Below are 72,089 nucleotides of genomic sequence, written 5' to 3' on the forward strand. Positions count from 1 at the left end.
TATCATTTACACCTAAATAATAATAATAATGCTGAAAATTTAGGTGCACTGTTGACTGTACGATTAACGGTACTTTAGAATAATGGTCCATTAGTTAATGTTGGTTATTTAAGTGGTAACATGAACAAACAATGAACAATACATTTTATAACTGTATTTATTCATCTTTGTTAATGTTAGTTAATGGAAATACGGTTATTCATTGTTATTCTTCATTGCTAATTCCCGGTGGATTAACTAATGTTGTAAAGCGCAACTTTTTGATATGAATAGCGCATTAGTTAATGTTGAAATTAACATCAACTGAGAGTTAATAAATGCTGTAGAAAGTTTGTTCTTGCTTAGATGATGTTAACTAAAGTAGGTAACTAACATTAACTAATGGACCATTATTCTAAAGTGTTACGCAATTAACAATACATTTTTGACTGCATTAATTCAATATTAGATAAGAATCTGAGCATTTAAACCGTTCTCTGTATGGTAGGGTTTACATAAAAATATATCATTTGATAATTGTAGAGACCCAACAGATTCATAAAAAACAATACATGATAGAAAGTCTGAGGCCACTCACCACTAACTGCAATATGGAATTTCTTTTGTGTAAGATCATGCTGCTGTTGTTGATCTCCAGATCATAGTCGCCCAGAGTGTTCAGTTTGGATGTTTCTGATGGTGAGGTCTCCAGTAAGAATCATTCAGTTTGATCATGTTTTCCATCTAGCATCAGTAGTGCCATACAATCCATTAACTTGCTCTGCAGACCATCGACGGTCCCCCGTTGTTAGTAAGTTAACATTTGCTGAATAATTTTACTATCAAAGTCTTTAGACTTACAATATGTCATTCGACAATTTAAACACTCAAAATGCCCAAAAATATAAACACAATACCATAAAACTAAGATATTTCTCATATTTCCTGTTTGTATTAGGAGTTCGATATAATTCACTTAACATTTGGTAACCACTGATTTCTAGACTGTTTTTGTTCAGAAGGCGATGGCGGATAAAGTTCAGTCATGCAGATATCGTTGTGGTGTTCATGATAACTATTTGCCAAAACAAAATCCATTTCAGAACTTTTTAATCAAAAAATTTCCAATTTAAGACAAATATTGAGCCGGGTGACATTTGTTTTGATTAAGTAATATTTCTCTCAGGTGGACTAGTTACCCATTTCATTTTTTTTTTATTTTACATCAAATTTTGCACTCCTGAGGACCATGTTTCAGTATATAAAACCCAGTATTTATTATCATATTTGTTAGAGTCTTACGAATAAAATAAAACCTGTTAAACCTTCTCAGCATTTTTTCTGCAGCACTGATTGGTTCAGCGATTCAAAACCTACTGATTCTAATAGCGTAACCTCCAGAAAATGCTCAACCCGTCTTCACTGAGCACAGTCAGTCAATGCAACACCAGGTAAAATTTTTGATGGATGTAAAATGCTTAGCCAACAAATGATTACAGAAAATTCTGTGGATTGTTTAGATTCTTCATTTAGCCATATGTAGATTTTTTAAGAATAGAACTTGTCATTGAGGAATATAGTTTGTTATTCAGTCTTACTGAATTTACCTTTGTGTAATTCCATAGGCCACTGGCTATCATAAAAAAAATAGTAAATTTTATTAACTGTATTGAACAGGTTGTTTCAAGCACCCCCCCTCTCTCCATGAGGGTTACTTAAACATTAAGTCATGCACTAATCTCACTCCAGTGGTTAAGTCAATGTTGCTTTGCCAAGCTGATTGTGATGCTCAAACAGGTTTTGAAAACAGTGCAATGTCATTTTTTTTTTCAGATATTCCTTTTTCAGTAATATTTATGAATGTCTCACTTAGATATGACCCTGCCTATTAAACTGGGAGATAAAAAAAGAGATTCATTTAACACTTGAGGAACACAATCACTTTTAATTTCGTTATAAGTCAATGTGATATCACAATTTTGCAACCCATTTTTTGAATTGCAACTGATTTTTTATCCAATTTGGTGACATTGCCTACGGTGCAATAGTTACATCAATGAGGGGACACAATGGGACTTCAGCCTGATTTAATGACATCGGAATGGATTAGATGGTAGAAAAGCGGGTGTTCTTTTGAGAATTGGCGCCTGATTTGGAATGTGAGTTTTACAGCTATTCTTTAAAACACTTGGTATTAAGTGCTCTTTTTTTAAAAGTAGCATTCTTCAAGAAGAAAAGCTTAGATGAACCCTAACTTTTTCAGTGGCTCCGTCTTCTAATATTGATTTACTAACTTGGTCAGTATTGTGGCTTTGAGTTTCATTGCTTTTAAAAGTTGCTACTGACACATTTCCATTTATTTACACCTAAATACCTTGTCAGTGTAAATATATTAAACTATTACATGTCAAAATATTTAAGCTTCTCTTAATTTATGTCTACATTTGCAATAATAATTTCGGATACTTGAGGCACCGAACTGCTTAAACTAGTATAAAAAAAAATCCTTTCTAAAGAGCCCTCAGTTATGTCTGTAGCCCAGAGGGTTCATTGGAACTCGTGACTGTTTTAGTTTGTGTAGGTAAGGTCTATGTTTGAGCTCAAACAGTGGGGCGACTGTTAAATGGTTAAGTGAGCAATGAGAGTGCCTTGGCCTCCAAACTTCCACACAATTCTGATCACCCTCCTGTATTTTTAATAACACCAGTGTGTAGAGTAAACGAATCTCCCTCCATCAGTGACACTGACTTGCACATCATCTGTACAGCAACAAACACATGAACAATGGTTTGGAAAGAGTTATAACACTGTATTATACTAATTGGTGAACATCAGCCATACTGTGTGGCGGATTGCCATCGAGTCTATTAACTCTCTCGTCCTTACCTATTCATCTGTTGAACTGGCTTTTTCATAAATATGTAATATTACCTGAACTGCCAAATTGTTCTAAAAATATTCGCTGAAAATCGTATTTTAGTATGTATTTAGTTTTAAAGTTCTGTGCTGTGCCTGATCATATTATTTGTATTATTTTTTTTTCTATTGCAAGTTTTGCTCTCAGAATAAGCACACTGTACTCTGAATGTCTTTTCCATGTGCCGTTTTTATTTTTAACTATTTATTTTACAGATTGAAAAATCCAAATCAATCTTATAAAGGGGACACCTGATCATTTTGCAGTACATTAAACTGTTCTCTAAACAATTAAAACGGGGTGCAACTAAGCGATTTCCAAGAAACACTGAATATAGTCTTGACAGCCTGATCTCACGGCAATTAGTTCATATTTTTTTACGAGGTGGCTAATTCGTAATGAGTTTGTACAACCTCATTCGTACAAATTCATACGATTTGTGCTAAATCATATGCATTTGTACGAGTTGCACAATTCGATATGAATTTGTACGAATGACCTACACCTAACCCACCCCCTAAACCTACCCGTCACTGGGGGTCAGACAAATCCGTACAAAATCGTCACGAGTGGAGGTCATATCAAATTCGTACGAATTAGCCACCTTGTCAAATATGTACAAATTGGTCGTGAGATAGCATTGAGTTTTGAATGAACAGAATTAATTAATTAACACCTTCATTGCTCCTTCTCCAAAATGCACAAACACTTAATGAGAGTGTGGATGTCTCTTTAACTGTCCTGTTACTATTGATAACCAGTGTTGGGGCAGAGTGACTAGGTTATAGTAATAATGATTAGCTTTTGCAGTAACTCAGTAGCTGTACGTATTACGAATACAATTTCAGTTACCATCCCTAAAAACAGCCTCCATAAAGAGTTACTTTTTATGCCTCAACTCCTACTTAATCTGAAGTTGCAACAATCCAATAAATTCCCTAGATTTATTTTGCAAAATTTGCAATGACTTTGACAGGCACATGAAGCCACCAGTACAGCAGGTAAGATTAGAATGTGGAAAATCTTACATTCAGGGGATGGAAATATTGTAATTACTTTTGATTTTTGTTAGGATAAAAAGATTAGTTATGGCATTATTTCACTCTGGCAATGCATGCTTTTGCCCCGCCACAATCTCTCTGATCCGGGGGGTGATATAATGTGTATTAGATGTCTAACATGTTAAATAACACACATATTTTCTGCCTCAACATTTGGCCAAATGGCCTAACTGCTCTTGTCCTCTCTTTATTGCTGGTAAGAATTTTCCAATATTAATGCGCTCTTCTAAATGAATAAAACGATTTTCCAGGTCAAAGCCGTTAGTTGCGTTCAATGTTTAAAGGCATTAGTTATTGGTCAGAGTGTGAGTTAGTATATAAACCATAATAAGGAGCCATTTAAAAGATAATCCAGCTCGCAGTGCAACGCAGTTATAACCTCTATCACAAGAGACCATCACATCCACTTCACATAAACTTTGGTGTCAAAACGCAACAGATTAGGCCTAAAATTAATCTATAAGCAAATAACAGAGAAATAAACAAACAAGTTTGGCTAAGTTGTCGGGAGATTAACATTTGTTATTGCGCACAATTTAGACCCCGACTGCGATTGGCTACAAGTGTTTTTGGGGTTCGGTCCAATCACTTTCAACAAACCATTTCTCTGAATCACTACTGCACCTGAATCTATCTACGTAAATTATCAAGTTTACATTTATTATAAGACAGCTACTCACCACGGACAGTAACACTGAAGTTCCTCGATATCTCAGGTGGGCCTCGTTGATTCTTTAGTTGATAAAGTCCAGTGGTATCAGTTCTGATGTATTTTGTGATCAGAGATCCAGTCTGTTTGTCCAGCTCCAGTCGGTCTCTGAATCTCTCATTATCATTGGCAGAGAAAATTCCAGCTGCTTCATTCATTTTAGCTATAATAGAGTTATCATCTCCAAACATCCACAGTATGGTATCATCCCGCTGTATTGCAGTAACATTAGTGTTTAAAGTGACAGAATCTCCCTCCATCACTACCACCGTCTTCACTCCATCTGCCACAGCAACAAACACATCTGAGAGAGAAAGAGAAATTGTTAATATTTGTTCTGTCTATTATTAATAAGGTTTTTTTTTTTTTTTAACAGACAAATTTACTGTATAACTAAATTTCAACCATAGTCCCTGCATGGAAGGCATAAATAGGCCTAGGCCTATACTAGGCGTTATCCATTATAACTATTAAAAATTAAAGGGAAGAGAAAACATACTCATGCCAGAATACTGCTCTATCCTTGCCATGTTGTGTTCATCATTGGTTTTGACATGACCAGATGGAGAAACTGGAAAACACAAGAGAATAAAATTGAACAAGACAATTTTAACAAGAATTGTTTATTTTCATAGCTTCAGATGTCAGCTGTTGCCTATAATATGCTAATGAATAGTATAGACACGGGGGTAATAGCCACTTTATACAACGTTGATTGTTTCTCTTTAGTATATCTTGCTAAAACTGTAAACAATAATTTTCACATACAAATTCCTATATTATTATTGCTTCAGCTCAAACAACAGTGCTGTCCATTTAAGAAAAAATATGTTTGGATTTTACAATGTTGACTGAACAGTACATAGCGGAAAGAAGCAAAACATGTCAAAATTACTTAACTAACCATTTACAATATATAATATATATATATAGATATATATATATATATATATATATATATAACTATCATATATGGGTGGGGGTGGGCGGTAGGGGTGGGTGGGTGTGTGTGGGGGTGGTGGGTGGGGGCAGGGTGGGTGGGTGGGTGGGTGGGGGTGGGGTGGGTGGGGGGGGTGGTGTGGTGGTGGGTACGTCTCAAGGGGGTGGTAGGGGGCTAGGGTGGTGGGGTATGTTTGCATATTTCTCTCATCATACAAATAATCTAGTAAACTGCCCAATCAGTGTCAAGTACAAATATTGCTACTGAAACACCAGGCCGTCAGCGTCCCTCTAGTGTCCTAATCTTCAACACACATACATACCACCTAGCTTACCCTCGAAATACACTCGCATTGGTCTAGTGTCAATTATCACAAAAAACAACAAACATTTGAAAATAAAAAAAACACTTGAAATAATAAAGCAACGGATCTATTAAAAGTTCCAGACGATATCACGAATGCTCATTTTCTGTTTCTGGTTATATTGAACCGACAGTGTTTGAATATGAATAAAATAGGCTGATACAAATCAAGGGGACTTACCGTAAAATCCAACAAATGAAGGACAAAATGATGTGGGGGGGAAAGGTTCTCTCTTATAATTTCGCTTCGGACCGCATCTAAACTGAATGAACCGTGAGTTTCTGGGGGATTACTTCTGTAATGAACTTTAAGGCTTTTAAAATTGTTGAGGGTCGGCAGGGGCCAGTTAAGAATGATCCTACCCCAGTAAGGAAAAATGGTGTTATTTTATTTTATGTTGAGATTCAGAACAGCGACAACCATCATTAGCTATTCTAGAAAAAGCAAGCCACATGTATCACTAACAGTCATATTTAAAGAAGCAGTTACTTAAGTTCATAAAATTGCCCCATATAAATGCTATTTGATTCTTGAAAATTGTGTGGCAATGTTGATGGCTAATAGTTGTTTTCTATTTGATTCTTGAAAATTGTGTGGCAATGTTGATGGCTAATAGTTGTTTTTAAAGGGTCTTTCTCATTTTTGTCATTGTACAATGTGGATAAAATTAATTTTAAGATTTGAGACTCTCCATCACAGTTTATTTGTATTTTGTGCTCGTCAACACTTTGACATTTGTTTGTTTAATTAATTCAGTTTTGTTTCAAATACCACAGTAGTCTTTTTAACTGTCAGTTTATTTTCTTTCAGCTCACCCACCCATTCCTGTTTTTATCACTCCTCAAAATCCCCCAAAAACACCATCATAATAACCAACAGAAAACAAAAACAAAATAATAACCCTAACAACACTCAATTACCCTCATGTAATTTTAACTTTCTCCCTTTCTTTTGCTCTATGGGACATAAAATATGTTATTTAAAGACTGTTGACAAGTGGTTTAGTGGTACATGTGGTGTGTTGGTGATCTTCATTGTCCTTAGCACAGTTGTACAGCTCTCATGAGAACCACAGAATAAAAATAAAAACAAACCTCAAACTGACAACTCCCGTTCTATGACACATAACATTTGATTATATGAAAAAAACCTACTATTTTGTTCATTATATAGTAAGAGAGAAGGAGATTTGAAATCCACCCCTTCACTGTATATTTACACAATGTATTACAATTCAAAATTGGCATAAGAGATGATTAAAATAGCTAAATAAAAAATTCTATCAGTGAGAGCAAACGGATAAACTTAAAATAAGGAGTAAATGAGGTCTAATTCACACCTCAATTGTCAAATCTTTACTGTTTTATGTACAGAGTATAATGTAACAAACACAATTAAATATACTTAGATATTTATAAATATATCATGTGCATATATCACATTCCTCTTGTTTCGCCAAATAGGCTAACTGTTATGGAGGAGTTGCTAAAACTTATGTGCAAGTATTTGGAAGGCAACGACAGCCAGTTTTGTCTTCATTTTAACAGGCCCCTTTCCTAAATTACTGTCTTACGGGACTGTTCACACTGCAGTGAGTGAACCCTTCTTAGTGCTGCTCAGAACACCAGGTGCCTCATTCCGCTTTGAGGTGTGTCTGTAGCCAATGGTGTGTACAGGTGCACTCTCAGTAAATTAGAAGGTTTTGTGGAAAAGTTTTTTTTCAGTATTTCAACTCAAATTGTGAAACTTGTGTATTAAACAAATTCACTACACACAGACTGAAGTAGTCCAAGTCTTTGGTTCTTTTAATTGTGATGATTTTGGCTCACATTTGAACACAAAAATCCAGCCAATTCACCATCTCAACAAATTAGAATACTTCATAAGATAATCTTCATACAAATCCACAAAACATTTGTTAGTGAATTGTTGGCCTTCTCTGGAAAGGATGTTATTTTACTGTAACATGTACTCAATACTTGGTATGGGGCTCCTTTGGGTTAATTACTCCCTCAATTCGCCGTGGCATGGAGGTGACCAGTTTGTGGCACTGGGACACGACCTCTGATGTTGTCTGTGGGTTCAGCAAATTCTTTGACACGTCTGTGTGTGGGATGGCGTCTTGATGCCATTGACCCCAGCCTCAGTTCATTTCTTGGGAAGTTCACTCAAATTCTTGAATCAGTTTTGCTTGACAATCCTCATAAAGCTGCGGTTCTCTCTCGGTGGGTTGTGTATCTTTTTCTTTCCACACTTTTTCCCTTCCACTCAACTTTCTGTTAACATGCTTGTAGACAGCACTCTGTGAACAGCCAGCTTCTTTCATTTTTTTTTTTGGCATTATGAAGTTTGTGGCTTACTGTCCTTATGAAGGGTGTGTCATGATGTGTCTTCTGGACAACTGTCAGATCAGCAGTCTTCCCCATGATTGTGCAGCCTAGTGAAACCAAAGACCATTTTGTGAAGGCTCAGGAAACCTTTGTAGGTGATTTTTGAGTTTGATAAGCTGATTGGCATGTAACCATATTCTAATTTGTTGACATAGTGAATTGGTGGGTTTTTTGTGTAAATGTGAGCCAAAATCATCACAATTAAAAAGAACCCAAAGACTTAAACTACTTGCAGTCTGTGTGCATTGAATTTATTTAATACACAAGTTTCACAATTTGAGTTGAATTACTGAAATAAATGAACTTTTCCACGACATTCTAATTTATTGAGAAGCACCTGTATATTCTATGGGTGACTTCAGTAAATGGCCAGTGTAATCATCATTTATTACAGTTGGAAAAATTAGATTTTCGACCAAAGCAATCTTAGCCTTTCTATTTAACACATTTTTTTACCCAGCCAGTGACCCCGAAAGCGTCCAAACTTCATTTAAAATCTGAATGAAATACAATTATATGGCTGCTGCCCACTGCTCACCTCCTGTCATTTTTATAAAGTTGAGCATTTCTCAAATTTAAGAGGCCCGACAGCACTCAAGACTTTCTCCATCCAAAAGATGAGAAATGCCTGCAACTTTAATCATTTGGAGCTTCTTATGCAGTTTATGTCTTTTCTTTTCTTTTCACCTATATTATCTATACTAAAAATTTTATCTGAGCAAACCACACATTTTCTTTTCTTTTCTTTTCTTTTCTTTTCTTTTCAGCTATAGTATTTATAGGAAAAAGTTTATCTGAGCAAACCACAGATAATTTAAAACAGGACACAGCCAAGAGGCAAAGCATTTCAAATAAAATTACGATATGTATAAGGCAATTTCAAACGTTTATATAATATTTAAATAAATTGCTGTGATGCAGCTTCAAGAAACAACATCTTAGATTTGTCTAGGAAACGTCTTTAGAAATATCCTTTAGTTGTCTATCTTTTTATTAGTCTGATAATATTACCTTAAAAACCACAATAAATCCCTTGTGTGTCTGCACACACTTGACAAATAAAGATAATTTTGATTCTGATTCCGATAATATTACAGACTGGTCACAACCACAAACAACAACTCAGTGAGCAGCAGACAGCCCACCCCAATGTTTTCTCATCTTAGCTGGGGATTTCAACCACACAGACTTAAAGAGTGTGTTCCCAAAAATCACATAGACTTTCCAACACGGCAAAACAACACTCTGGACTTTGTCTAGACCACACAGAGAGGAGCTTACAAGGCCCTTCCCCCTCCCCCACCTTTGTGCCTCAGACCACATCACTGTCATACAGACCGCTCATTAGAGTTGCCAAACCAGTTCATAAACAGATACACTTGTGTCTGGAAGGTTCGTCAGAGGCTCTTCAAGACTGTTTTGACACTACTGACTGGAATATGAGCATCACTGTATAGACCATCACTGTCCGGGCCAACCAGAAGCCGTGGATAACAGATGAGGTCTACAGACTCCTGAAGGCTCCGGAATGCTGCCTTCAGAGCTGGAGATGAGATGGGCCTGAGGACAGCTAGGGCCAACCTAACCCGCGGCATCAGTGAGGCTAAGAGACAGTACTCCAAGATGATAGCCCATTGTTTCAGTGACAGCAGAGACAATCTGAGCCTGTAGCAGGGGATTCAGACCATTACGGACTACAAGCCCCCACCTAGGACTGTGACAGCACCATCTCTCTGCTGAACGAAATGAACTCTTTCTTCGCTCGCTTTGAGGCACAAAACAGTACCAATGCACAGAAGACTTCACCCCCTCCCGGCCAAAAGCGTGAGGAGATCCCTCAGCAGGATCAACGCACACGAAAAGCTCTGGGTCCTGACAACATTCCTGGTTGTGTTCTGAAAGAACCCCTCCCTCCAGGGCATTTATGTGTGCAGCGGAACTGATTAATGTCCTTCACAGACATTTTCCACATTTCACTAAATCAAGCTGTTGTCCCCCTACATGCTTCAAAGCTACCACCATAATTCCAGTCCGGAAGAAGCCGTCTGCATCCTGCTTCAATAACTCCCATCCAGTTGCACTTACTCCTATTATCATGAAGTGCTTTGAATGGCTAGTCATGCATGCACCACATCCTGCCATAAGTCACTTCAACGCCACACCCGTCACACAGCTTCTTCAGTCTGCTGCCATCAGGCCCCTCCCTCCAGGGCATTTATGGAACCAGTCTCACCCGCAAAGCCCTCTGCATCGCAGATGATCCTACACACCCGTCACACAGCTTCTTCAGTCTGCTGCCATCAGGGAGGAGACTGCGGAGTCTCCAGGCCAGGACCAGCAGACTGAAGGACAGCTTCATACATCAGGCTGTCAGGAAGCTGAACTCCCTCCGGACCTCGTACATGTGGAAGAACTGACAATAAAGCAGACTTTGAACTCATTTTCAACAGCAGAGATCAGTGTCACCTCAGGTCTGATCATCGACTACAGACATAACAAAACCAGACACCTCATTCAATCTCATTTATGTTTGGGGTAAAATATATTTAAATAGGCATTTAACTGATTTAAAACATAGAAAGCCCCAAAGTAATCAATATATAGATATAATTATTACTCAGATAAAAAAAAAAAAAAAAAAAAAAAAAAATATATATATATATATATATATTATATAATAATATAATAAATTATTCTTGGTACAAGCAGATTCAGTAAGCCTAAAGAAAAAAAAATGTAAATAAAAGTTGTTGATTAAACAAGCAACAAGATTAAATGATAAGTTCATGGACACACACACACACACACACAAACACACACACACACACACAATGTACACAGTTGAGACAAAACTTTCTCGATTTAAAAGACAAAGAACAAGAAAAAGAAATATCAGATAAATGTCTCACTTAAAAGTGTTAAGGCCCTGATATACTTTAAGTGAAATTGATGAAAAACAAACAAACAAATGATGTCATTCTGAAACATTCTAATCAGCTATGAGTAAAAACAAGACCACACTGCTGCTTATTATTGAAGTTGAACTTACAATCAAAAGTCTGTTTCCTGAAATTGAAGATCTGCATATTGCCGATCTTCAGATTGCAACACTGAATTTTTCTTTCTTTCTTTCTTTCTTTCTTCCTTTTTTAACTGTTTAAAATGTCTTTACTTTCTACTTAAAACATATTTACCTCATAAAAGAGAGCAAATGAGCATAATCAATTAATTAAGCTATGCATTTTTTCATATTGTATATTAAAATATAAATTCTTAGACATTGTCCTTTTGGGGAGGAACTCTATCTCAGGTTTTTAAATAACTTAAAACCATTTGTCCTGAAGATGAATGTTTTGTTATGCACCTGCTTAGGACAGCTTTTATTGCTCAGTTTGTTGTTGGGTCTTGTTTTGTGAGAACCCAGCAAACACAGAACATTTCCCTTATGTAAGTGTTTGGTTATTTCTTGGAAACCAAATACTAACAAAGGGGGAACAGTCCTTTATTTTCTTTTATTTATTTTTTTGTAACCATAAAATAATGGTCCCAGATATTTACATGGTGTTTATTAAATAACCTAAAATTAACTTCTAGACAATATTCCCTAATGGTTATTGGGATATTGGCATATACCCCTTGAAAGCCCAAAAACCAATTGTGGTGCTTCACGGTTTTCAGCTATTACAAAAATTACAAGACTGTTTTCAATCAAAGTAGAATCTGTAACAAACAGACATCGAGAACAGAAGGTTAGTAGAATGCAGTAGTTTATTGAAACAGGCAAAGAAAGTGGAAGTAGGAGAGATGCAGGTGAGTGAATCCTTTGGAGAGTTGGATATGGGCATAGACGAGATTGATTGACGCTAGTATTCTTCTGAGTGGGGGTGACCAGGGCGGCTGAACGGTTGCACATACCTCAGTAAGGACGTTGGAGAAGAAGACTTAGATGATGAGCTCAATGGAGGAATGCTGGAGTCACTAGGAGGAGAGGAGATTCTCGCTGGAGAAGAAGTAAGTCAAGGGATAAGTTAAGTCAATGCAGGTAACTATAACAGAGGATATTCCGCTGTGTAGCCACGAGATCGGACAAAGTGCAGACTGAGGTGTGTGCTTGAATGTGGTGGTGAATTGGTGACTGTTGTGGTGGTGAATTGGTTGTGATCCTAACTGAGAAAAACATTTTCCACACTGATCACATGTAAAAGGCTTCTCTCCACTTTGGGCCTGCTCATGTGTTTTTTCTCCAGTGTGAAATTTCTGGTGCTTTTTCATTGTCACAGCTGCAGTAAAGATCTTCCCAAATTCAAAGCACACGTGATCCTTTTTTCTGGTGAATTTTTAAGTTACCCAGCTGACTAAAACTCTTTCCACATGTAAGGCTTCTTCTTTTTATGAACATTCATGTGGATCTTTAGGAACTCTGCCCTAGAATTTTTTTTTTACCTCTTTGTTCACAGTTAAACAGTCTTTCTCCAGAGTGAGAATGCAGATGTAATTTAAGAGTGTATGCATGTGTGAAACTCTTCCCGCACTGATCACATAAGTATGGTTTCTCTCCAGTGTGGATTTTCAGGTGATCATAAAAGCTTCCTTTTTGTGTAAAACATTTACCACATTGATCACATTTATAAGGCTTCTCTCCAGTGTGGGTACTCACATGTATTTTCAGAGTCCCAGTCTGACTGAATCTCTTGTCACAGTGTGAACACTTGTAAGTTTGTTCTCCAGTGTGAGCTCTTTGGTGCCCTTTCAATGCATCAGATTTAGTAAAGCTCCTCCCACAATCTAAGCAAATGTGATCCTTCACACCGTTGGGTCTTTTCCAGTGTAATTTTAAAGAGGTCATATGATGTTTCTAAAAAGAACATTATTTTGTGTAATGAAATGTGTTTATGCAGTTTAAGGTTCAGAAACACATTATTTTCCACATACTGTACATTATTGTTTCTCCTCTATGCCCCGTCTTTCTGAAACACGTCACATCATTACACTTAAATCAAATCAAGATATGGACTAGTATCTGTAACAATTAAGCCTCAAAAGTTGATTTAAATATGAATCCTGCATTTTCCATGCAAGACAAAAATGAATAAGTTGTGTTATGCATTCGAATTATTAGACATGCTTAAACACAGAATTTGGTAACAATAAAAAATATGGTGAGAAAAAAAATAACACATTTCATAGGGCCCTAAACATGTAATTTTTTGTTAAACTTTTATTAAACTGATGTGAAATTGTATAAGTTTCATGGTGTTTTATTAATTAGACTTGCTTAAAATAAAACGGATTTCATAGGGCCCTATTATAGTGTGGTAATTTCAACATTTAATATTATTATTATTATTATTATTATTATTATTATTATTACTTTTTTAAGTATTACTACTACTAATATGGTCCAGTACTGTTTTTTTTTTTTTTTTTATAAAGCAGTTTTAGTTTTTGTTCAGTATCCATTTTTAAACTATCGGTTAATTAATCGGTATTGGCCAGTGTAGTCCAACCTAGCTATTGGTATCGCAAAATCCACTATCGGTCGACCTTTAGTGTAGAGTAGCTCTTGTTGTTTGTTGTTTCTACGAACACAAATTCAGACATGGTTTTATGTTTATGCAACATGATATGCAACGCAATGTGTAAAAAGACATTATAAGTCATTATAATCAATAATTATGTCTTCACTGGATGCAACAAACACCTTGTTTGTAATGAGTTTTATTGGTTTTGTCTGGTCATGCCGGGAGATGGCATCACAGTATGTTAAGGGGCATAACATTTCATTCAGCCAATCACAACGCACTGGATAGCTGGCCAGTCAGCATACAAATCACTTTTCAGAATGATGAGATTTGTAAAAATCAATGCATTTCAGAAAGGCGGGGCATAAAGGAGCAACAATAATGTACATTAATAATAATGTGTTTTTTTAACCTTAAACTGCATAAACTCATTGCATTACACCAAATATACAAAATAATGTTATTTTTAGCCAAGTCATATGACCCCTTTAAGTAGTTGAAGTACCACATTCAAGGTCATGCTACTGAAGCTGCCTGTGAAGCCAATATAAAATTAACAGAATTGTTCAAATATTTCACTTTTTTGGAACCATTATAAAAGTGTTAAGTTTTGTTGTCCTTTGGTGTGACACACCTAAACTATGTTTTTAATTAAAAACTGTGTGTTAAGATACATAATCTCAGAAAATTATGCAAATGTGTCTTGCTAACTGCTAATGACAGGTTAGCTAAAGTCACCTTTCCACTGTCTCAGACATTTGGATACGATCCCCCTAGTGGTAGTCGCACATAACTTTCAAACTGGTCGTGTAGCAACCGTTACCCTCGGCTTATTCACTATGGTAAAATGAATGATTTTAATTAATATAATGAATGTATGAACACAAAACAAATGACCCCTGAAATAAAATCATAGTAAGGTTTATGGGGCTAATCAACATACATAAAGATTTCATAATTATAAAATAATTATTTCTGCCATAATTATTCTAAAGCACCATTTTACAGAAATAGTGTTTACAGAAGAAAGTTAAAGTGGAAAAATACTGGTAATTCTGACCCTGCGCTCATAGAATACATCACATCTGGTCGGGCAGTCGTATATGGTCTAGCCGTAGAAGTTCAAATATTTTAACACATCCGAAGCTCAAATCGGATCTGAATTTTCCCTTATACACATATGATCGAAACTCTACGCAGCTTCCACAGTTGACACAGAGGAGACAAACTGTTGAATAAAGTCATTATTTTTATTTTCTTTGCGTACAAAAAGTATTCTCATCACTTCATAAAATTCAGATTGAACAACTGATGGCAGAAGGACTATTCTGACGATGTTTTTCATACTTTTTTCGTGGGGGGCCTTGACAGTGTTGATTACTTGTCAATGGGACAGTCAGAAGCCTCTCGGTTTTCATCCACAATATCTTAAATTGTGTTCAGAGGACTAACTAAGCTTTTATGGGTTTGGAACGACATGGAGGTAAGTGATTAATGACAAAATTTTCACTTTGGGGTGGAGTAACCCTTTAAGATCTTGAATAGCTGTGACCCTACATGACAAATCTAAGCCAATGCCTTATTTATGCTGTGCTCAAAAAATGCTCAAATCACATCTGTGGAGAAGATTCAGGCTAAAATTTAGGTTAATTTTGAGAAAGTCTGTTGTTAAATTTACTATTGTGACAACATAATTTATCATAAATATTTATTATATTACTTGACTGGATACACCTGAGGGCTACCAAGACCAAAGATGATGCCACACAAACTCCAAAAAAATTGCCTAAAAAATATCAATCAATATCTCAGAAAAAACTATATGAAATAATACAATATGTAATAAAATACTATTCAAAAATAGCAGTCAATATTTGAGTGAATCCTTTATGTAATAAAAAAAAAAATAATTATTATTATTATTATGTTAGTGCCATTTTTAAAATACTTCACAACTTGGGTTTGTTAATGAAAAGCACTGAGTTTGAAATTGGTGGCTAATGGATGTATAGGGAGTACATAAATAAAAGTTTCTTGGGGGAAATCAAAACTGCAGTTTTCTACCAGTCTTACAGTTTTTTTTTATACTTCTAAATGTTCCAGTGAGCACTGTTAGAGCCATATGGAGAACTTCAGAAAAACCTCAAAAAAATATGTAAAAATCAGAGGAGTGAAAATAATTATCAGAGTTGAGATTTGAGTGTAACAAGAGCCAAGGACCACTTGTGGAGAGCTTCAGAAAGATCTGGAATAAGGAGGTACAATTGTTCCAAAGAAAACATTAAGTATTGCACTTCGCCATGGCCTGTGTGCATGCTCACCACACAAGGCCCTGAAGAAAAAGCATGAAGCTTGTTGAAGCTTGTTTAAAGTTTGCTGCACAACATTTAGACAAGCCTGTGAAATACTGGGAGAATATAGTCTGATCAGATGAGTCAAAAATTTTACTCTTGGGATGCCATAATACACACCATGTTTGGAGGTCAAATACATCACCCCAAAAACATCATGGTGTGGCACTGGCAAAATTCATATAATTGAAGGAATGATGAATGGAAAAATGTACAGAGATATTCTTGATAAAAATTGACCAGGATGATGAAGATGAAACAAATGTGGACATTCCAGCAACACAATGATTCCAAACACACAGCCAAGGAAACCCTTGATCACTTTCAAAGAAAGAAAAATAAAGCTGCTAGAATGTCCCAGCCAATCACCTGACTTGAATCTAATAGAAAATCTATGGAAAGAACTAAAGATCAGAGTTCATAGAAGAGGCCCACAGAACCTTCAAGATTTGAAGACTGTTTGTGTGGAAGAATGGGCCAAAATCACACCTGAGCAATGAATACGACTAGTTTCTCCATACAGGAGGTGTCTTGAAGCTGTCATTACCAACAAAGGCTTTTAGACAAAGTGTTAAACACATTTCAGTAAGCGTGTTCAATACTTTTTCCCTGAGTCATTCCATTTTATTACACAGAACTTAATTTCTGAACTTATTTGTTTTGTTTTCTTTGTATGTATGGATTAGTTGGGATGTTACCGACATCTGGTGAAATTTTCATGTCAACAGCACCTTTAGAAAAATGGTGACGTGTTCAATGCTTATTTTACCCACTCAAAGTAATTTAAGTAAATACAAATCAATTACTGAATAAAGACACTACGATATATGATGAGGCTAATTTATAACACTGTTAACTGTTAAAATGAATTGTATTAATATAGGCATGCACATTGGTTGGCATCATAAATGTGGATGTTAAACTTACAATGTTGCATTTTTTTATAAGCTACTTTCCATACTGGATGTTAAAGCTAATTTCATTGGTGTGAATAGCTGAAGCAAACCACAATTTCACCATAAATCTTCATTATATTCTGACCATGGTTACTGTAAAAACAACCTAAATCTAAAAATAAGTGAACAAAATCTCAGCTCTACCACTTTGACTTACAAGTGCAGATGAAAGATAAACTGTCATGTAGCTTTGTAATTAGCTTCTGCTTTGATTCTCTTCTCCTTGTGTTGCTCTTGCAAGTAAATAAAGAGAGAAATACAAACTGAATCAACTCCTAAACAATTAACAAATTTTATCAGCAATTTTTATTATAGGACAAGGAAAAAATATGAGACTGGTAGAAAACTGTATTTTCAGTGTGCTTGCAGTTTTCATATCCCCCAACCAATGTTATTGGTATGTTTTGCAACAATAAGGTTGCAGAGGTCTTGAGAAAGCTCTTTGCTTTTACCCATCATGAAATGTTTCTTACTTTATGTGACACGTTGATCATGAGACACCTTTTTATAGGCCATCATTTGGGACTGAAGCAGCTAATATTAATTTCCACTGACAAGGGGCAGATTGCTTTCTGATTACTGATAGATTTCAGCTGGTGTCTTGGCTTTCCATACCTTTTTGCAACTCCCTTTCTTCATGTGTTCAATGCTTTTCCCTGTGTCATTCCACTTTATTACATGGTGAAAATTTCATGTCAACAGCACCTTTAGAAATATATTTACTGAGAAAAATGTTGACGTGTTAAATACTTATTTTGAAAATTTCATGTCAACAGCACCTTTAGAAATATATTTACTGAGAAAAATGTTGACGTGTTAAATACTTATTTTACCTGCTGTAGCTCTTCACTTAACTGTTTTGAAATAATTTATTTTAGTCTGTGATGTAATCACAAGTTTTTTTATTTGACCCAACTACCTAAACTGACAATGCTGGAGGGGTTCCTTTTTTTTTGGACCCATTTATTTGAGTTAACTGCCTAAACTGACAATGCTGGAGGGGTTCCTTATGTTGAAAATCTCTAGTTTGTGCTGTCTCCACAACTGTGCCTTTATTTGAAACTAGGCATGGTGCCACATTGACAGCATCTCTGGCTTTTATGGCTGAAGATTAGAATTTGTGTGTTAAGCTCTGTTCATATGCTGGTCAACTTGCACTTTTTCTTTCACCTAGCATTGTCTTTCTCCAGAATGTGAATGCAGATGTGATTTAAGACTATTTACATGATACATATTCTGTGCACATTTGTTTATTCAATTATATTCTAAAATATTTTTTTATTAATCAACATTTTATAACATTTTACTGTTTTAATACTTTCATTTTAAATAACAAATAACAGGTGTGAAATGTAAATGAACAAAATAAATAATTGTATTCTTGTGAAGACACTCAGTCCTGAGGAGGAACATTTGATGCAGAATATTTCCTCTTGTAAAATTCATTTCTGTTTAATGAAAATAGAGAGATTATACTATAGCACTATAAACATGCACCAAAAAAAAAAAAAAAAACACCTTAATGCACTACCTTAACACATCCTCCTAATTTTCTATGGTTTGGCCAAACACCACAATTAAATATAGGGCATTCCCCCAGGCATAACATGCAGTTTGTTGGATCAGGAAAGAAGAGACAACGAGTCTGGGGTGGAGATAAATAGTCTTTTATTAATGTCACTTACTAGTCAAGTGTCAGATGACAGATGAGAAGTGGCCCAGAACACAGAAATCACTACTACATATATCTCCCTCTCTGTTTGCTCAAGCATTAGCATACTTCCCAGTTCCTGGTTGCAACATGTACTTGTTGATCAGTTCTTAACGGAAACATAGGAGGTAGTTCAGCCTTGCATATAAAAATATTACTAATATATTACTGTGTAATATATAATATTACATAATATTACATAAGCAAAAATATTACACAGTATGAGAAGAATAAAGACTGAAAATAAAAGTATATATGACCCTACATTTACAATATGCCAATACATAATACAGTACAATACAAAACAATGGCAAAAAGGAAGATGGTAACTGTTAAACAAAAATAATTATATTATCTAGACTGCTGACTTTGAAAGCAACAACTTCAAATATGGGGATTTTGGGTACATAAGTAGTCAACTGGCAATACTAAAGATTGCTTAGTCTGGGTTGATGTAGAGAACAGACTCCATCTAATGTCAATCAAAGCACTTATGTGTCTTATCTACAGACACAGGCTATTTGCTCATGATGAGACAGAAGAATACATAACAATACAAATTTAAATAAATATATTTTGTATATAAAATATAAGAAAAAAATAAAATATATGCAAAACAAATGTAAAGATAAGAGATAAAAAATAACATATTGATAGGACTTATTTGAATCTATGTATATGTAGCCCACAATAATTAAATTTAATCTTAGACTTTCAGTTTGTATCATTTGATATCACAGTGATTCATTATGGAAGAGTTTAATCCAAACATCATGATGTAGACCTTAAACTGAATACTACACTAACAATAAGCATTTAACAGTACTCACGTGCTTCTATTAATACTGCATAATTAAATTTTAAGGTCTGAGCCTTTTCCACCTGTAAACTTTCGATTTGTTAAGCAGCTATTTGAAGTTGTAGTAGCTGTAAATTTGGCATTTCTGTATTTCTTAATTGCGGTCTAGCAATATCTCGGCAAAATTACCACCACACATGTTGATTTGTTACAGTACAAAATGGAGAACCTACTGAGAATTCCTCATCTAACGAGGACCTTTTCTTGTTCTGTTTATTCCACAGGATCCTCCTGAGCTTTAGACCAGGATGTTAACCACCCACCAAAGCTACCAATGTAGTTCACACCAGCTATCCAGCTGAGCAAATGCTCTTTCTCCAGGCTGTGAAGAGGAACCAGAAGAGAACAAAGGTGTTGAGAACAAGTTTGAAATAGTTACTATATTTCATTTACTTTGAGTACAAAGTAGACTGTAACAAAGATTACATTTCTGTAATCAGTTTAGTTACTGATTTTAAACTATTTGACATTTTAAAACAATAGTTGTTTGAAATATAATACATTTAAAACAATTTACATGATGTTTGTTTGTTTGTGTAAGTGTGACTGCAATAAAAGGATGTTTACTCACTTCAGTTCACAGTTTGAGTCTTGCAGCACATCAATGAGCTGCTGCTTTGAGCCTCCTATTTTATTGTTACTCAGATCAAGCTCTTTTAAAAACAGCAGTACTTTTGTTTCAGCCAAAGTCTGAGCCAAACAAGCAACATCTGTAATGCCACAGTCATTTAGACTAGAAAGAGAAAGACAGACAGACAGAGGAAGAAAATTATTTTTACTTTCACCCAGAGGGTTGCACACCCACAGTTACCGATGTGCACCTGCACTGTTGCTACGGCAATGCAAGTTTTACTCCCTGTCAGTCAACCACTGTGAGTGAAGGAAACAGACTGAATGACAATGCAGTTCACTTTCTGACAGTAGATGGTGCTCACTGAACAGCAGTTTCCCTGAAAACCCACATAAACAAAATAGACTGTCCTTTCTGTTTCTTCACAAAGAAAGGAAGTCAAACAGTGTTTTCAAACAGACATTCAGCTTTTTGTAGTCTCTATGATGTTTATTGAACAACACTAAATACTTAAATACTTAGTATTTATTTTAAAACATTTATTTTTACTTAAACATATTCACATTTCACACTAAAACATGAAAATATATGTTATATTATTTAACAACATAGCTGTGTACTTTTGCACTTTAACATGTTTGAAACATTTAATTAATTTCACCATTTTGTGTACTGTTATATTATATTTTCAAAATCACTTATATTTAAAGATTTTTGTTTATATAATTTTTCGGAAAAAAGTCAGAAAAATCTTTTAATTAAATTTTTTTGTTTGTTCGTTTTTAACCTTTAGACAAAATATCAAAGAAAAAACTTTGTGTACTATGTGTTTTATGTTCATGCCCTGCCCCGGTTCCTTTCTTCCCGGACATGCATGAGGAGCTGATGAAGTCGTGGACGGCGCCTTTTTTTGTCCAGAAGCCGCTTGTCCGCCTCTTTCATCCTCACTACCCTTGAAGGCAGGGTGGATATGGGGTACGTTGACATTTCCCAGGTGGAGAGTGCGAATGCAGTGCACTTGTGCCCTCAAAATGCCGCCACTTGGAGGAATCGTCCTCGTCTCCCATCCAAAGCCTATAAGCTCTCACCCCAAAGCTTAAAGTGCTGCGGGCCAAGCCACCTCTGCCCTGCATGCCATGGCGATCCTACAGGTCCACCGAGCCAAGGCACTCAAATAAATGCACAAAAGTTAGTACCGACCCGGGGTTGATCCAGGAGCTGCGCTCGGTGACCATCTTTGCTCTCCGGTCGATAAAGGTCACGGCGCGGTCCCTCAGAAAGGCAATGTCCAATCTTGTGGCCCTAGAGAGCCATCTATGGCTCAGTCTTGTTGAGATGAGTAATGTCAACAAAGTGCGCTTTTCTTGATACTCTTATCTCCCAGGCTGAGCTATTTGATGACACTGTCGAGGACTTCGCCCAGCAGTTCTCGGCAGTACAAAGACAGACTGAAACTATCCAGCACATCCCTGGCGTGATCCTCCACCTGCCACCATTCCGCCGTGGGCCATGCCTCAGCCTACCCATCGCCAAGGGCGCCCTCCTGCGGCTGCTCCACCCCATACTGAGACCATGTCAAGCCCGGTTGTGTTGAGCCTTGCATGGGAAGGCGGCGCCCTTACCCCCTCCAGGAAAATGACGAGGCGGGCCTGACACAGACAGCCTGGAGATGTGAGGAACTGCTTTTCTTCTAAAGATGGCAAGGAGAGCGCCAGTCCTTTCCCGGAGGAGGGACAGGTGAGGAATCTTTTGTTTCATTTGTTCTGTTCCGCTGCTGGCAAAAGGGCCACCGGTAACCACATTCTCAAAGAAAGAGCAGTTTCCTTTTCCTCTGGGCCATCAGGCTTGTGGATTAACAGTGATCGATGCACTGCCTTAAATCATCTTAAAACTGATTAAATCGTAGACCAGGTTGTCTACGATCACATTTCATGTCACAACTCACCTGCCATCTCCTCCTCTGGAGTCAGACGTGGCGCAAGTCGCTGCGTGCCGTCTACATCTTGGGGGAGCTCAATCATGCAACCGAAGTGCACTCAAGACAGCTCATGTTCCTCAGAGAATGGCGACTCCATTCTGAGATGGTTTGGCTGTGCTGGAGTCGATTTGGGGAAGCTCAGGAAAACCAAGTGGCCTCCCAGGAGTCCTTGGTGGACCAATTTAAATGATTAACAGCATGCTTCAGTTTCTTTTGTCAGGGTTCATACAGTCATGGAAAACCTGGAAAAGCCATGAATTTTAAAACCATCAATTTACAGGCCTGGAAAAGTTTTGGAAACGTCATGGAATTTTATTTCACAAATCTCTGTATAATGGAGCTATATTTAATCAGGTCCTGAATTTCAGTGGGGGATCATGCATGTGTAGGCCATAGTTTTACTCATTCCCGCAGCTTTCAAGTTTATAATGAGGTAAATTCCTGCAAACATTTATTCAATATAGTAGGTTAAATGAGTAAATAAATCCACTCAAATTAGATTAGTTAGATTAATTCAGTCAATATTGAGTTGTTTTTAATAGTTTGTTGAGCTTAAGCAGCCAAATACACACAAAATGACTTAAAAATGTCCGTCCTGGTGAGTATCCTTGTAAGCATTCGGTTTTGTCTTGAATGTAAACAGTTGAGAAAGAAAATGCATGTGTATCCGTGCATGCGGTCTTCTGAAAGCAGCCTAAGGGGCCGTTCAACTGTCGCGTCATTTGCACACTCAAGTTCATTACTTCAAATGTAAGGCTAGTGTGCTCATAATAGAAGATTTTTCATGAAATATGTCATATGTACACTATAGGTCAGCACGAACGTCTTTCAATGGCGCGTGAGGAGGGGGATCTGCCAAAACGGGGTGCCAGATCAGATTTCGCAGGTGCAGGAGCCGGCTTGTTCTGGCACAAATTAAGCCCTGGCTGTCACCATCCACCTTGAAAGTGTATGTGGCTGATATCGCAGCACATCATGATGCAGTGGACAGCCAGTCCCTGGGAAAGCATGATCTTGTCATGAGGTTCCTGAGGGGTGGCCTGGAGGTTACATCCTCCTTGGCCAGCCCTGGTGCCCTCCGTGGATCTCTCTATTGTCCTGACTGGACTGCAGAGGGGTCCCTTTGAGCCACTGGATTCAATCAAGCTTAAATTCCTGTCTGACATCACTCCTGACCACACTCTCATCCATCAAGAGGGTCAGGGACTTCCAAGCAGTTTTGGTGAGCAAAGAGTGCCTTGTGTTCGGGCCGGCCTACTCTCACGTTTTCCTAAAAAACCCAGCCTGGATACGTGCCCAAGGTTACCAACACGTCTTTTCGTGGTCATGTGGTGAACCTGCAAGCACTGCCCTCTGAGGTGGCAGGTCCAGCCTTGGCATTGCTGTGTCCCGTAAGAGCATTGCGCATATACGTGGACTGCACCTGGAGCTTCGGAAGCTCAGAGGAGCTCTTTGTGTGCTTTGGAGATCAGCAGAAAGGGAAGGCAGTCTCCAAGCAGAGGTGGGCCCACTGGATAGTGGATGTCATCGGCTTGATGTACCAATCCCAAGGTGAGCTGTGCCCTCTGGGTTTGAGGGCTCACTGCACACGGAGTGTTGCCTACTCCTAGGCATTGGCGCATGGTGCCTCTCTGGCAGACATCTGTAGAGATGTGGGCTGGGCGACACCAAACATCTTCACGAGATTTACAGGCTCCACATTGAACCAGTTTCTTCCCGTGTGTGGGGTAACAGGTATGGTGGAAGGAGCTGACCGGTGTCATGCTTGCTGTGCCATTCCCCCTGACCCAGGGATGCGAGCGCCGCTTTCCTCCTCCAGTAAAGTTCCCCGGACGGCGAACCCTGGTGTTATAATGTGAACCCAGACTCAATATTGACGCCAGGCCCAGTACTGGTGTTAGCTTGCCCAAGACCTGGGTCAGTCCATATTAGTGTCTCCACATGTCACCTCCGTTCGGGTAGGATGTGGCCTCAGTAGTGTCCTTATAATGTGAACCCAGACTCAATATGAGATTGAGTAAAAGTGTTTGTTAAATTGCAATGTTGAAATGATTTTAAGCATTTCCCTTTTTGTATGTGAGTGTCACTGACCTCAATCTCTCCAGTTTACAGTGTGAATTATTCAGTATGTCACACAGGATCTGCACTCCTTTGTTTTCTATTTTATTCCCACTGAGGTCCAGCTCTCTCAGGTGTGAAAGGTTTGAACACAGTTCTGAAGTGAGGATGAGACAATGTTTCTCTGTAATTCTGCACCCACACAGACTGAAGACAGAAAGAGAAAAGACAATGAATCATATCCAATTATCACTCGTTAAATGCATCATAACTAAATTTCATATAGCACACTAATACAACAGCAGAACATGAAAACCTAATTAAAGAACCATAAAAAAAATTCCTAGCTAGGATTTAAGGATACTAGATTAAGTTTGGACAATTATCACTCAGTCAAAAAAGTAAAGAAGGTTTTTATTTATAAAGCTCTAAAAATCTTACTGACTGATGTTTTAGTGCATTCCCTGCAAATATGGATTTCAGTTGACTATTTTCACATTCTTACTGTGAGAAAATCACAATTTCAATTTAAAGTCATTTAAGTAGAGTTTACTGTTCTTTCCTATTTAAATGGAATATAAAGTATATTTAACTCCGGTCACAATAGTGACCGTAAAGAAGGTTTTCATTTATAAAGCTAATTTAACAATTAAATGTTTTAGTAATGAAAATGATCTACATTAAAAAAAATTGAGCTCAAACTGGATTTTTACCCTTATTTTGAAGTTAATGTACTCTGCCTTTGCATTATCTGCAAAACATGAGAAGTCACACCAAGGCAAAAGGCAGTAACTTCCACATTATCAATATTTGGTTGCTGATCATCATTTATCATCATCATAATTATTTACAAAATCGTTATAGTAACACCTGTATAAAATCTAGTGATCATGGGCTGTCTCATATAGGCTATTGCATATAGTAATGTGACTGTATTAATATTTTTTGTTTGTTTGTTTTTTGACCATAACAAGCAGACTAAAAATTAAACATGTGAGTGGATACCATGGATTCCAATTTATTTGATATGCTCAGTAATGTAAAAGAATGCTAGACATAGCATATTTATTTTATATTGACTTGTATGAAATAGCCTAACCTAAAAGAATGACTTGTGGATTGATGTGAATGCCAGCAAGAAGGAATAATGCTCAGAATGCTTGTGGATTAAACATCTCCAATGACGTTCATTGCCATGGATTGATTGTTTTAACTGGGTTACAAGAAAAGGTAGGATATGAATTTAATTGCGAACTGTTAGTAGGCTACTGATTTTATGATTGGTCATGCTAGCTACGGCATTCGAGTCCACACACGTCCAACTAGATGTGACTAGATGTGACTAATCAGCATTACAAAAAGAAATATTTTTATATTTAAGGGTTATTCACAATTACGTTTTGCTGCCAAGGTATCTAGTATTTACAGTGCTTTGTTATATGGAGCTGTTTTGGTAGATCTATCTAATTCGTTTTGTCTACACCGTAATTAAAATGCAGCAGACTTTAATGGACAGTAAAACAAAGGCAGAACACTGTAAAACTGCAAGCCAGCACCGTAACTTCATGATGGTTGTCATGCAGTGAATTAAGATTTAGGTCTCTGCAGAGCAAAAGTGGGCATTTCTGACTTTGTGGGTGTGTTTTCAAACTGCTGGGTAGTGATGTCCGGTTTGCAAACTAATCATTCTTTTGAACAGTTTTTTTGTTTGTTTGTTTTTTCAACCATCAAAAGTATGTTGATGGTTGTATTTTTTTTTTTTTTTTTTTGTTTATCTCATTATTCCTATCAGTGTGTTGTATAAGGGTTTTTATGCATAATTGTAATATTAGAATGTGATCAAAAAGTTTAAAAAGCTGTTTAAAATTTCACAGGTTAAGTGAAGAAAGAAACTCAAGTTAAATTTACTGCATGCCAGTGTAGTTTGTTACTGTGGAAAAAATCTGGGATCAAACAGGTTAAGTGAAGAAAGAAACTCAAGTTAAATTTACTGCATGCCAGTGTAGTTTGTTACTGTTGCTAAAAATAAATCATAGTAGTCTGTGTTTCATAAGCAAACCTCCAGTAAGATGCATTTGATTACCTCTTAAATTTCACAAAAAGCTCCATCAGTGTTACAGAAGACATTTAACTCTGTCAGAATAATCTATTGTCATGCAAGTTTTTGTACTGAGTAATGAAACTAACTGTATTTTTTCCAGCTTGCATTCTGAACTGCCCAACAGAACACCAAGGTTTTCAACTCCAGAGTCTCCTAGTTGATTCACACTGAGGTTCAGCTCTCTCAGGTGTGATGGGTTTGATTTTAGAGCTGAAGTCAAGATGAGACACTGTTTCTCTGTAATACTGCATCTACACAGACTGAAGACAAGAGAAAAGACCATGTTAAGTTAACATGTGAGTTAAATGCATCGTGAATAAAAACCATAGTCACTAATACACCACCAAAAACCTGAAAACTTAATTAGATGACCATAAACCAAGAAACCATACAAATTTTGCCCAATAAGAACTGATTTAGTGAAAACAAATAACAGTCAACAAAAATCCATGTCACTCACAACAACATCATTTCTTTCACTAACTTCACATCATCATTTTATCTATTCTAATTCATTTTATTTATTATTTTTGCAGATAAGATTTTTCAGACTTCAGCCTGTGAAAATGTTACAGCCAAAAATGTCAAATTTAATAGATATTTTAAGACATCAGTTAATAACTATTTTTCTACTGTCACACTACTGAATCATCACTCCATCAGCTAATAGCATTATAAACTTTAATCACACTGTAACAGCTGTACAGTACAATGTTACTAACTCTAGTTTTTCCAGCTTGCATTGTGGATTCATCAGTATATCACAGAGGTTTGTTGCTCCCAACTGGCCAAGTTCATTCCCACTCAAGGCCAGCTCTCTCAGGTGTGATGACTTTGATTTCAGAGCGGAAGTCAGAGCTGAACAATCTTCAGGTTTTATAGCACAGTACCTTAACCTGCATTCAGAGAAATAAGATAACCTTTTCATTTTGTTTCTTTAAAATACCAAAACACTAAATTTTTGGATGTATGTGAATGTTCCTCACCTCAATCTTTCCAGTTTAAATCGTGATTCCTTCAGTATATCATAAAATTTATTCACTCTTGTGTGTTTAAGTACATTTCCACTGAGGTCCAGTTCTCTCAGGTGTGATGGGTTTGATTTCAGAGCTGAAGTCAGGAAGACACACTGCTTCTCTTTAATACTGCATTTACACAGTCTGAAGACAAAAACAGAAAGGTCAAAAGTTCAGATCCTTGATGACAGTCTTATAAAAACAGCAACAGTAAACATATAGCCTTCCATATAGTCTATAGTTGAGTTGTTAATAGATTTTTGAATGCCAGAACCTTCTGTTTTCTTCTTATTCATTTTTTTTTAAAAACTGCAGACAAATATATATATATATATATATATATATAGTGTGTGTGTAATATTGTTTTATTCATTGTTGCAGCAAATTTGAATCTCATAATATTTCTGCAGAACATGTACACAAACCAGTACATTTATCAAATTAAATTTCTTCAGTAGATTGCCAGAAAAACATTTGAATTACAGATGCAATGCTAGGGTTTAAATACTGTAAACTTTCAATCAAACTGCTGTACAGTATAATGATACTAACGCTAGTATTTCCAGCTTGCATTCTGGGTTCTTCAGTAGATTGCTAATGTTTTCAAATCCAGAGTCTCCTAGTTTATTCTCACTCAGGTCCAGCTCTCTCAGGTGTGATGGGTTTGATTTCAGAGCTGAAGTCAGAGCAGAACATCCTTCATCTGTCATATCACAGCCTCTTAACTTCATTGGAAAAAAAGCAGAAATTAAAATATTCTGTAAAGACAAATGAAGAGGGATCATCTTTATTTCACTAGATCACAAAATACTATCTCACAAAATGCTCTTTACAAGATACTGAGTATAAAGTGTCTCTGTTTAAAAACTGTGAACTCTGTTTTTAACAGTTCAAAGTTCAAAGTGATTTTAAGCATTTTGTTTCTTGTATGTGAATGTTACTGACCTCAGTCTCTCCATTTTACAGTGGAAATCAATCAGTAGATCACATAAGTGCTTCACTCCTTTGTTTTCTATTTTATTTCCACTCAGGTCCAGTTCTCTCAGGTGTGATGGGTTTGATTTCAGAGTTGAAGTCAGGATGAAACACTGTTTCTCTGTAATAAGCAATAAATAAATAAATAAATAATTTACTAACACTTTACACAGCGTGCCCTTGTTCTGTAAATTTGCTTAAACAGCATAAATGTAACCTTAAACAGCATAAATGTAACATTCAGTTTAATTCACTGATCCCACTTCTCTCCCCAAAAGGCTGAGAAGGACTGACTTAAATACCCTAAACTCCTGCCAGAATAGAAACTGGACTAAACCAACTCTGTAGCCAGATAGCATAAAGAAAAAGAAAAAAATTATAAAAAAAAACATTGATCTCATGTTTAAAGAAAAACAGGACATCTATTGGAACAGAAAATAAACAGATATAGAAAATGCCACTAATAAGTATAACAGTTAAGAATGTTATCCAATACATTACACCAAACAAAACAAAACAAAAAAAAAAAAAAAAAAAAACAAAAAAGTAAAGTAAATTCCAGCCCTTTAAATGTGCGACCTTGAAAGCACCCCTCCCCCTTGGGAAACCCCCGATCTAAACAGGAAGTGACCAGCAGCGTCTAAGCCATGGCAGACGACAAAGATGATTGTCTTTACTCCTTAAACTAACAAATAAATGGTATAGTAACAAAACAAATGTGTTATGTCCTTATTTAATGAAAATCAAACAGGTAAATTAAGCGTGTTGTGATGTTCGTTGATATGTGCACATATCACCAAACATACCCCACAGCGTTTTCATTCTCCAATTAATGTCATCTTACCAAAACAACATGATGGATGCTAAAGACAATTAAACTTTTTGAAACATAAGCTGTGTTATTGTCTGAGGGTGGAAATAATAAATGTAAGTCATGTACTAACTGCAAAACACACAGACCGGGTGACGATATGAATACTGCATCTCTTCGTCAGATAATACCTCAATGTGTCCAAAGCCCACTTAATGGCCAGTGCCTCTTTCTCTATACCATAGTAGTAGAACTGCCCCTAGAAAAACCCCTGAGGCATCAGTCTGTACCGTAAAACTAACACCAGAAAAACCCCTGAGGCATCAGTCTGTACCGTGAATGGAAGATCGAAGTTTGGGCTTTGTAAAAGGGGTCCTAGACACAAACAGAAAAGTCCACACAAACACAAACAGTTTGTCTTTCTCTGTAAGGTCCGTTAGCACTGCAGCTCTGCAGGGCATCAGAAGTCCCATACACTTGTCTGGCTGGTTTGTCTTTCTGTGTAAGGTACGTTACGCACTGCAACTTGGACTGGATAAAGCCAAGAAAATATCTCAACATCACAATAGTTTACTGCATAAAACAAGACAACACTTCATTAAATTTCTCCACATATAGGTGTTGGTAGAGGACAAGAGTGTACTGCATTAACTTTGTCAACTTGTGGTTTTATGTCGCCTCCTCCTAGCACATACAGTAGCCCAGATAGGAAACTTCAGGTTTCGCCAAGTTACAGTTTTTGGCATTGACCACCAATCCTGCATTATGTATCCTTTGAAACACCTCTGCTAAGTGATGCAGATGTTCCTTCCAGGATGCACTGTAGATCACCACATCGTCGATATAAGCAGCCACAAAGTCCTCAGTCCCAGAGAGCACTTGATCCATCAGCCGCTGAAAAGTAGCTGCATCTCCGTGCAGTCCAAACGGCATAACCTTAAAATGATATAGCCCTGATAGGGCCCAGAAAGCACTCAGTTCTTTAGCCGCATCAGTCAGTGGTACCTGCCAGTAACCTTTACACAGGTCTAACGTGCTCAGGTATCTGGCCTTCCCCAGACGTTCCACCAATTCATCGACCCTAGGCATTGCCACAGGCATGGGATACAGGTCCCGCCATAAATGTCTCTGCCACAGAACACACATGCCTGGTCCAGCCATGGCCGAGCAAAGTTAACATGGGAACACTGAGGTTTTTTTGCAACGATCTGGAAGGCTGAGCTCATATGTTGGTTTTGTACCTCACCTTTTCTCAGAACACACCGATTGGCCCTGCCCACTTGCATGCAGGCCATGTCCGAAGTTGGGGGAGCACCAACCACCTTCTGATCTGGTACAAGTGTCCTTTTCTTTGAAGACTTGTCATACCATGTTTTCTGCTGCTGTCGGCCAGGGCTTCAATGTTGTCATGGACTAGGTCTTACATAGCATCCATGTCCCTCATTTTCAGAACATAGGATACTATGCTGGTTTAAAATTTGTGCCTTGATTGGTAAATATTTCTTTTGGAATGCCTACACGTGAGACCGAAAAGCGCGCGGGCAGCTGTGTCAAATGTAGCGGTTCCCTGTCCTACTCCTTTCCAAAGGGCTTACCATATCCATTGCTATTTTACAGTGTTGCGTAATCACAAATAACTAAAATGTAGCGGTTCCCTGTCCTACTCCTTTCCAAAGGGCTTACCATAAACAGTACATATATAATGGGAAGCCAAACCAATAATGGGAAACTGTCTAACCAAGGCTTAACCACTGTATCCATCCTAAAACTCTGGTAAACATCTGAAAAACTCGACACAACTTGCAAAACTCCTTCACATCAACATATGTAAACCTAAAAAAAAAACCTAAAGGAAACTAAAGACACAACTTTAATAACATAGACCTTAAAGATGTGGGGACAACCAACTGTTCTCCACTCCTACCTTGCCAATGCAATCTCTCATCCTTCAACAGAAACCAATCTTTGTCAGAAACGCTGCTCCTCAACTCTTTACTGCCCACTTTTGCAAACAACAGTTTTAGAGAAACTCACCTCTTCAAAAACACTGCTCCACAACCCCCAAAACTTCATCACTATATCAAACAACATCCTCAAATAAACCTCTGCCCTTAATCTTTTGCTGCTGCCTGTCTCTTCTTTAGGACGAGTGGGGCGGGGCAGAGAGCTCGTGGAAACGGAGCGAGGCCGGGGAGTGACTGGGAAATAGCGACACCACTCTATTGCTGACTCCCGCGGTCTCGAGTCCCACGGAGGAGCATGGGGAGAGGATACAAAAAGAGGAGCGAAGGACCAGTGAAGGACGGAGAGAGGACCAGGCCTGGGCTTATTTTATTTTGTTTTTTGGTTTTTCTTTGGGTGCGGGTAGTCGCCAGTGAGGTTTTAATCCCTGTTCGCCTGGCTGTTTTGTTATTACGTTGCACGCTTATTAAATATAGTGTTGTATTTGATGTTCGCCGGTTCTTGCCCGCTCCTTCTTCCCGTGACTATGGAGTTTTATATTATTACACTGGTGCCAAAAACCCGTGAGAGAGTTAATAATATAAAACTCCATCGCTCATTCCCAATCACTCCCACAGGCCTCGCTCCGTTCCCACGGCTCTCGGCCTCCGGGGGGACTCATCACAACTAGCCTCTAAACTGCATCCCACTAGATTTTGGGAAGATTCCTTCTATGCATCGCTGCCCTTAATCTTTTGCTGCTGCTTGTCTCTTGATGTTCTTTTTCCTTTTTTAAGGATTTCCGCAAAAGGGCAATAGGTCTGAAAGCTTTCTAGACTGCGGGTCCTGTAATAAGTCAGCTACTACCTTTATGTCCCCTAACAAATCACACAAATTAGTAAGGGGCCTTATTGACAACATCAACAGTCAGAAAGTAGTCTTGTCCTTCAATCTGCATTTCTAGATCAATAGTGGGATCTCAAATCTGCATTGATCTAGCATTTCTAGATCAATAACGTGAGGATTCTCGACGGCGATCCCCATGAATCGCACCACACACATTTGTCACACTGACCTCATGGTATAGAGTTGTCTGTGCATCCTTCAAGCATTCTTGTCTGACTAGGCTTTGACTGGAGCCTGTGTCTACCAATGCTCTGAACACTCTACCGCCTATCTTTATTGCAACAATAGTGTCAATATTGTGTTTTGCCTCCTTTAGTGTGTCTAGTGTTCTGGGAACATAGCAAAGGTTTGTGCTACTAGCTGCCTGTACCAGACATTCTGCTTTCTTGTGTCCCTGTTGACCACACGCATGACACAGAAATTGAAGTTTGTTGTTTTTTAGTGTTATTGTAAGTCTTAACTTGTGGATTGTGTGTGTTAAAGCCCTTTGATGTGTTAAAAGCATGACCACTTCTGCAACCAACCCCAGACTTACCTGACATACTGCTTGACTTGCCTTGAGTGTACCCCAAATGGTAGGAGAAACATCTTGCCACTATGAATGTATTGACTAGCTCTGCGGCCTGCCAAAAGTAAAATATGATAACATCCCCAATCCACTCTTTATCCCATCTCCCAATTGATCATCCACTTTTCATAAAGTAGTATAAAGATTCCCACATTCCCGCATCACATCTCTGACGTCTTTAGTATTGCCCTAGGTGTCATCCAACTTTTCATAAAAGATCCTTTACCCTCTGGAGTCTAAGGGTATTTTTTGGGCCTGGAGAAGTTTTGTCATGCCCTGACATTGTGCTTTTTTCAGTTCTTGATAAATATCTCGAAATGGCTTAAAGTCTAATCTCACTGTGATCGCAGCACAAGCTGGGCTATAATACTATGGTGAGCAGCATGTATGGTACATGATGGTGTTTTTGTTTGAGAAAAAAAATGTTATGCGTGGTTAGTGAAAAACTAAAAATGTTAAAATCACACTGAATAAGGCAATAAAACAATACAGAAAATGTGGTTCCCAGGACTTTTGAGACTGGAGCTTGTAGCCTAGAATTACTCACTTACAGATAACATATACTGATTTAAATTTTCTAAGACACTTTTTGTGGTGTAAACGTCATATGCGCGGAGTAGGCGGTTCAACTAATCATGAATTCACACCTGAGAAGACAAAGGCACTGCATAATGAGCCATTCCGTCAGCTGTGGTCACTGAGAGGGATGAGATACAAGAAAAAAAAGTGTGAGGACAAAATAATGTATATAATTTTATGTTTGTAGTTTATTTAGAATATATTTAATTTATCCCACAAACATAATTTAATACTAACTTGTGAGTGCAGTTTTAAACAGTTTATTAGGAACAATCAAAGCGACTTTCAAACTGATTTTTTGCATCATTACTCCAGTCACACAATCCTTCAGAAATCCTTTTACCAATCTTATTTCTACAAAAAAAAAATTATTGTTATTATTATCATTATCTATTATTATTATTATTAAGGAGAATAAAGAGTGAGAAAATTTTGTTCGGTTTTTTAGGGGGGATAAATTGAAAGAACAGCATTGTTTATATAACATTGGTTACAGTTACATTTATGGTAGTACATTTATATTATTTACATCAAAGCTTTTGAATGGTATAGTAGTGTATATTGGTTATTGAAACTCATAAATTATTTCACTTACACATTTAGTCAGGAATTTTTTTTTACAGTAGTTTGGAAAAAGGCTCCCTTGGAAAAAGTCGAACTAGTAAAAGTTTACAAGTTTGTGAAAACACAAAAACTAGTACAAGTATATAAAAAATAAGAGACTTACTATGTTATGATCTCTGCTGAATAAAGTGCTTTCATTCTGTTTTTCTGACAAAACTCCAATCTCAAATCCTCAACCACATCACATCTTTTGGGGTGAAATATGTCTTATTCCTCTCATCGCGAAGCACAACCAGTAAAAAATAAAAAAAAACTTGAAGAACAATCTACGCTGCGTTTGTCTTTCTGTTGTGTGGGTGTATTCAAGCCGCCAGCGCTTCAGTGAAACATTATAATTTGAATAGCGCGCTCGGCGCATGGGGGCGTGGTTCGCATTAGAAGCTAATGTGAAGGGACCGTGAGGAAAACGGACATCGTGTGTTTCATATGGATTACTTATCACAGAATATTTGTTTTTCGGCAGCACTTGTTTAGTTGAAAAGTAAGACATGTCAGGCTTTCTAATAGATATCTCCCTCATGTCTCTGTGTTGAGTATTCACTGAGTTACAGTTCAATTTTAATGACGCATTTTGTGGAATGAAGATCAGCGCAGACAAAGGATGCAGACAAGCACTCTTGTTTTGTTATCTTTATTTTATAAGTGCACAAAGTTTTGTTGTTTATTATGTCTGTATACAAAAAAAAGTAGACCCTTTTACAGATTCGATTGTGTATACAAAGTGCTCTTATCTGCACGATCAAAACTGAAAGTGTAATTGGTGTCATCCACTTTTCATAAAGATCCTTTAATCTGGCTTGGAGTTCACCAGCACACCCACCCTAACCAATTTAATCTGGCTTGGAGTTCTCTAGGTGACTCACCCTCTTGTATTAAGTTAGTTTGGAAAGTTAATTTCATACTTGATCAGCACAGCTCTTTTAACCATGTTGTAATCCAGAGTGTCAGCAATGTCCATGGCAATGTATGTAGCACAAGCCTTGCCTGTGAGAAGAGGCACTAAATGCAATGCCCACTCCTCTCTTGGCCCCCGCCAGGCTTGAGCAATCCATTCTAAGGTGGTCAAGTAATGCTCAATGTCCTCGTCGTCCTGTAGTGGCAGTATCTTTGTGCCTTGCCAGCCCAGGCAAGAAGGTCCCTGCCACTCCCCACTTCAAAGTATCCTCTGCTCATCCTGTACCCTGGGCTCCTTGAACATTGCCCTGGGTATGGCGTATGATGTGATGTATTGGAGCTGCAGTGGTAGATGGCAGGGAAGAATCCTGAGCTGTCACACCTCCCAATGACAGCTGGTCTTGTCTCTGCCATTGGACCTCGGTTTGCAACGGAGTAAACTGATGTTGCAAGGTGCGCCATCTGTGCTCCTGTCGAAGCACTTCTTTTTCAAAATGATCTTCTCTGGCTTGTTGTGTTTGCATAAAGGACAGTCACATCTTTATCAGCTCCTCTACGCTCTCTCCATTCCCCCTCTGTGGACACGAGCTAGTGCCCCTTTGGTCTCGGCTTGACCAATCGTGAGCCTCATCAGATGCCTTTAGTGCTGTTTCTTGGGGCCCATCCTGATGTCAACACATTGCCCCCTGCTGGACTGGAGTATCCGCTGCCACCATGTGTCATAGGGTATGCCGTTAAGGCCAAGCTAGGTGATAGGATGGTATAGGTGTAAACCAGGATAAACCAAAGAGTGTTTTTTTTATTAGCACAAGTAGCAAGATTTTAAGACGAGGTCTGTCACCGTGCGCAGCTCCTGCATCAACCCTGGGTCAGAACTACCCTTGTGCAACTCCTTTAATGCCTTGGCCTGGTATACTTGCAGAAGTGCCATGGCATGCAGGGCGGAGGCAGCCTGTCCAGTGGCACCATAAGTCTTGGCCGTAAACACGGACGAGAACTTACAGGCCCTGGATGGGAGACAAGGGTTACCCCTCCAGGTGGAAGCTCTCCTTGGACACAATTGCATCACAATTGCGCGCTCCACCAGGGGGATTGCCTCGTAACCCCTGGCTGCCCCACCATCGAAGGTAGTGAGGGAGGAGGAGGCACCAAACTGGATTTGGGCAGAAAAAGGTACCTTCCATGACCTGGTCACCTCCTCATGCACTTCTGGGAAGAAAGGCACTGGGGCGGGGAGCTGAGAACCAGCCCGGGTTGCCCCAAGATACCAGTCATCTAACCTTGACGGCTTGAGACATGGTGGCTCTCTCTACTCGAGCCCGACCACCTTGGCAGCCCTGGAAAGCACAGCCGTTAATTCTGGGTCAGAATGACTATTCACGGAAGTAGCCCTCCTCTGCGGAACAGAAGCCACAATGTCCATACTGCCACAATGACGGCATGACTCATCCACGAAGGCTGCCTCAGTGTTTTCAAGGCCCAAACATGTGATGCAGACTGACTTCCGGCCCCAGGTAATGACCGCATCCAGAAACACACGGGCGGCATGTCATCTTTAAAAAGACACAACGTCACACCCGTATCTTGCTCTTTTAGGGAAATTAGCTCTTTCAGAAGTGCTGAAGCGCACAGGGGAGTGCCGTCACACCAACACCAGGCGTTGAAGAAGCCTCTTCCCCAGAATTGAAAAGCTGACTATGCATTGCACCCGCTGCCTAATTATACTCGTGCTGTGATCAGCGGCAATCATTTCATGCCAATGTGCATTGGTTTACACTCAAAGTATACTGGTCTCTCGAAGCGAGATCCCAATTCGTCGGTGATCAACTGAAAGGGAACCATTGTTCTCCCTCTACAGTAAATTAAATAATTACTGACCCAAGATCAAACAGATTTGGCCTACCTTTTAAAGCTAAATGCCATTTTATAATTATTTGTATTTTTAATGGCCTGTGTAATTTTAATACTTCATATTGTGACACCTCTGGCTCAAACAAATGAGAAAATAGTATTATCATATACATGTTAAATAATGTAAGATACTCACATCAGTGTGTTGAGTTTACAGTGTTTATCCTGCAGTAGAGCAGCGATCTGATTCACTCGTGTGTCTCCTAGTTCATGTAAACTCAGATTCAGCTCTTTCAGGAGTAATGGGTTTTCACCCTGAACTTTAATCACATATTGGCAGGCTTCATCTGCAGCAGGACCCAAAAACCTGCAAAAGTAGGATTCAGTTTAATTCTGAACTAAATGTCCATTTCCATACAAAACATGTTGTTAACACAGAATACATTATTGTTTCTAATAACAAGCTCTAGTTACTGTTTTACTAAATATGGACAATGACATCAGCATTCTGATTGGTCTCAAGATATTTCTAGACACAGCATGTTTGTGAAGAACTGGAGACTCACAGATCTGCTGCAGAGTGACACAGTGTTGGAAATGATGTGCGTTCAGAAAAAGTTAATACCAAACTACTGAATATCACCAAATCTATAATGTCTTTTTAACCTGTAGTGTTGCTTGTACCATAACTAAACTGTGCTGACATTTTGTCACTAATGGCACAGAACACTTAGATGCACCAAATTGAAGATAATTGTATTACTGAAATAATATCTGCATGAATATTGAGCCTACATAACATTTATATTGTATTATTTTATCACATCTCACCCAGTGTCTTGCAGTAGGTTTGTATTAGTGAAATTATATTTATATAAATAATTCACCTGCATTTAATTTATTTTTGTATTATTTCATCACGACTCACCTCAGTGTCTTCAGTTGACAGTCTGGATCCTGTAGTAAATCAGTCAGCTGCTTCACTCCTGATTGTCCAGGATCATTTCCTGTGAGGTCCAGCTCTATCAGGTGTGAAGGGTTTGATCTCAGAGCTGAAGCCAGAGCTTTATAACCTTCTTCAGTGATACTGCAGTCTGAGAGTCTAGAGGAAGACAAAAGCAATGTCTCAAATGTATTCAGTTACTCATTTAGTAAAAACAAGATTTTATTTTTCAGATTATGGTATTTATAATTATATGTCAACAAAAAATGTAACATGTGACAATGTTGCCAAAATGTTTTAAGACAAAATCATACTACTAATTTTTACTACTGTAAAATATATTACTGACAGAAATTTTCTGTTCATGTTTAAATTCTCCAAATCCTAACCTGAGTATCTGCAGTGTGCACTGAGAGTTTGCCAGTAGAGTGGAGATTTCAGTCACTCCAGAGTTTCCGAGTTTATTTTCACTCAGATCCAGCTCTATAAGGTTTGAAGGGTTTGAATTAAATGCTGATGCCAGAGCAGCACAACCTTCTTCTGTAATACTGATGCAATTAAACCTGTAGAAAAGAGAAAAACAAATAAGCTTTATATACAATTGTGCAACTAGTAGCTTTGGCTATTACTGTTTTAGTCCACCAACATGAGATTTGCATGATAAATATTTGTTTAGTAGTTGGCCTGTTGTACACATTGACTAAGATACTTACATCAGTTTTTGCAGACTACATTTTTCATTCTTAAACAGAGTTGAGAAGATTTTCATTCCTGAGTTTCTGAGTTTAGTCCCACTCAGATTCAGTTCTGTCAGATTTGAAGGGTTTGAATTTAAAGCTGAAGTCAGAATACAACAATCTTCTTCTGTGATATCGCTGTTATTCAGACTGTGTTAACAGAAAATACAGATAAAAATAAAAGCAGTTTCAACTAAATATTTATCAAGAGTTAGTTAAAAGTCAACATGCTCTAGTAAACAATACATAAAACACACCCAGCAGCAAGTTCAAATGTATTACAAATTATCATGATAATGTTAAAACTTACATCATTATCCTGAATTAACACAGTGTAATCCTAAAATACCTAAGGGAGTCCTAAGAGTCCTAGTTCACTCAGATTCAGCTCTCTTAGCAGTAACAGGTTTTTACCCAGAACTCTATTCACATCCTGACAGGCTTTATCTGCAGCAGTACCCAAAAACCTGCAGAACAGATGATGAAGCATGATTCGATTCAACTAAACTTGGTTTAATAAAAATAGCATCTGATTCTGATGGGAAACAATAAGAAATGGTTTATCTTGAATTTACCTTGGCACAAAATATTGCTTTAGTCAAATAATATTTGTATTAAAAATTAAACAGAATGCCATTTATTTTGTATCATTTCATTACATCTCACCTCAGTGTCTTCAGTTGACAGTTTGGATCCTGTAGTAAATCATTGAGCTGCTCCACTCCTGATTGTCCATTACCATTACATCCAACACCAACATCTATCAAGTGTTAAATCTCAGATCTCAAAACAGAACACAAAAACCTACAACATTCATAATTCATACTGAAATTCTAAAGAAATACAAAAAAAAAAAATCAACACAATAAAAAACAAAGATCAAAACATGAATTCATTACTATTAGCATTCCTCACACCAGTTGGATATTTATATTTCCCAGCACCTCAAAAATGCAATCTGTTTATCAATACTTTATAAATCTTTCTACACAATCATGTTTTTCACAACTGTAAGTAACATTAATGACTTGTTCCTTGTTACACAATTCCAGTTTGCAGACCAGTTGGAGCTTTAGCTGTACACTGATTCATGTTTACATTAACTAAATTCAGACCTGAGTATCTGTAGTGTGCATTGTGAATTTCTCAGCAGACTGGAGATTTCTGTTACTCCCAAGTTTCCTACTTGATTCTCGCTCAGATCCAGGTCTCTGAGGTTTGAATTAAATGCTGATGCCAGAGCAGCACAACCTTCACCTGTAATACTGATGAAGTTCAACCTGTAGAAGAGAGAACAAATAAAAAAATAATCTATACACAATTATGCAACTAATTGGTTTAGCTATTACATTTATCCACCAATATGAGATTTGCAATGATAATCATACTGTAAAGTAAGGCTACTTCCACACAAAGTCAGAGCTTTCCCTATCTGATCTTATATTTTTCCTCATCTCAAGAAATATCTGCTTCCACACGAAACCACAAAACTGTCACAAAACGATGTAGTATACATGCCAGACCAGTATGTGGCGCTGTAATTCTGCCACAGAGATACACTCAAAACGGAGAAGAAGACTGACTATGCGCATAAACTTTGCACACGGTATGCAAACGAACATGGAACAATACATTTATTAATCTGCGTTAATGTTAGTTAATAAAAATACAATCATTCAGTGTTTGTTCATGTTTTTGTTGCTGTTACATGACGTAGCATGTCTGACTAGGGGCGGGATGTGGGCTGACGACGTCATTGTGTGACAGTGACCTTTAAATCTTTGTGTTTAGTTCACATCAGGACTATAAAAACTTTGATACAAATCTGGTGAAATGCTGTAAACATTAGTCCACAAAAATTTTGGAAATTCTGCAAATGTAAAATTATAAGCCTCTATCAGGTGTGAAGGGTTTTGAAATCTCAGAGCTGAAGCCAGAGCTTTATAACCGTCTTCTGTGATACTGCAGTCTGAAAGTCTAGAGGAAGACAAAAGTAATGTGTTATATAATTAATGTTATTACAAAACATTTTAATATCAAAAAATGTCTAATGTATTTTGTTTATTCTTTCCTCTTCTGTTCAGAGGAGAAAAACATGATTCATCATCTGACACCAAGCATGCCTTTCCCTCTTCTTTGGTTTGTACTACAGTAATTTTTTCTTGATCAAAATAAATAATTATTAAAACACAAAAGAGATAGTTATTGTTATTATTAAAATCAAACACTAGTTCACCCAAGTTTCTCCAGTGTGCAGTTTGTATCTTCTAATCCGTTCTGGAGTTTCTTCACTCCCGAATCCTGCAGATTATTGTTGCTCATGTCAAGTTCTTTCAGAATGGAGTTTGATCTCAGGACTGTAGCGAGAGCTGAACAACTTTCCTCTGTTAGACCACAACCACGCAGCCTAACATTTTAAACAGGAGAGGGAGAATTTACAAACACAAAGTGCTCGATTCCAACATTTCGTGATTACTGAGAACTCTGTTTAGGTCACCTGATTTCTTTAACATAGATTAAATGTGCAATAAAAACTACATTAATAATACTCACTGTAGTGTGTTGAGTTTACAGTGTTTATCCTGCAGTAGAGCAGTGATCTGATTCACTCGTGTGTCTCCTAGTTCATTTTCACTCAGATTCAGTTCTCTCAGGAGTAATGGATTTTTACCCACAACTCCAGTCACATACTGACAGGCTTCTTCTGCATCAGGACTCAAAAACCTGCAGAAGAGATGAACGTAGGATATAATTTAATTCCCAAATAAACTTGATAAAAAAAAAAAATCCAAATATGATGGACAAGAAGTGTGAAATAGTTTTTCTTGAATTTACATTAATACAGCAGGTTTGCATTAGTGATATAATATTAACACAATTCACCTGCATTTAATTTATTTTGTATTATTTCATCACGTCTCACCTCAGTGTCTTCAGTCGACAGTTTGGATCCTGTAGTAAATCATTGAGCTCCTTCACTCCTGATTGTCCAGGATCATTTCCTGTGAGATCCAGCTCTATCAGGTGTGAAGGGTTAGATCTCAGAGCTGAAGCCAGAGCTTTATAACCCTCTTCAGTGATACCACAGTCAGAGAGTCTAGAAAAGGAATGAAAACATAAAATTCAACGAATTAATCAGCTATTCTATAATTTAGCTTAACTCGTTTAACACTGCCAGCGTTTTTTAACATTTTCACTAAAATTCCATTGTACCCAGAAATTTTGTTGTACGACTATCTGAACATGCAATACATAAAAATAAAGAACAGACCCTCTAATTTTAAACATTTTTTTTTTTAATCAACACTTGAATGTAGGTACATTTAGTAAAAAAGCAACATTTTGAGCAAAAAGCTGAAAAAAAAAAAAAAACTTTTTTTTATCAAAGACTGCATCTGGATCATATCAGTATGATGATCAAAGCATGGATTAAGCAGATTGCATCCATCAGCACTCCAAAAGCTTTCACAGTCCTTTACCACTTCCTGGATTGACATTTTACTCTATAACATTAGGTAGTTTTTCTTTATATGCTGTTAACTGTTGATTGCATTATTTTTCATATGCATCTGCTTACACATGAGATCGCTCGTTTCTGCGTCTTCATCGTCTGTGCTTTTGATCAGGAAATTCTGGTCTCATTCAAGAGATGTATAATAGTGCCACCGAGCATATAACAGTGAAAACACAGAAAGCCGTAAAATCTCATATTTGGCAGTAAGCGTTTTCTCATGAAAGATGAGATAACTTGTCAGTGGTGGGGAAAGAGTTAACAATATTAATCCCTAAAGACATCTTCTACAATGAATTCTACAATGAAAAGTGTAAACTGATATATACACAAACATCTATGCAGAGTTAAGTAACTTACTGTAAATGAATTACTTTTCCTGGTAACGCAGTAAAGTAATGCGTTAAGTTTAAAATGTATGTAATTTGGTTTACTTATGTCAATAAAATTATGTTACTTAAGTTACAAATGCAGTGTTAAAAATTATGAAGTAAAAATCATGTTTTGTGCTTTAGTATGCCCTTTAAAATGCCCCAATTATGGATTTTTGAAAATGACCTTTCATGAGGTGTGAAACGCAGTTTTAAGCAAAAGCAAAAGTTTTAAATCTGAAAGTGCACAGTGTATAAAGATATTGTTTCTCAAAAGAAAGAGTCGACTCTGAATCATTTTTAAAACGAATCCCAAGTCATTTCACGTTGACGTCAATAGGAAACATTAGCATATTGCCCACCCACTAGTTGGTCTTTTTTGCATTGGTATGAATTAAAATGCTAATTCATTCTTTGCCACTAGGTGCCGATTTTGGAGCAGTAAAATAGCGGTCTCCCTGGTAACACTACACACAAAGCAGAACTGTGCTCACAAACACTGCTTTATTGAGACTGAGGTCACTGCAGAGCAAAAGTGGACATTTCTGAATTTATGGGTGTTTTCAAACTCCAGGGGGTTTCTCAATAATGCAATCAAAATGATCCCCCTTACCTAACCCCACCCATAAACCCAACATTTTCATGAGCAACAGAAACACTTTTTATATACTGCTTAATACAATGCCATCTGTTCAACAATAAAGTTCAACATAAATATATACTATTTAAATACTAATAAGTGAGGGTATATATGCTTTCATCAGTGTTTTATGATAAACAATACTCAATAAAAAAATTCTAATACAGTATAAAAGCTTTAACTGTTTTAAAAACACAGATTTTGTGAGCAGTTTTTGGATTTGAAGATGTTAGAAACACACGTCATTGTTGTCGTGTGGTGAATTTGGCCAATAGTGAAACAGCTGTGTCATCATCAGGACTCCTGCAGCTGAGTTAGCTGGCTGCTCTCGAAATGCTATTGCGGTACTTTAATGCCACGCTTGACAGTGATGTCGGTTCAAGTCGGACAAAATTTCTAACTGGCATGCACTGCATCAAGACAGCCACCGATCGGTCTGCGCAGTGCTGCATGAAGTCGAACACACCCTCTATACTTGGCTTTATCAGGCATTACAGGCATGATGAAATAAAATGAAACCAATCGGACCAATCACTGCAGATTAGCATCAGTTGTTTGGAAAAATGAATCGTTGAACAAATAATTTGGGAGTCGTTGAGCAAGTAAGGTAAAAATAAATGCATATTTATAAAACAATAAACGTGTTATTTTGACCTTGCATGTATGTCAACCGGTTGTTGGGGACTCCCAAAACCAAAATATAAATCTTTTGTTACCCATAATAGGGGCACTTTAATAAATCACCAGAGAATGTGAGCTAAAATGCAGACGAGTCCTACAACATTAAGATGCAATGAAATGTTGTATTTCAATTTGTATGAATCATATTTCAAAATGTTGCACTCAACATATTTTAGTCTGGCATTATAGTTTGGAAAATGTGCAACAAGTTAATGTGTACAAGTTTATGTCACACAGTAACACTAATATAGGTAAAAATAAATGACTCCACCAGAATGAGATCATCCAAGAGAAGAGGAGAATGATCACATGAGCTCTGCCGTCTTCTTCCAAATTGGCTGTCGCTCCTGAAAGTCGCTCTACATTTGCAAAAAGTTGAAGACTTCTCAACTTTGTCGCATCACTGGACATGCCCCATCCGGTCACCAAATAGCCGCTGCCCCTGTTTGTTGCTTGAAATTGCCATTTCCCCAAATGAAATTAATGAGATCGTGCTACTTTGTCGCTTTTAGTGTGAATGTTGTTTTATTCCTTACAGGGTGTCTTCTTCCAAAAAACGTAAAGTAGACGAGATGAACTTGAATTTTTCTTTGTATACGAAGGTGTTGTGGACATTTACATATTTGCGCACCTGAACCCCTGGTTTCTCTTGGATGATTATCTTATAGCGCGTGATGTGCGTGGGCGTGATCACATTATATCTGAGCTCAGACGGAAAAGACTGTACCTCGCGTTGGTTTCATATGGATTATTTTATCAGAGAATATTTGTTTTCAGCATGACTTACTTCATTTAATGATAGACACTTCAAGCTTTCTTTAGATATACTGTATTTCTCATGTCATTTTTGTTAATTTTAGTGACTTGTTTCAGCAAGATATTCATGGAGACTGAGAATGCAGAAAGAAGAAAGTGAAGTGACGTGTGGCCAAATATGGTGTCACTTACTTAGAATTTGTGCTCTGCATTTAAACCATCCAAGTGCACACACACAGCAGTGAACGCACACATGGAGCAGTGGGCAGCCATATTGCTGCAATGCCCAGGGAGCAGTGGGGGGTTTGGTGCCTCGCTCAAGGGTCTCACCTCAGTCGTGGTATTGAAGGTGCAGAGAGTTCTGGTTTTTTCACTCCCGCCACCGACATTTCCTGCTGGACCTGACACTCAAGCCCACAACCTTTGGGTTAAAAGTCCGACTCTCTATCCAATAGGCCACGACTGCACCCCCTCACCCCCCACCAAAAATTAAGTGCACCCTATTTGTTTTCTGCTTTCAATCGGCCATTGACCAACGTCGGGCCAACAGAGAGTGACGGTCGGGTTAGTTTGTTTGGTGTGTTCCACTCGTCGTCTCTTTGGGCTCACGGTGGCAGCACGTTTGCCTGATTCAAAATGTTGAATCGGTGTCGGGGCCATCGGGACCAATGGCGAGAATGAGAGCTCTGATTGGATGTTCAGTTTAGTGAACGAGTCAGTGCCTGAGAATTAATGCGAAAGTGATGAAAACAAGCACGTAAATGAAGGCAGTACAGATAGAAGGCTGTTTAAATGTTACGTGATCTTTCCCAATCATTCTAATACGCGAATGTTTTCATAACAACATGAGCCGCTTAAAATGATCAAAATTGTCAACACTGATATTCAAAATGGTAAGCAAGCGCTGCTTTGTTTATGTTTTGCATATCTGCGTTTATCTCGTATATCTTTGTTCCTTTTGAATGAAGAATATATACTATTGATAGCTGCTGATATAGACAGTTAATTTCTTTCACGTATGCGCAGAATGCACATGTTAGTTTGCTGTTGGCTGTAGTCTGTGCGGTGTGTTTAAGCGCAGATTTTTGGTCCGATGCTGACAACGTGAGGCAACAAAACCAAACTCTATAGGTGTCACTAGTTCTTTGAAGTCGGCTTGGTGTGTCCTGGCCTTAAAACTCTATAGGTGTGAAAGTCTTTCATCTGAATGGTCCACAACATACAAGTAACTCTACATCAGAATAGTTGAAAAACAAAATGTAAGTTTTAGAATGGCCTAATTAAAGTCCACATTTAAGGTGTGGAATTACCAGGAACATACAATTTTTGCTGGAAGGAAAAAAAAAAAAAAAAATTTACTGAGCTAAAATAGTTAAGCCTTCCTTTCTGTGATGGATTAACCAGATCAAAATTAATAAATGTATCTGAATTCTGACTCAATCCTAGAGCTGCATCTAATGGTTGCCTAAATATATAAATATAAAAAATAAAAGCAAAATAGAAATGTTAACTTGGAAGAATGTCTATATCAAAATGGTATATATCTATAAGGTCTTCTACATCCAATTACATACATACATATATATATATATATATATATATATATATATATATATATATATATACAGTGGGTACGGAAAGTATTCAGACCCCTTAAATTTTTCACTTCATTAATGTACACAGAGCACCCCATATTGACAGAAAAAAACACAGAATTGTTGACATTTTTGCACATTTATTAAAAAAAGAAAAACTGAAATATCACATGGTCCTAAGTGTTCAGACCCTTTGCTCAGTATTTAGTAGAAGCACCCTTTTGATCTAATACAGCCATGAGTCTTTTTGGGAAAGATGCAACAAATTTTTCACACCTGGATTTGGGGATCCTCTGCCATTCCTCTTGCAGATCCTCTCCAGTTCTGTCAGGTTGGATGGTAAACGTTGGTGGACAGCCATTTTCAAGTCTCTCCGGAGATGCTCAATTGGGTTTAAGTCAGGGCCTCTGGTTGGGCCATTCAAGAACTGTCACGGAGTTGTTGTGAAGTCACTCTTTCGTTATTTTAGCTGTGTGCTTAGGGTCATTGTCTTGTTGGAAGGTAAACCTTCAGCCCAGTCTGAGGTCCTGAGCACTCTGAAGAAGGTTTTCGTCCAGGATATTACTGTACTTGGCTACATTCATCTTTCTCTTGATTGCAACCAGTCGTCCTGTCCCTGCAGCTGAAAAACACCCCCCACAGCATGATGCTGCCACCACCATGCTTCACTGTTGGGACTGTATTGGACAGGTGATGAGCAGTGCCTGGTTTTCTCCACACATACCGCTTAGAATTAAGGCCAAAAAGTTCTATTTTGGTCTCATCAGACCAGAGAATCTTATTTCTCTGTTTTCTAGCAAACTCCATGCGGGTTTTCATGTGTCTTGCACAGAGGAGAGGCTTCTGTCGGGCCACTCTGCCATAAACCCCCCGACTGGTGGAGGGCTGCAGTGATGGTTGACTTTCTACAACTTTCTCCCATCTCCCGACTGCATCTCTGGAGCTCAGCCACAGTGATCTTTGGGTTCTTCTTTACCTCTCTCACCAAGGCTCTTCTCCCCCGATAGTTCTGTTTGGCCGGACGGCCAGCTCTAGGAAGGGTTCTGGTCGTCCCAAACGTCTTCCATTTCAGGATTATGGAGGCCACTGTGCTCTTAGGAACCTTAGGTGCAGCAGAAATTTTTTTGTAACCTTGGCCAGATCTGTGCCTTGCCACAATTCTGTCTCTGAGCTCTTCAGGCAGTTCCTTTGACCTCATGATTCTCATTTGCTCTGACATGCACTGTGAGCAGTAAGGTCTTATATAAACAGGTGTGTGGCTTTCCTAATCAAGTCCAATCAGTAGAATCAAACACAGCTAGACTCAAATGAAGGTGTAGAACCATCTCAAGGATGATCAGAAGAATGGACAGCACCTGAGTTAAATATATGAGTGTCACAGCAAAGGGTCTGAATACTTAGGACCAGGTGATATATCAGTTTTTCTTCTTTAATAAATCTGCAAAAATGTCAACAATTCTGTGTTTTTCTGTCAATATGGGGTGCTCTGTGTACATTAATGAAGTGAAAAATTTAAGAGGGTGATTTAGATGGTAGCAATGCTAAATGTTACCTAGTTGCTTTTAGTGTATATTACGAAATTTTGCTTTGCTACACCTTGATAATGAAAGTTAGACATTATTAGTCAAACAAAAGGAGATTTAAATTAATCATTTTGCAAAATGCCCATAATTTTTAAATAAGGGAGATAGTAAACTGTGAAATTCATAATTTGTCTATTAAAATATGTAAAACAAAATCATAATCTTTAGGTTGGGTTGAGAACAGTTTTTGTTGGCCATCACACAACTTACCTCAGTATCTCCAGTTCACACTTTAAATTCTCCAGTCCAGTGCAGAGCAGCTTCACTCCTGGATCCTGCAGATTATTATTGTTCATGTTCAGCTCTTTCAGACTGGTACCTGAAGCAAGAACTGTAGCCAGAGCTGAACAACTTCTGTCTGTTAAGTCACAATCATTCAGCCTACAAGGAAAACAAGTCACATAATATTGAATTCATACAGTATAATACAGTAAAATGCATGAACTAAATACAAATATTAAATGTATTATTAGGGGTGTGATGAGATCTCATGGCACGAGGTCTCGCGATGACCGATGTGTCTCGTGAGATCTGACTGGTTTCGCCCAGAATGTGATGATATCCAAAATCCATGGAATTTGTAAAATTTTGAATTAATTAACCAAAAGTAGGTCATTACACTTAAATCAAATCATGATATGGACAAGTATCTGTAAATGTAAAGCCGCAAAAGTCGTTTCAAATATGAATCCTGAATGTTCTGCCTGTCTCTGTTAATGAATTGCGCAGATGTGCAGTTTACACACACACACACACACACACACACACACACACTAAAGCGCATGACACTCGCAGTGATTTCAGCATCTGCCATCTCACTAAATGAGGACCTAAACACATGATCAGCATCTCCAGAACTGCTCTGAGAGTCACTTTATGAGCATTTTACCATTTGATTTGAGTGAAACTAGCATCATATCACATACACAGAACTGTAAAGGTATTCACGGCAACCCGTCAAAATAAAAGTCCGGTTTGAAATAATGAAAATGCGCCTATTACTATTTTTTAGTAGAATGTACATAGTCTCCTCCTACTACTACTAAAAATGAAACAAACAATATTTGTTAAGTAATAATCACACAACATTTCTTCCATGTTTCAATTTTAATAGTAAAATCCCCTTTGTTTGCCAAAAAAATAAATTTTGCTCAATTTTCAAAAATTAAAAGATAAATGATTAAATTAATGTTTTATGCCTTCATTTGATAACCAGAAAAATGTAAATACACAACACAGATTTTCTAAGGAAAAAATTCATAAGGCTACTTTAAGAAAAAATTTAATAAATTAAGTTGTTTTATGCATTCAAATAGTTAGACATGCTAAAACACATAATTTGGTAAAAATAAAAAATATAAATAATATGGTGAGAAAAAAATAAAACATTACATAGGGCCCTAAACATGCAATTTTTGTTAAACTTTTAATAAATTGATGTAAAAATGTATAAGTTTTCATGATTTCAATTAATTAGACATGATTTTTAATGAATACAATTTTATTTAACTATTAAAAAGGAGTTGAGAAAAATTAAAACGGAAAAAAAAAACTTTTTATTATTAAAGTGGAAATCAGTTTACTAAATAATAAACTTTTATGTATACTATATAATTTTGTGCAGTTACTTGCCTGTCAGTTGAGTTTGTGGCAAAAACCTTTTGCAGTGTTTACATGTTGTTTATACCTGCATAAAATGTATTAAAATAGATGTTTAATTTCATAAAGTACAATTTAATTTCAAAACGCACCTACAATTTTTTTTCATTGGGTTTTTCAGTTGAATAAAAGACCATTTTTCCCTATATATTTCAGCATTAAGGATTTCTTTAAAAAAAGTCTAAAAATATTGTCTTATAACAACCTCCTCACAACACTAATAACCACTAATTATAACAACTCACAACATCTGTCAACAAGACCCCTATGTATTATCCATCTATCCATCTTACATGATCATTAAAAATATTTTAAGATTGGTGGGCTAGACTAAAATTGCAACTACAAAATCATTAATATTTTTGATTAAGTGAAAAATTTGCTACATAAACCAAACAAGAATACCATTTTAAGGTTTATAGCTTTATGCACTGACAATGAGTTTTATATTTGAAAGCACTACATTGTTTTTTGGGGTGGAGAATATGGAGGTTAATTATTAGAACACTGAGAAGTTTGGTGAAAAAAAAAAAAAAGAAGACTTAAATTAGGAAGTTGAGGTAAACAATAACTTCATATTGGAGTGAAAATAACAATGGAACAATGTTTTTATAATAAATATTATGTTCTTCTGCTACTAACAAAAAAACTGCTAAATAACCAAATTGTATTAAATGACTTACAGTGCTATTTTGGAGTTTTTTGATGACTGCTGATAATCTAATGAGACACTCGTCTGATTTCTTGAATTTCTGAAGCTCAAACTCCTCCTGCTCTTCCTTTGATGTCAACAGCACAAAAGCCATAGCAGACCACTGGGCAGGAGAAAGATCAGAAGATGAGAGACTTCCTTTGCTAAGGTGAGTCTGAATCTCTTTGACCAGAGTTTGGTCGTTCAGTTCATTCAGACAGTAGAACAGATTGATGGATCTCTCTGGTGACAGCTGATTAGCTTCAAATTTCTGCTTGATGTACTGAACAATTTCTTTTTTGCTTTGTTCATTTTCATCTTGCTGTGTCAACAGACCTTGTAACAGTAGTCGATTGGACTGGATTGACAGGCCAAGAAGAAAGCGAAGGAAAAGGTCCAGATGTCCATTGTCACTCTCAAGCGCTTTGTCAACTACAGTCTTGAGCAAATCAGTCAAGGTTTCCTTTTTGCTGTCCTGCTCTGTAGACTCATGAACAAACACACTTTTCTTGTGAATGTCTAGAAACAGATGTGCATAAAGGGCTGCAATGAACTCTTGAATGCTCAAGTGAACAAAGCAGTACATGGTACCAAGAATGATGCCTGTTTCCTCCTTAAAGATCTGGGTACACATGCCTGAATACACTGATGCCTTATAGACATCAATACCACAGGCTTCCAGATCTGATTCATAGAAGATCACATTGTTTCTTTCCAGCTGATGAAATGCAAGTTTTCCAAGTGAAAGGATGGCGTCTTTATCCCAGGAAACATCTGGTGTGTATTCTCCATCATATTTTCGTCTGCTCTGCTGGATCTGAAAGCGGAGAAAGTGTGTGTACATTTGTGTCAGAGTTTTGGGAGTGTCTTCAGTATTTGATTCCTGCAGTGTTTTGGAGGCATCATTACACTGATTGTTCTTCAGATCATTATTTTGTTTTTTTCCAAAATGGTTTTGGAGAACAGTGGCTGAAATCCAGCAGAAGACTGGGATGTGGCACATGATAAAAAGACTTTTAGATTTTTTAACATGATCAATTATTTCTTTTGGCCTGATTCTTTTATCTTTTTTCTGAAGTACTCCTCCTTTTGTGTATCATTGAATCCTCGTATCTCTGTCACCTGGTCGATACAGTCAGGAGGAATCTTACTGGCAGCTGCTGGTCTGGTGGTGATCCAGATGAGAGCAGAAGGAAGTAGATTTCCCTTGATGAGATTCGTCAGAAGAACATCCAGCGACGCTGGTGACAATACATCACACAATGTTCTCATTATCCTTAAAGTTTAGAGGAAGACGAAATTCATCCAATCCTCAAGGATGAACAGGACTTTGTACATATTCCTCCTCTTTGCAAGGTTCAGTCCTTTTGTCTCTGGGAAAAACTGAGTTATAAGGCCATCAAACTTTTGTTTTTCTTTATCCTGTAAGTTCATCTCTCTGAATGGAAGAGGAAATATGAAGCTGATATCTTGATTTTCTTTTCCTTCAGCCCAATCCAGAACAAACTTTTGCACAGAGACTGATTTTCCGATTCCAGCAACTCCTTTTGTTAGTACAGTTTTGATCTTCTTTTCTTTTCTAGGTTTAAATAAATGTGTGCATTCAACCTGTATCTCTTGTGATTCATGACGCCTGGAAGTAACTTCAATCTGTCTTACCTCATGTTCAGTATTGACCTGTTCACTCCACACCTGAGTGATGTAGAGATCTGTGTAGATGTTATTCAGAAGTGTTGCATCACCTTGCTTTGCAATTTCCTTCAACACACGTTGATTCACTTTTTCTTTAGGTTTTGATTTGAGATTCATGAAGACCAGCTTTATCTAAACACAGGAACAAAAATATATTTTCATTAAAATCTTTCTACATTTACAAGTGACAATCTGTCAGTCTACCTTCATAGACTTTTACCTTCTAGAGTATCAGCAGCTTCATCTTGCTTCATATCTCTCAGGAAGTAGAGTGTGAGATCAAGAGCTGCTTCTCTGATACTGCACATGTCATCTTTATCTCTCACAGAGTATTGTGTGTTTTCCTTTTTTAATATTTTCTTAAACTTTTTCCAGCTCGTACTTCAAAATGTTATTATTTTGTCCTCAAGATCCTAAAAAGAAGCAAGAAAAAAGGTGTAGAACAAAAATTAACCAAATTGTATGTTCACATATCAAAAATGCTTTAAAATATAAAACAATTTACATATAGACACAAAAGTCCAAATGTCATCTAGAAGAAATTTAATTCCTACCTGGAATATGCTGTGGAGATTTTCTCTGAACTTCTTGTGGAAGTGGCACTTCTGAACCTTTGTGCCTGATTTCTCATGTTGAACCCTGTCAGGAAAATAAGGCTGGCCACTCATCATCTGTTTTAAACAAAGCAAAGAATAACCAGGATTACAAATAGGGTTTTTATTTCTGGAAGTAAATTAAGGATTTTTAAAAAAAAAAAAAAAAAAAAAAAAAAAAACCTAAACATTTTTTAGGTGCACATTCATTTTCAACCTTTTTTGCCGACTGGGATAAATATAAGTTACAAATAAAATTGGGTAAAAATATAAGTTCTATGTCAAGGTACTGATGTGAAATTTTGCTTCTAACAAACTGGTCAAAAATGATTCATACTTTCATATTTATTTATACAATTGTTAATACATGTATGTGCACAGTAAATGCATTGTATTAAATGATTAATTTAAATGTAGTACACAGTAGTTAAAAAAAGACACTGACCAAAACAATAAAACGTGTAGGTCTACTTTTTCTTGATCTAGGTAAGGCTAAAGGTATACAGTATGAGGCATAAATCATTTTAAGATAGTTATATTGTATTTTATAGTTAACTGATGGGTCTTTGCTTTGTTTGTTTTTATACATATTTTTTAGTGATGTTTTATTCTCAAATATAATTTCTTCTCGCATATTTGCATATTTACAAATTGTGCATGCGTCCAACCCAAATTTGCTTTGTAAGTGTATTTCATTCATTCACCTGACTGAAATGTCACTGGCTAATGTAATAGTAACATAGAACACAAAAAACCAAAAAATAATGTTATGTAAAGCCTGTAAACATCTTTCACACATACTTTTTGCTTTCTCTGGTGAAACCAAAAGTGTCCATGCACACACTCACTAGATTGGAAATCCAGCATGGCCACCATATACAAAAAGCCAATTGTTAAATTGGAATGAAGCTCCAGGCCAAGTTCACTAGAGTGAAGCAGCTTGCCAGACATTTCGTATTGTGTTTTATTTAGTCATTTTCCTCTCATATACACCCAGAGTAGAGAAATTAGCCAATCTAGTGCTATAATCAAACACATAAAATACCTTTTATTTGGTGATGTTTTTTGTTCTCACTAAAGTTCGGTCCTTCACCTTTTGATTGGTTCACTCTTCACAGACACGAGACTGGACACATGTGAACCTGATTTTTTATACTAATGATACAAAAACCAGAAAGATGAGTCTTATCTGATGGCTGCACACATTCTTGCTCTCTCATTCCCCCAGAAAAAAACCAAATTTTAGCTCATAAAAAATTTTGTTTTAATTAACCTTTTTTTAAAGAAACTGTTCCTAAAAGGTTCTGGGTTTGAAACCCAGATTTTCTAATGTGGACTCAACAGGCATAATCTGTCTGAACTGCTAGAATGAAATATAGCTTTGCTTTACCTTTGACAACTATTAATGCTGGAGAAACATACAAAATACCATTTGGTGTATTCCCAATATAGTCTGGCATTGTTTTATTTAGTCACATTCTATCATATGCACCACAGTTGAGAAATTGGCTAATGCAATGGTAAAATGAAAAACACATGAAATACAAAAAAAAAAAAAAAAAAAACACATGAAATACCTTTTGGTCGGTGATGTTTTCTCACCTGAAGTTGATTGGTGGATCATGTGTAACCACGTCCACTTTCTTCACTGACACAGAAAAACTGGACAACATGTGAGCCTGAATCTTACACTAATGACACAAAGAAACGAGAGAAAAACAAATTACTACAGAAGGTTGTCATGGTCTGAATATCTGCACATGCTCTCGCTATTTTGTCCTCTACAGAAATGCGCGTTTGCAACCCACATTAAAGTTTGTGCGAATTCAGAATTCTTTTGGCTATAAATCAGCAGTGCACTGTCATAGTCATTCACAGTGCTGTTTTGGTCAAAGATCAAACCCATAATCACCAAAATAATAATTGTCAACCATATTTGATTGACCTAGAAATAGAGCAAAAATACTTCATAAACCTAGAAATTGATCAAAAGCATAAGTTAAAAAAAAATTTCTGAAAATAATTTTTGTTAAAAAAATGTTGCTGAAAAGAAAATCCAGCTTACATACGGGTTGTAACCCAGATTTCAAATTCTCCACTGTTCCAAAGCCTACTGAACAGCTAGAAAAAATATATACTTTGCTAACCTACCTTTGACAAACTACTAATGTTGGAGAAACTAACAAAATACCTTTTGGTAGATGATGGTTTTTTCTCACTGAAGTTTAGTATGCTACCTTCTTTTGACTGGTCACTCTTCCACAGACACCAAAACAGCTGGACACATGTGAGCCTGATCTTACCAATACAATAATTAAAAAAACACACCTTATTATAATAGGTTCCTCAGTAAATAATTAAATACAATAATTAAATATAGTATACAGTAAATGTGCATTTGATCATGAATATGGATGGATAGATGGATGTATAATAGTCAACATTTGAAGTGGATCAAAAAAGTTCACCAAAGTTATCCTGAGACAATAACACATTTTGTTTTAGGTTTGAGGACAACTTTGATGAAAGGTTTTGATCCACTTCAAATGTTGACTAGTGTAAATTGGATGCATATTTTGTTGTATGACGTCTTTCCATGTTGAATTTATGCCCCCTAGTGGCTTTCTATGTAACTGAATTACTGAAAAGAAACTCCAGTCTATTAAAGAGTTCAGTAAAGAGAGAAGCAGATTACATTACATGTCTTTCTGTAATGTTTTGTTTTATTTAATCAAGTTGTCTTACATATACCACAGTGCAGAAATTAGCTAAATAGTGTTATAAATGTAAAACAAATAAAGTACCTTTTAACAGATGACGTTTGTTTCTCTGTGATTTCCGGTGGCTCACCATCTCTTTGGCACACCACACTCTTAACAGACACACATCACAGACACACATCATCACACACGTGATCTTACACTGATGACACAAAGAACAGAGAGAGGTTTATCAATCTCATATGAAGACATTTGATGTTGTAAATGGGAATTAAATGCATTTGACCTTCAACAATAACTGTGCCTTATTATTCTCATCTTAACCATAGGAAGAGAAATTAAAAAAAAAAAAAAAGTATGTAATGTTTTGGAAACATTCCTTAACTTTTTCTGTGTTTGATATTTGATTCAATGGAAATGGAAATCAAAATAAAAATCTTGTCACTCCACAGAGATTCAGTGGGATGGGATCAAGATATTTGTTCTGGAATTTAAATGTCTTTGGGTCTTAAATTATAATGTTTATGTGTTACATGCCTGTGTCTCTCTCTCTCTTTCCATCGCTCTCTGTAATTTTTCTTAGGCTCACCCGTTTTGAGTTCCCAGTAAAAGTTTTTGGGTTCTGTCATAAATTAACAAAAAAACAAAAAACCGCCATGATTGTAACTTCTCTGCTTGCGAATCAAAGTTGGGCCAGCCCAGGGCATATTAAAAAAAGATGTTTGAAAATAACAAAGAAGAGGGGGAGGATCCTGCTTTCCTGCTTTGTTTGCCCTTGTGTTGTGTTTTGTATTGTTCGTTGAAGGCTAGGTATCGGTGTTTTGGGGAACAAGTTTTTAATCCATACCCCACTTTTAGTTTTACCCTCTCATTGTTATTATTTTGCGATTCTTTTCACTTCTTTTTGTCGTTTTGAATGCGTTGTATTGCTCTGCCAAGGGAAAACGCGGATATGGATTTAAGTTCACTTGGGAAACTTATCAATAGTGCCAATATTCTAGATAAAACTTTCGGGGACCACCCCGGGTAAAGAAAAGTGAATGGGCCACACCTTTGGGAAAGGTTTTGTTTGCTAGTTGGGGGAGAGTAGGGGGAAGTTTAGGGTTTCTTTGGCGCTAAAATAATTGCTTTATTTTACTTTTTGTCTGTTAATTTTGGGTTAGAATTGAAAAAATTATGAGGTTAATTTCCGATTTTTTTTTTCCTTGGTTTCTGTTTTTGTTTAGTTCTTTTCCTTTGGTGTTCAACTGGCATTTCCCCCTCTTTCTCATGTTTAAAATATAGTTTATTGATTAGAATTGTAAATATATGTATATATTCTGTTCATTTTTCATTGTTAACACTATATACAATTATACCCACTAATTTAAAATAAAAACAATAAAACAGCTTTCTTTGGCATTACTTTGTTTTCTTGCCACCAACATTACTCTCCAAATTTTATTCATCCACCTTGGTCCGTTTGGCCCAAAGGACGGCCCCCGGCTCTAGATGCACCAATCTGTCGCTTGTTATTTTTTGGTTTCTTCCACAATATAAACTGGTGCTTTCCATCCAACAAAAAAAAAAACATTATTTCATGCATTCTTCAACTGGACTCTAAACAAGTGATTTTCCTACTACAAACCAAATAATAAAAAAAAACTAAACTAAAATACAAAAATCCCAAACCCTAAATACAAAAATTCTCCATATTTTTAAACGATAAAAATAAAAAAAAAAAAAATAAATAACAAAAAAAAAAAAAAAAAAAATAATAATAATATAATAACAAAATAGAATATATATATAATATATATATCAACATCCCTTTGTACTTTTATATCAACATGATCTATCTTCAGCAATATTAGAAGAACTGCATGATAGTTAGCTTTTAACTCTAGGACTGGCTATAAAGTTAAAAGTCTACCTCTGTTTTCTCTGAGAGACTCATCTCAGATGTGAGAGAGTCTGTTTACTTCAGATCACTTCAGAACATCCAATCACTCCTCACAACGCAGGCCTCTATGTTTATTACTATGCAGAAATTAAACAGTGTTAAAATACAAAAAGGGAAGGAAAAAAAACACTATACATATATAGTTTTTTAATAGACAATAATTTATTCAGTTTTTTAATGAAATTCTTGTATCAGTCCTTTTCCCTTCGACCATTATTTAACAATTTACTTAACTTCAAATTATCTCACAATAATGATTTTTTTTTTCCAGTAATTATGATGTAAGTACTCCGTATATTTCTGTAACAAAAAATATGCTATTTAGTCATACAACAAAACATCTGATTCGGTTGCAATTTCTTCTTTAAACCCCCCACCACCCCCTACAAAAAATTACAAAAAAACCAGGTAAAGTAGTAACAGAACCTTAAAGAAATTTAATAGAACATATTTCGCTGGGGTTTTTATTGGACTTCTTGAAACGAAACAAAAAAAAGACTTGGGTAAAGTTTGGTTTTATATTTCCCACATTCAAACTTCGCGTTCAAGAACTTTCTAATTATATGTGCAATAAAGTTAATGTTTGCAAATTTTAATCAGCGACATGATACATTTAAAAACATGATACTGACAAGCGAGTGTCAATTAGCCTACTACATTCTTCACAATCTATAAAAGTATTGTTTTATAGCATACTTACTTTCCGAACATCCAAGTGGGTCGAATGCAGAAATGTTCTAACAAGTTACGTAGTGTGGGCAAAACAAAGTTAGGGGGACCGTCCTAAAAAACAAAGTTGTGTGGTTTTTTTCCAATTGTGTACAAACACCAGACAACTACATTTTCAGACAACCCTCAGATGTACCAGCAAATATCAATTTCAAAAAAAACTACATTGTATTCGTTTATCTAATTGCTAAAAGAAGTTTTCCTTTAGCAACAATAAAAATTGTATTATAAATAATGCTGTTTAAAAATAAATGTTTGGAAATGAAAAAGAATAACAAGTACATGAATGTAAATTTGGTAACAATCCAGACAGTTGGAGAATCAAGTGTGATCTCCTGAACATAGTTAACCGCTTACTGCTTTTATTTATCTATTATCCACAAAATTTAACAAAAAATGAACCAAAGTAAGGTACAATTAACTTTCATTTCACTTTGCCACAATCCATACCAACTCGCCTTATATAGGCTAATATACTATAATGCATACTTTCTTACTATAAGTACGTAAAATTGTTACCAATTATGTTTTCGTTGAGGGATTGAATTTAATTTGCATAGTTTCATTTGTAAATGAAAACACACACCAGATGCTCATTTTATCATCACATACGGGACAGTAAATTAATTATAAAAACAAAACTCCATTACAATAATTGCAAAATATATGGTAGCATATTAATATATTATATTAACAACAACAAAAACAACAACAACAATAATTAACAATAATAATAATAATAATAATAATAATAATAATATACAAATTATTAAATAAGAAGACACGATCAGTTAAATTAAACACAAAATTAGAAAACTAGCATCCCTTTACAACAAAAACACATATCGTCCCCTATCCGACATAAGGATGTCATTACCTCGACAAAAGGATCTCATGGCCATGCCATTTTAATTTAACAGCCAAGGATCTCCTGTGGCCGGGGCCATTTTAATTTAACAGGCGAACAAACAAACTGAAATACTGTTTTGGCATGTAGTGGAGGTTGTATTTCAGAACATCAGCAATACAACAACAAGGAACTCCCCAGTCAATACTGATGGAATATACAGCAACTGTTACAGCATATCAACACATGCATAGACAATATATACCTTACAGGAAGACCATTTGCACATTCATGTGCCTCACTCACCTCGCCCATTTAAATCTGGACTACAAAGTTATCTGCAATATGATGTTCACCAAAGCGTTAAATCTGCCAAAGCATGAAAATGTGGCAAGGTCTAACACACATCACAGACTACAAAGTTATCTGCAAATAGCTCCGCATCTCTGTCTGATGAGCTCAACCCCTTTTCTGCACGTTTTGAAGCCCTGTTTCAAGTCCACCACTATCACCCTTGTCCCAAAAAATATAGTTTCAAGTCTAAATGAGTACAGACCAGTGGCTCTCACACTGGTCCTCATGAAGTGTTTTGAGAATCTCATCAAGAAACATATTCTAAGCAGTGTACAGAACTAATAGATCAACAGAGGATGCCATTTCATTTGCCCTTCACAAAATTCTAACTTACCTGGAAAATAAAGACAGCTATGCCAGACTGCTTTTCCCTAGTAAATGTTTGTAATTCAACACTATCATCTTCTCAAAACTCATAAACAAGCTGTATAGCCTGGGCCTGCCTTCTGCACTCTGTGTAATGGATACTGAGCTTCCTCACCAGTAGACCTCAACATTTCCCCGCCTCAGAAAAAAAACTCCTCCAGCGTCATGATAAATTTTTGCAGATGACACACAGTCATTGGTCTTATTGCATACAATGATGAGACCACATACTGGAAAGAAGTGTCTTAACTGGTCACATGATATGAGGCTAACAATCTCGCACTGAACATCAGCAAGACCAAGGAGATGGTTGTGGACCTGAGGAGGAGTGAGCGTGTCTGTCAGCCTCTACTGATTGGAGATACTGAGGTTGAGAGAGTGGCTCACTATAAGTTCTTTGGTCTACACATCTGTGACTACCTCAAGTGGACAGAGAACACAGTAAGGCCAATCAAAGAATGTATGTCCTGAGGAGACTTAGGAAGACTGACATGTCATCACAAATACTCCATAACTTCTACAGATGCACTGTGGAGAGTGTGCTAACTTGCTGCCTTGCTGCGTGGTTCAGCAAAACAGCACAACACATGACAGAAATGCACTACAGAGGGTGATAAAGCTGGCCTGGGAAGTCACAGGGACGGAGCTCCCCTCACTGCAGGACATCTACAATAAAAGGATCTGCAAAGGGATCTTGCACTATCATCAAGGATACCACCCATCCCATCCACAATTGCTTCACCTAATGCTAACTGTTTCTAATGAAGTCTGGCAAGTGGTACTGGAGCACTGCGGCCAGAACATCCAGAACAGTTTATATCCCCAGGCCATATAAGACTGATAAATAGTCAAAAACCCCCCACTTCCTCTTCCATCAAGATAAATTCAGCCTGTTCAATGACTGACTCTCTGCACTTTACCTGCTGGAACATCATACACTCACCTCATAAAGCATTAGACTGATTATGGACAATTTAAACACTAGACTTTATAAGTTATTAATGTTCATTACAAATGAAAAAATTACAATTTAAGTTCGGTCTTTTAGGTTAATGTTCATTGTTACAAATGAAAAAAATTACAATTGTAGGATGTTCATGAACAATTTACAACAATGTTTTTTTTCGGTGGATCTTGGATACCTAGGAAAAATATAGCATTGGTAAAATTCATGGTTATAAAAAAGTCCCTGCTTAAATATTGGGAATAGTAGGATTTATACAAGCGAATTATATTATTTATATTCACAATGATTAGTTTAGTATGTTTGCGTGATTTGTCACTTAGGTGTGAGCATGCGCAGTTACGCTATAAGCTTCATAAAAAACGTAGAAAGCATTGTTGGCTCACCACCCATCATCATCAGGAGCACACAGCCTGTTGGTATGTAGCGAATTTAGAACCTTTTGAAATGTTTACCATTACTATTTTATTTCTTATTTCAGGTTTATGACCTGTGGTCAGTTGTATAAATAAAACAAAATACAAGATTAATGACAAACACGAGTCGTGCCATGTGTGCTACCTGTCACTGTAGCCTATTCGGATGGCAGAAAATTGAAAAAGATCCATACAACAAATAAAAAAAAAGGGCAACTCAAGGCACTCCCCTTCTCCCTAAACAAAAAATCCCGTTGCGCTGAAAGCAGGCCTCTAGCTCAGCCTGGACACGACGGGAACCCATGGCAAAATATCTTGGCGGAAACACGACATATCCGTCGTTTGCTTAGCTCTTTATAAATGTCTAATCTAGCTGAAAAGAACGGTACACTGTTCATGGTTTTTGGTGCTGTTTTCGCTGAGATATCTGCCGAAAACCAGCAGGCCCGATTCAACAGAAATAGCACATAGAACGCTGCACACCTGAACGCGAGATTCCCAACATGTTTCGCATATGGTTGAAAGAGAATAAATGTTAAATAAAAATAAATATTCTCACAAATTATATAACTTTGCATACTTAATGGTTTGTACATCAGTGTGTTGTATTGTTTGTGTGTGTGTGTGTGTGTGTGGTGCACAGCAGGATTTACTTGAAATACAGAAATATCAGAAATACATCATAGTTTTTAGGATTTTTAGGCAAACATATAGTTTTAAAGTATATTTGTATACCAAAATTAATTTTTATGTTTGTTCCAAAATTTTATTTAACCATACTTATTTTAATTACAATTCTGTATGTTTATTGTATATAGGTTTGTGTATTCGTATTTCTGTTGTCCACTCAAATGAATTTGAAACTAACAGCAACTTTAGCAGGGCCCAACTCATTAGCATTTCAATGGACTCTCTCTATGAGACAGAGAGAGAGTTGGGGGATGTATGCCTGCAGCAATAAAAATATTTCTGCAAGACTGCAAGCTTGTTAATTTATTTATTTTAATTGTTTATTTAGAGCTAAGCTTTAAATGTTTGTACCATTAACCATATGCCTATATTTGAAAATGCTGGGCAGAAAACATACCAAAAACTTTAATACACTGTATACATTTGATATGTAATGCATCAAGCCTTGGCTTGTGGGGCAGAGGAAATTCTACTCTGACTTGACTCTAAAAAAGTCAAGTCAGAGAAACAAAACAAAGTCCAAGACTCCAAAGACTTAAATTTTTCGGGGGAATATTACAAAGAGGGCATATTTTCTGCTGACTAATAGGCCTGCTTCTCTCTTCAACATATTTAAAAAAACAAAAAAAAAAGTGAAAGTGACATGACATACAGCCAAGTATGGTGGCCCATACTCAGAATTCATGCTCTGCATTTAACCCATCCAAAGTGCACACACACAGCAGTGAAGACACACACACACCGTGAACACACACCCGGAGCAGTGGGCAGCCATTTATGCTGCGGCGCCCGGGGAGCAGTTTGGGGTTCATTGCCTTGCTCAAGGACACCTCAGTCGTGGTATTGCCGGCCCGAGACTCGAACCCACAACCCTAGGGTTAGGAGTTATACTCTCTAACCACTAGGCCACGACTTCCCTTTAAAGGTGAGTATGTTTATTTTTAACAATGCTAATACTGATTATGCTGCAGGTGGAACAAACATGACAAAGATTTGGCTATCCAAATATACTTTGAAAACACGTTTGCCTAAAAATCACCCTTTTTTATTGCAGAATGCTGTATTTCAGTCTCAGACCAAGAAGCTTCCAAGAAATGATTAGCTGTTTTAGTGCATAGAATATAATCTTTATTGTCTGTTATGTACATAATAAAATTGAAAACAGTGTCAAAAATGTGCAAACAACGTGCAGTGTATATATTTTTTCAGATTGCAAATATGTTTGTGGTCCGTATGGTCCATCAGTCTTGGCCTTGATGTGATGGGGCGGACTGGTGAATGAATGGCCTGATGTGTTCACTCATCCAGCCAGTCAAGGATCATTGCTTCTCCTCGAAAAGATTTGCACTTGACGCCGTATAATCAAACAGCAGCTCCTCGCATAAATGAATGTCTCTTTTCGCCTGGAACAGGATGACATCCCTCTGTCCTTCAGGGAAGTTCATCATGCAGTGGACTGGCCTCAGGTTTGCTCTCTTGGAGGAATGATTGATCATCCGGCCCATGGTGTTTTCTGTTGGGTGACACTCACAAGGGAAAGTCTCAGCGTCCACACAGAGGTCCCCGACCAGCAGCCTGAAAAGAAAAAGGTAGGCTGTATCACCCTTGATGGACTCGACCAACTTCCGGCCCTCTGCTCCTGTGATTACCTTTCCATGGTAATCACAAACGACAAAAAATGGTATGTATTTTTATGTATTATGTTTACATACCTTGTCCTTTAGGTGCAATTAGTATCCACTCCAGTAGAGCACATATCTGCTTACAAGACAAAAAATGGTATGTATTTTTATGTATTATGTTTACATACCTTGTCCTTTTGAGCCAAAGTCCTTGAGGGCCAGGCCTGTCCACTTTTGATTCTGGATCTTAGTGATGATCCATGGATCCGACTCCACCTGCACCCTAGTGACGCTCCACTTTGCCACTATGTCTTCGGGGCGAGGACAGTTGCCAGTCCAACCCTCTTTTTGGATCAGCAGTGACACCTTGCTGAAAGTCGGGGGCCGTCTTGAACACTGGGCTGTCAAAGACAAATGTTAAATTAATATTCTTGTCCAAAATGTGAATTGTTACTTTGATTATAGAAATATGTATTCATTTTTTTATAATAAAGCACATCAACTTACACGAGAGGTACTCCTCCCGCTTGGCAAACTGCATAGACCTCCACCTGTTATAAAACACTTTGTCAGATGGAAACCCCGCAGCGGTCCGCTTCTTTTTTGTGGGGGGGCTGCTACTCGCTGTCGCTGGAAACTGCAGGAGAAACGCTCCAAAGTCCCTGTCATACTGGTCAGCTGCGCCTCTGCCTCTCTTCTGTTTCCGAACTCTCCTCCCATCGGCCGGCTCATCAGAAGAAGAGCTGAAAATTTGAGAAGATTTCATGTTCAATCTCTGACGACAAAATAGACAGACCTTGGAAGTAGCTGACAAACAGAAAATATATAAATGTTGTGTGTTTTGGATGATGATGCATACCATGCCATAGTACTTTGGGCTCTTCTGGCTTGCTGGCTTGAAAATTTTGGTAACTCGTACCTGCAATGAAGAACAAATCTCAGATTAATCCTCAAATCTTTCAGTATATTTTTCTTACAGAAAATAGTATTATTTTAACTTTATGTAGTACATACAGCCAGATTATCACCTTAATCATTTTATATTTCTCGGTACAGTGCATATAACTGCAAACACTATTATACATGATTCTGCTAAAAACTTACTGTTCATGCAGACGCCTGAGGTCACTCGTGACATTGCCAACTGGCAGCCCTTGTTTGGACAGGAAAAATCTGCCCTGGTCGTCCACACTGTCCTGCAGACATCCTGGACGAATCTTCTGGAAATATGCATCCAGCATCTGTGGAGATCAAATATGAGGTTAATGCATACCGAAAACTTTAAGAGATCTGACCTCTGACCCTGATAAGATTCTCGCCAGGTGTTGCATCCTTATCCCGCTCTCACCAAATTTGACCTAGTTTATTTTAAAGTACCACCTAACTGCACATTCTTTTTATTCTTTATTTTAAAAGGGACAATGCACATTTTCTTTATTAGTCTTCAAATAAATTAATTAGTATAGTTTATTAGTATAATTTGTGTAAGCTTTAAATGTGTGTATCATTAACCATATATTTGAAAATGCTGGGCAGAAATCCTGTTAGAGAACTTACAGCGGAGTCCTCCTCTGTGAGGGAAAATGTTGCACTCTGCTTTGTGGATTGCACCTCCATGTGAATTCCTCCATCAACATTTCTCTTGTTGATCCAGTCTGAAGCCTGGAAAACAAATAAAGAACACAGTGACTGACTGACTTCATACACACTGAGGAAACACTGTAAAGTAAAAGTACTTACTTTAAATGCCTTCACTGCTTCTGGTCGCTGAAAGTATCTCAGGACCAGGATGGCTTCGCAGAAGTACCGGAACAGCGTCCTTTGGTCTTCTTCCACATGCTTCTGATCCAGGAGCTTCCTGTGGATGTCCAGCATGTCCGCCTGTGATACTCTGAGGACTCTCTGGCAGTCTTGGAGAGTCGGCTGAGCAAGCCTAGAATGATTAGATGAAACAAAAAACAAATAAGGAGGCGAGTTACAGATGTTTCTGTATGTGTGCCTGGCACGCTCCAATATTAAATTTAATGGCTCTGCATTAAATGAAAAGTAATACTAGTGAATAACAACTCACCTTTTGTTGCGCGTTTCCACTGCAGCGCCTGGTGGTCTGTGACTGGATTCAGCCTGTGCCTCCATGGGGTCATTTAGGATTAAAAAATGCATTTCACGAAGGTCTTCCAGAAGAGCCTGTCTGGAGGCCTCATCGGGGTACCGCTTGACCATGACGTTGTAGTCCCAGGTTCTGCCTCGGAGGGTCCAGGCCTTCATGGACTTTTTGGCTCTCTCCACCTCTGCATTCCTCTCCTCATTAGTCTGGTCCTTCATGCAGACCCTTAACAGGTGGTTAGGCAGCATCTCCTGTGGCCTGAAACACTGCAGACAGGAAATGATGCGACGGTCCTTTTCACTGTGAGAGAAAGCAAAAGAATCCAGAGAGTTGACTTGTGAAAGCTATTCTTGATATTAGGTGACTTTTCTCATTTATTATAATGAACATGCATGCAAAGTTTCAACATGCTGACATACACAAACAAAAACAAAAAAAATTCATAATAACATTCTTACAATATATTATGTCATTTAAAATCAAATAATTCATGTATATCAAACTACTGTAACCTACCGCTTGGGAGCCATTCTTCACAAATGAAAAAGCTGGTTTAACAAGCAGGAAGTGCAGGAGGAATCTTCAGTGTTGACTTAACCCTTTTCTTGAAGATCTGAGTAACTGGTGCCTCTGAGCCTCACCTTTATTGACCACTTGGTAGTCCCACCCCTTTTTCTGCAGAAGCTGATACACCATTTTAAACCTTGACCTGAATGGGCCAATTACAGGATGAAAATGGGCCAATTTTAAACCCCTTAATGGGCCATCTACACAAATTATGGGCCATTTTTAAACAAAAAATTGGGCCATCATGGTTGTGATGATTGGGCCATCAATGGTTGTTTACAGGGCAATAAAATATCTTATCAGCCCATTTCTAAAACTTCTCCAAATCATTTCAAATCTGAGGATGAAAATTATGCATTTATACAAAATTATAAAATTATACACCATATCAAGCAAATTGTAAGACCATATCAGGGAAGGAAGCACGACCAGCTTGTAGCTACTTCCAAATATGATGGACAGGAGTGTAAAATAGTATTCTTGAATTTACTTTAATGCAGCAGGTTTGTATAAGTAAAATAATATATTTATATAAATAATTCACCTGCATTTAATTTATTTTATATGATCATGTCGGCGTTTGTGTGAAACAGAAGCAGTTAAATGTGCTCAAAGTTCAAAATCCATCAGGTGCTTTTTGATGGAAAACGTTTAAAAAAAAAAAGTTTGCATAGTTTGTCCAAGGCTTCTTATTTGAAGAACGTTTTATTTTTATTGTATGAAATAGAATTAGAATTTGTTTAGATATTAATTAAACACTATGTGCTTAAAGTTGTCTTGTGTTTGATGCGAAATACAGCCAATAGTTTAAGATTGTTTGTACATAAATAAATTATTAATTCATCAACTCATTCATCACAAGACTTGTACTGGCCATACTGTCAAATGACTTCTCACCGGTGATTCCCGACGGTTTTAGAGGACAATACTCCTCGTCGCTCCCCTGTCGTCTCAAAGAATAGTACAACGGTGAATGCGACAAGTATAAATAAAGTATAAAAGCCTCCGTTTGGGAAGGAGCGCTCGCAGTCAGCGGAGCCAGGCGAAAGTATAAATCCCGCTTAAGTTTGTTTAATGTCGTCTTTTAAATAATCCCACGATTGTAGTGATGTCCGGTTCGCGAACGAATCGTTTGATGTAACCGGTTGAACCAGTTCACCAAATCGAACTGAATCGTTTGAAACGGTTCGCGTCTCCAATAAGTATTAATCCACAAATTACTAAATGAACCAATATCCAGGAGTAATTAATTTACTCAAACAGTACACTAACTGAACTGCTGTGAAGAGAGAACTGAAGATGAACACCGAGCAGAGCCAGATAAGTACTGGTAATGAATCAAACTGTCCGAAAGAACGGTTCTCTGAAAAGAACCAAACTTCCCATGGCTTAAGGATGTGATGTCGGTTGCATCAGACATATCAGTCAGCGCAGTGAGACCGAGCGCCAACCTCCCACTCTCTCTCGTGAAGCCAACAAGGAAGGGACTAAAACTGTAATTCATGGACTGGCCGCTAGAGGCTGGCTGCAAAAGGGAGTCAATCCCATAGACTCCCCATGTTAAAATGCTCAACTTTACAAGAAAAAACATGTTTACAGCCTGGTTCAAAAAATGATTTTGGTCTAAAGCTAATTTTGCCCTTCATGACAACTGTGAGGGGGGTGAATTTTTTTTATAACTCATCAGTTTAAATTATATTAAGCCTTAAAGTTCTGCATAATTAAGGGCGTGGCCACTTGAGTGACAGGTGGATTGCCGCTGCAGTCGAGCTAGGTGGGCGTGGCTTCAGCAATCAGCTCCTGCCTTTTTGCCCATTTTCGATGATCCGGGAGAGTCACGCGGTGACGTGTTGCCAAGATGGCGACGGCCCGCTCTGCACACTTTGAGCTTCAAAACCACTCTTCAGGAGTCTATGGGTGACGTTACAGACACTACGTCCATGTTTTTATACAGTCTATGAGTGAGACATAGGAAACAGAATTCGTCTCGTTTTAGTCAACGAAAATGAAGAGACATTTTAGCATAGTTTTTATTTTGTAAACCAAATTTTGGCTCGTTTTTATTCGTCAACAATATTGCATTATACATTTATAGTCATCGTCACATGACCAGCATTTTCGTTGCGTGAGCCTGCTGCATCTACAGTCCCGCACCCAGAGTCCCGCATTCTTAGCCACCTCGTAAAATACGTACGAATTGGTCGATTTGTCTATACCCCTGTGTTGGTTAGGTTTAGGGGCGGGGTTAGGTGTAGGTCATTCGTACAAATTCATACGCATTGTACAACTCGTAAAATACGCACAATTTGGCAAAAATCATATGAATTTGTACAAGTGTGGTCATTAGCCACCTCCTAAAATATGTACGAATTACCGTGAGATCGGGTTGCAAGGCGTCTGAGAATGCGGGACTCTGGGTGCGGGACTGTAGATGCAGCAGGCTCCGAGTCTGCAGCTTCATTATATTCTTGTGTCTCGTCTCATTTTCGTCACATGTTAAAGGTTCGTTGACGACGATATTTAGTCATAATTTTCGTTGACGAAAGCAACACTATGGCAGATGCACTCAGCAGAGCATCTTTGAGCCATACAGGATCAAGTAACACGGAACATGATGTGCAGTTTCATGTAGACTGCATACAAAAACACCTACCAGTTCTGAGGATACATGGAGACAGATTGCTGAAGCAACAGCAGATGACCGTGAGCTACAAGCTGTAATAGAAAAAATCCACCTGCCAAAAGACCAGAAGTTGTCAAATCCATATCGGAGCTTTAAAGATGAGCTGTCAGTTGTGCATGGGGTTCTCCTGAGAGGTGAACGGATTGTCATACCTACCTCCATGCGCTCACAAATGGCAAAACTCACGCATGAAGGGACACTTAGGCATTGAGAAATGCAAGAGACATGCAAGAGTTTTGATGTATTGGCCACACATGAATAGGGACATTGAAGCACTGGTGCAGCGCTGCGAGACATGTCAGCGGGAAAGGTACCAGCAACCTAAGGAACCCCTTATGGCCCACAATAAACCTGAGGAACCATGGAGAAAGGTCGGAACAGAATTATTTCACCTAGTAGGGAGGGACTACCTGGTCATCATGGACTATAAGTCAAACTATCCAGAGCTGGCGATGCTGACTAACACAACAGCACAGCAGGTGATAAAACACACTAAAGCCATCTTTGCAACACATGGAATTCCGGTGACTGTGGTAAGTGACAACGGACCACAGTTCAGCAGTCAGGACTACAGAGACTTTGCAGAGACTTATGGGTTTGAACATGTAACATCAATCCCACTGTACCCGCAGTCAAACGGCTTGGCTGAAAAAGGAGTACAGATTCTAAAGCGTCTGATAAAGAAAGCTGCTGAGACTGGAGAGGATCTTTATTTAGCACTGCTAAACTACAGAGCATCCCCTAACTACAGAGCATCCCCTCTTGAATGTGGACGGTCGCCAAATAGAAATTCTCATGAACAGGAAGCTGAGAACACGGCTACCTTCAGCAGAACACCTGCTTCAGAAGAGACATGGAGATTATACAAAGATAAACAGCCAGAGCAGAGCCTATGACAGGAATGCCAAACAGTTATGCCCACTGGAAGGACACGGTACGTGTCAGATGTGATGGAAAATGGGGACCTGTTGCGAAGGTCATCAAAGAGACAACACCAAGATCCTATGCGGTACTTACAGAGTATGGTAACACACTGCGAAGAAATCGCCGTCACCTGCTGAAAGTGCCAAGCACCTGTATTGAAAGTACAGACATAGTTATCTGTGATGGACTAACGGGAGCAAACGCGAGTAGAAAAAAACTCACCTAGCTCTACAGCCGTCAACATCACAGAAAACTCACCTTCCACTGAGATAGGTGGGGGAAGACCACGTCATCACACAATGAAACCTAAAAAACTGATAGAAGAGTCTTAAATTAGGTTGTTAAAAAAACAAAAACAACAACAACAAAAAAACAATATTTACTTAGTATTGACTCATATGCAACAAAGTTTTGTGCAGTTAACGTTAGAAATATGCAAAAAGATAAGTGTTGTGAACTAACATGTTTTTTTTTTTTCTGTTATTGTGAATAAGTGCTGTTAAAGTTGACAGACCTTAAGTTTGTTGTTAATTTTCACCAGCAGATGTACTGATACTCATTTAGCTGTGTTGCCTTTGCAATAAAGCACTCTTGAGAATGGCAGTCTGTGTGATGAGTTCAGTCAATACAATAACCACAACCAATAACTAATTTTCACCAGCAGAGGTCAGTGTCACCTCAGTTCTGAGCATCATCAGCTAGATATTTAATCATGCATTGCATATCCTCTTGTTTGCCAAGCAATTGCTTGGGAATATTTTATGAGCGTTGTGCTACATTTCTCTAATACTTCAGGATTTTCTCTTTTAACTGATGCTCTATTTTTCCTTGTTTCCTCTGTTAGATTAATAACTGAAACCTTAGCCAAATGTTATCAGCAGCAATCACAAGACGATTGATTAATAATTCTTCATTTACATTATTCTTGTTATATCCTCAGAAGCAACTTGGTCTGTGATACTGGATATCAAGATTAAAATAGTTAAAAATTTAGACAGACAATAACACTGCAATCCCAGACACCTCATTCAATCTGTTATGTTTGGGGTAAAATATAATTTATCAGGCATTTTAAATATTTAAAACACAGAAAGCCCCAAAAGTAGTCATGATATATAGATGTAATCATTGCTCATATAACAAAAGTTACAACAAATTATGTCTTTCTGAAATCTGGGGAAAAAAAAAAACGTTTGTTTGGAGTTTATTTCGGTTGTTCCAAATGTTTACAATAGCTGTTAAACCCCTTCCAAAAAAAAAAAAAAAAAAAAAAAAAAACACTATTTTGCACATATAGTACTGTGCAAAAGTCTTAGGCCATTACTATTTTCAGCAACAATAAATGGTTTGCCAGTTATTTATATCTTTTGCTGCTACAGTGTGTCAGTGGGAAATATCAGTATACATTTCCAAACATTACTTTTCCCATTAATTGTAATAATCAAGTGAGATTTTATGCACAAGGAGTCTGACAGCAGCCAGTGCTCCACACAGAGATCTGATCTCACCATCATCAGTCTGTCTTCGATTACATTAAGAAACAGAAAAAACTGAGACCGACTAAATCCAGAAAAACTGTAGCAATGTCTCCCAGATGCTTGATGAAACCTTTCTGCAAAGCTACAATACTGTTAAAAGTTTTAGTCACTTGTGTAAACATAGTGTAAAGTGAGGATACATTTTTAAAAATAAAGCCATAAATAGATTTTATTTATCAATTAACTTCTATTAACTAAATCAAATCAGATTTTTGTTAAAGAAGCTTTTGTCCTAGGCACACTTGCACATAGTTTTTTCAGGTTGCTTTGCAGGAAGGTTTCTTGAAGTGTCTTAGAGGTGTTGCCACAGTTTTTTCTGGATTTAGACTGCCTCAGTTTTTTTCTGTTTCTTCATGTACACAGAGTGGATGATGGTGAGATCAGATCTCTGTGTAGAACACTATACTCTCACACACCTCTTGCACACAAAAAAATCACCAGATAATAACAACAATGAATGGTAAAAGGAGTGTTTGGAAATGTAAACTGTAATTTTCTACTGACACACTACAAAAGACATAAAGAACCGTCTTAAAACATTTTTTGTTGTTGGTGGTGAAAATACTGTTGGCCTAAGACTTTTGCACAGTACTGTATGCTGGATAGGTAGATTTGAAGCATGGATGTTGGTGTGAGCTGGTCCCCTCTTCCTGACTGAAATGCTGTGGCGAGAGCTTTGGATAAACAACAAACATTGATAAACCAAAGCAACACTGTAAAGAAGAGTGGGCCAGAATTCCTGCAGAATGATATGAGAAGACAGATAAAATCATACAGAAAATGATTACATCACATTATTGCTTCTAAAAGTGTATCAAGCAATTGAATCTTACAGTGTCCCTAGTTTGTCACACGTGGCTTTACCATATTGGCTTTATTTTTGTTAAATAAATGATACGGTTTGATATGCCATGTGTGTTTACCTGAGGTTTTATTTTCTAAACTTTTTTTTAATGATTTTCCCAAATTCTAAGATGATTTTATATATTTTCATTGTTTTATCTTCAGTATGGACATATGAACAGAGTAATAAAGACAAATATTACACATATCCACAATAAAAAATAATCCACATTTTAAAAAAGTATGGGGAAAAAAATCAGAAATGATTTTAAAAACAAATAACAATTCATTTTAAACTTCACTTACCTAGTCATACCAGTTTTTATTATCCTTTCTTTTTTTGATGAAACACGGTTTATCACAAAATAGAATGAAATGCTGATTTATATTGATGGTGTGGTTTGTTGTCAAATGAAACAAACCAAACAAAATGAGCTTAAAGTGGCAGTTTACAGGTGATTTAAACACAACAGCATAATTAATGAGGTAAAAACGGGAACTATTGAAGCTTTTTAGCAGCTCTGTTAATACTCTCAATCTTTAAACTGATATCACTGAATTCAGTGATGAATTGCCTTTAACTGTCATTATTGACACACTGTTTTCCTAATTAATGTTGTTCAGTTGCTTTGACACAATCTGTTTTGTTTAAAGCGCTATATAAATAAAGATGACTTGACTTGACTTAAACCT

The 72,089-nt window shown here is 37.3% G+C and overlaps 2 protein-coding genes across 2 annotated transcripts; both read right to left on the reverse strand.

The window, feature by feature from the left end:
- Positions 1-20,326: 20,326 nt before the first annotated feature.
- LOC109093425 lies at positions 20,327-47,812 on the reverse strand. Its single transcript, XM_042748359.1, has 15 exons — positions 47,660-47,812; positions 41,236-41,409; positions 40,866-41,036; positions 40,549-40,719; positions 37,683-37,734; positions 35,623-36,018; positions 30,275-30,397; positions 29,965-30,205; positions 28,429-28,585; positions 28,036-28,209; positions 27,454-27,627; positions 27,190-27,363; positions 26,554-26,727; positions 24,400-24,573; positions 20,327-20,492 (listed from the first exon to the last, which is right to left on the reverse strand). Exons 1-15 carry the CDS (start codon positions 47,743-47,745, stop codon positions 20,327-20,329), a joined length of 2,607 nt encoding a protein of 868 aa, XP_042604293.1. The 5' UTR covers positions 47,746-47,812.
- Positions 47,813-62,431: 14,619 nt separating this feature from the next.
- On the reverse strand, positions 62,432-65,621 carry LOC109070620. The gene is made up of 9 exons (XM_042748360.1): positions 65,358-65,621; positions 64,806-65,141; positions 64,475-64,667; positions 64,292-64,396; positions 63,839-63,975; positions 63,594-63,653; positions 63,242-63,477; positions 62,923-63,135; positions 62,432-62,751 (listed from the first exon to the last, which is right to left on the reverse strand). The coding sequence occupies exons 1-9, from the start codon at positions 65,369-65,371 to the stop codon at positions 62,432-62,434; spliced, it is 1,614 nt and encodes a 537-aa protein (XP_042604294.1). The 5' UTR covers positions 65,372-65,621.
- Positions 65,622-72,089: the final 6,468 nt, after the last annotated feature.

This window comes from Cyprinus carpio, chromosome B21, assembly GCF_018340385.1.
Source record: "Cyprinus carpio isolate SPL01 chromosome B21, ASM1834038v1, whole genome shotgun sequence".
In the NCBI taxonomy this organism is placed as follows: domain Eukaryota; kingdom Metazoa; phylum Chordata; class Actinopteri; order Cypriniformes; family Cyprinidae; genus Cyprinus; species Cyprinus carpio.

Excerpts from the sequence above, each read along its gene's own strand:
- LOC109093425 (XM_042748359.1), bottom strand. The coding sequence starts at position 47,745 with ATGAACAATAATAATCTGCAGGATCCAGGAGTGAAGCTGCTCTGCACT. Across the intron at positions 41,037-41,235 it reads TGTCGACTGAAGACACTGAG|GTTTTTGAGTCCTGATGCAG; the intron begins GTGAGACGTGAT and ends TCTCTTCTGCAG. Across the intron at positions 27,364-27,453 it reads TTTAAACTGGAAAGATTGAG|GTTAAGGTACTGTGCTATAA; the intron begins GTGAGGAACATT and ends CTCTGAATGCAG.
- LOC109070620 (XM_042748360.1), bottom strand. Across the intron at positions 63,478-63,593 it reads GCCCAAAGTACTATGGCATG|CTCTTCTTCTGATGAGCCGG; the intron begins GTATGCATCATC and ends TCAAATTTTCAG. Across the intron at positions 63,136-63,241 it reads GCGGGAGGAGTACCTCTCGT|CCCAGTGTTCAAGACGGCCC; the intron begins GTAAGTTGATGT and ends TGTCTTTGACAG.